The sequence below is a fragment of the Canis lupus genome, chromosome X (assembly GCF_048164855.1).
Source record: "Canis lupus baileyi chromosome X, mCanLup2.hap1, whole genome shotgun sequence".
In the NCBI taxonomy this organism is placed as follows: Eukaryota; Metazoa; Chordata; class Mammalia; order Carnivora; family Canidae; genus Canis; species Canis lupus.
Genome location: NC_132876.1, coordinates 21,726,465 through 21,798,553, shown reverse-complemented (window position 1 = coordinate 21,798,553; position 72,089 = coordinate 21,726,465). Strand labels below are relative to the sequence as shown.

Below are 72,089 nucleotides of genomic sequence, written 5' to 3'. Positions count from 1 at the left end.
CTCCTGTTGGCTGATAGCTCAGCATTGGCTGAGAGTCCAGATAGCCTTTACTTGGCCTGAACCAATGAAAAGGAGCCAAAGATGCAGTCTCTCTGGCCATTAAAGAGATACTGCCATCTATGATTGGCCCCAGGGTACTTCCCCTTTGGGTTCTCCCATTGGCTTGGAACAGCATGCTGGCATCCAGGGCACCCTGTGGTGAGCAGGCACCTACGTAGGCACCCAGTCAGGCACAGCCTGCTGCTGAGTACTCAGGGGAAAGGCAGATAGAGGAGGAGGTATCAAGATACTCCTTCTGCTTAACTGGTGACGTCTTGGAGGCATACCCACTTCATTCTGTGCCTCCCCCTGCAGGCTGGGCCTGCTTGCTCTCCTGGTCCCATTCCCCAAAGGACTTCGATCCCCTGGTATGGTGGTGACTGGCAACACAAGGGTAAGAAGTAGTCTTTTCTCAGAGTTATTTGCATTGTCATAGGGGATTCCTGAAATTTGAAAAGCTATGATGGTCCAAAGGAATCGTAGACTCAGAGTCTATGTGCCAAAAGGGAACTTTGGAATAATTCCCATTTTACATATGAGGAAGAAAACTGAGTTGAACTTAAAGAGGTAATGCAATTATTTGGTCAAAATCATACAACTAGTTAGTGGCAAGTCTCTTGACCACAGGCAAGGGTACTTTCTGATGCACTACAAATGAATTTTGAAGTGTGGTATTTAAGTAAGGGTAACTTTCTATTGTTTTTCAAACCATAGGTTTCCTGCCCCTAAGAAACTTCTAGTCCCACTGGGGAGCCCTTCAGATCCAGATGTGGCTTAATTGACTTTCTCAATGAGTTTTTTAGCTGTGTCTTCAGTGGATGGAGAAGGAGGCTTGTGTCATAAGCATTTTTTTCATTTCTCTCTTCTTGTGATTACCAACCCACAGTAGTAGTGAATCGACTGTTACCAGGGCTCTGGAGTCATGTAATCAGCTTTTACATAGGAAGTTGCCCAACTGGGGACTCTAACCACTAGCACCATGACATTTGAGCCATCACTGCTCAAGACGCAGCAAAGAAACAGGTATATTACTAAAATGAAAAAGGTCTGAGCCTAAGCTACTGCCACACTAATATGAGTGCTTCATTTTTTCATGCATTTATCCTCCCAATCCCCTTTAGGTTAGAAACCTGGGTTTATTTGTTCATATGTAAGGTGAGCCCCTGGAGTCTGGAAATCCTGGCCATGGGTAGCTGTGTATCAGAATCAACAACAAAGCATAAAGGGATTTTTATTGCTCAGTCCAGCCTCCCCCAATTGCTTCTGTTTCCCTGATACTTATGCTTTCTTCATTCTCCTTTTCTTATCCTTTAAAGACCAGCTTAAGTCCTGCTTTCTCTGGCAGCCTTCCTTTACTAGTGTTGTCCATATCAATTTTTCCCTCCTTTGGATTCATACTGTCTTTCCAGTCTGTCTCAAAAAATGACATTTAATTATATATCTTTCTTTGCTTTTCACTATTGATTTGATTTATATAAGTCTCATCTTCTCAACCAGATTTTAAGTTCCATAAGGGCACGGCACACATCTTATACTTTTTAGTGTGCCCCACAATGTCCAGTGGACATGCAAATTAGACTAGAATCATAGTTTTTGTGATGACTTAGAAATGCTCACAATATAGTTAAGTGTATTACTCAAAATACAAAATTCTATGATCACAACTTTACAAATAGATGGAAAATAAAAGCAAGCAAGCAAAAGGAAATACATTCATATGTGTGTAGGTGTGATGACAAGAGAATGTAAACTTTCATGCATTTACCTAATTTTCAAAATTTTCAATAAGGACGTTGTATTACCCTCATGAGAAACAATAAACATTTTTTAGAAGAAAATTATAGATTTGTGGGTGCTGAAAAGTATAGCAGGGAGAGATCTTAAAGATCATGTAAGTTCCATCTCCTTGTTTTAAGGTTGAAAGACTGGAGGCATTTCTATGGGCAACAGTGAGATAGTCACTCATAGTCTCCACTTTCTAGAAGTAAATAGCCCAGTGCCTTGGAGCTCTGAGGCTGAGCCTTCTTACCTTTCCTCAATCCCTCTTCTCCATTAGGTTTTTCCCTCTAGGCATTGGTCCCAGAAGTGGCTGTGTGGTTTTCTCCTGCTGAATTTTCTCATGATTCCATGGCATCTCCTGGGTAGGGGAACCTGAAGGTTTGACTTTAATTCATACTCTAATCCTTTGCTAGCCTTTTCTAGAACTCCCTGCCTTATTTCTGGAGCACCCCAACACAACAGGATATAGCAACCCTGCCCCCAGATGACTGGAAATAAAAACACCAAGCTCTACCTTTAAGTAGCAATCTAAATTAACTGCACTCTGAGTACTTGCTAGGGAGGGTGACTTCAAACTCACTGCCACCCAATAAGTTTCAATGTGTGGTTGGGAGCCATACTATTTAAGGAGGATCACCTCAAGATACACATAGGCCATTTTTTCCTTTCATATCAGACCCAACAGAATAGCCCTGGGTACTTGCCTTGCCCATTTTTCCTTTCTAGTTAGGCTTACTTTGCCCATAGCCTCAAAGTCCAGAAAAAGGCTTGCTGTCTTATGCATAGGACCACTTGACTCAAGGCAGGCCACTCATGATGTGGTAGCAGGCCTATGTGGTAGATTTTTCTAATAGTGTTCCTCTTGCCAGCAGTGGAATCTAAATTGCCCCAAATTGGGCACTCTTGGTTAAAGTTATGAAGACTATTGTCATATGCACATTTGTCACTTACTTGAGAGGATAAACATATGTAATGTATTGCATCCCTCCAACCATGCTTCTATCCGTCACCAAATAAACATTGGTTTCCTACTATAGATCATCAATCCTTATTTGTACTTCTAAAATGACATAACTGAAAACTAAAAACTTTCTCACAAGTTTAATGCTAAAATTCATTTTAACTTACATTAAGATATTGATAGTCTATTTGTCCCACTTAGTATGAATATTCATGTATTTCATGACAGAAATATTAATTTGATCATGGGGAGCTATGCTACAAAATGCTAGAGGTATTATGCAATATAGGCAAAGACACAGGATTACCTTGATAAATGTCCCAAATTCTGAATTCTAAAAGACATCTGGCCCCAACAATTTTGGATAAGGCACTTTAGCCCTGTAAGCTCTGGGGGCAGAATGGGGCTGGATACCCTACCTGACTCATCCAAGAGCAGAGGAAGCTGTACAGTGAAGGAAGTAGATATTCAAGTATTTGAAGAAGCAGGGTTTGCTCAAGTTTAAGCCAAGGAAATCCAGTTGGGTCACTCAGTCATTGGCCCAAAGAACATGAACAAGGCTGGAAATAAAAGACAAAATAGAAACTCAGGAGAAAGAATTGAAATGGAACAAGAATAGTTTAAAAGTGGGAGGAATGAGAAGGAGCCTAGATAGCAACAGGGATAGTATCTCTGAGTCCAATTGGTTGACAGCTGTTTAGGTTCAAGCGTGGGTCAGGCTAGGTATAAAGATGGAGAGTTGTAGTAGATGGATACAGAGAAGAATGAGCCACAATTTCTATCATCTGTCGTCTAAAATATAGGATCCTATTGCTGGAAGCAAGACACTGAAAGGATACATACAACTTGGGATCAGAGTCTGAGATAAAGATTAGTCTTTGGCTTTTTCCTACCTTTGTATTTTTAAAGTTTTTTCTTGTGTTTGTGAAATAAATCACACATAAAGAAAAGTGCACAAATCCTAAGTGTACAGTTTAGTCAATGAAATGCCCCTGTTACTTATCACCCAGTCAACAAATAGAATATTATCAGCATTCCAATGACTGATTTGTGCCTGTTCCATAACATAATCACAATCGCAACCCCTATCCTCTCTCCCAAAGGTTACAACTACTCTGACTTTTACATAATAACTCTATGTTTTTATTTATTCTTGTGCTTTGTGGCATGCATCTCTAAACACTATAGTTTTATGAGTTATTAAATTTTAGATACTTATATATATATATATGTACCCTTATGTCTGGTTTCTTTCATTCAATATTATGTTTGTGAGTTTCATCCATGCTGTTACATGAAGCTTATTTTGTTCCTTCTGATTGTTGTATAATATTCCCTTTTGTGAATATGCCATAACTTATATATCTATTCTACTGTTAATGGGCATATGGACCATTTTCTGTTGGAATTATTGTTACTAATATTACTGAGGATATTTTTTTGTTTGACTTTGGTGCACATGTGCATGCATTAGCAGTGGAATTGCTGAGTCATAGGGGCTGTGTATATTCTACTTTGGTAAATGATCCTAAATAGCTTTCCAAAGAGTTATAGTGGGGTGCCTGGGTGGCTCAGTTGGTTAAGCATCTGCCTTTGACTCAGGTCATGATCTCTGAGTCCTGGGATGGAACTCTTGCATCCAGTTCCCTGTTCAGAGGGGAGTCTGCTTCTCCCTCTCCTTCTGCCCCTCTCCCTCATGTGCACGTGCATGCACACACTCTCTCTCTCAAAATAAGTAAAATCTTTTTTAAAGCTACAAAACAAATTATTATACACCAATTCACATTCTTCTATTGCTCCAAATGATTACCAACACTTATTATTATTAACCTTTAAAACTGTAATCATTCTGATGGGTGTGCAATGATATCTCATTGTGGTTTAATTTGCGTTTTTCTGGTGACTAATATGGTTGAGAACTTATCATATGTTCTATTGGCCTTCTGGATATACTCTTTCATACAATTTCCACTGAAGTATGTTGTCTACTTTTCCTCTGCCTTTTCTAGGGGTTCTTTTTGTTTTCCATTTGTGGGGGTCCTTTATACATTCTAGCTGCAAGCTCTTTGTCTGTTAAATGAGCTACAAATAAATTATCCAGCACCATGGATTTCCATTCAATACTTCTCAAGCCTCATTTTTCCCTCTAATTTCTAACAGGCTCCCCAGGCCCACATGACCTCCATTTTGCTAAGATCTTAAAAAGCTCACCCAGGCCCTGGGGGATACCTCACTAATGCTGCAGAGCTGCTTCTTCATATTCCCTACATTTCTTCCTCTCTCTCTCCCACTGATCTTCCCTATGTCTTTCTCCCTTCTTTCCCTCTGACTTTGCCCATTCTTAGGGGTTTGCTTTTTATTTACAAGATGAATAGAAGCAACCTTATATCAGTCATGGTACCAAGACTGCCAGATTTGCCATGTGGTACTCATAGGCCAGAAAATCTTCACTCTAGAAAACACTTGGAGATCATGTAGTCCTCTCTTTAATAATGAGGAATTGAAATCTCAGAGAAATTTGAAGACTTTCCCAAGGTGAGAAATTAAGGGATTGCCCAAGGTCATACTGCAAATTAGAACTAGAACCCAGGTCTCTTTTATCCATGTCCCAGCCTTTTCCACTCCACTATGCTAAGAAAGACCAGGGCACACAGCTGCAAATTGACAAGAATGTTTTTTTTCTTCTGAAAATAAATGCTGTCTGTGTAACAACGTAATCAGTAGAGACTATGGCTCATGTCTGTCTGGACCCAGGTTGAGAGATCACATCACCTCTGCTACTTTCCCATCTCCTGGCTGTCAAAGCCTGAAGGACAACAAATGGCTTGAGTAATGAGATGAGTTAAGATAGTGTCTCCCACGCTGAATTATGTGCCAGTTCCAGGACTACAGGATTCTGCCACAATCCATTTACACAAGAAATTAAATTGAAGATCGCAATGTAATATTCATATATTAAATCCTGGCGGACAATCAAAGTAATTAAGGCCAAATGCTCTGAATCATCCTGTGGCATCACGAATATTCTATTGCTGGGTTTTTAGAAGGACTTATTTCTACAACCAATTATCTTGGAAATCATTAGGGCTCCTTTGGAATGTGAATAATTTGCAAGCCACCATGGTACCCAGTACTCCTAAACCCCTTTGCTCCATGGGAGAATTCTGCTAGAAAGGGGTGTAGGGTAGGCAAGGAAAGTCTGATTTTAAGAAGCTGGAGTTAGGGGATGGGAGACAGTCTCTGACCAACCCGTACATTGTATTGTTTTTTTTTTTTTTTCAAAAGAAATGGATATATTTTATCTTAAATTGAAGCACTTAAACTGATGCAGCTATTGGGATAACCCTAACTACAGACTGATCTTGCTGTGTAGCTCTGTGGCTCTTACAAATACATGCTCCTGGGGGATCCCTGGGTAGCTCAGCGGTTTGGCGCCTGCCTTCAGCCCAGGGCATGATTCTGGAGTCTCGGGATCGAGTTCCGGGATCAAGTCCCTGGGCTCCCTGCATGAAGCCTGCTTCTCCCTCTGCCTGTGTCTCTGCCTCTGTCTCTGTGTGTCTCTCATGAATAAATAAATAAAATCTCAAAAAAAACCCCAAATACATGCTACTGATTTAAAAAAAAAGAGCTTGGGAAACAAAGAGGGTTCCATGTAACCCCATAGTAATAAATAGGGATGACTTTCAGATCTCTCTCCACTCATGGGTCACCTCATCTCTTAAAGCTTCTCCAACTACCATCATCTCTTAATCCTTGTTCTTCACAGCTTCCTTTTGTCCACATTTCAACTATACAGCACTTATTATAAAGTCCTCAAGTTATTTGTTAGTTTCCCTCCTCAAATGTATGTCCCTAAAGGAAAGGGGCTATATCTGAATCTCGTCAATGACCCCACACTTACCCAGTACAAGCTTCAGGCAAGGTGCTTGGTGTGTTGTTGATGTATGGATGAAAGACCAAATAAAGAAATGAATGACCAAAGATACAAACCCAAATGTATTTCTGTTTGGGAATTATAGGGTTAGTGTTATGACATCATCAAAGAGATGTATAAATCTTTCTTTCTAGTAAATACCTCAATTCTCTCCAAAAAAAGCAATGCTCTCAACAATCACCAACAAATGAAATCCCATCACCAAGAACGTGTAATTAAAAGATTAACAAAAAGCATTAAGTTAATTTGTACTTTTTGAAGTTGTGCTTAGAAGACAGCCAAGTTATTTTACCTGAACTACAAGACTTTTGTGTATCTTGAATACAACACACAAAAAAGGTTTCTGATTCATCAGTTTTGCCAGTGGGAATAATTAAAAGCATGCATATACTCTAATATTCTTACCAAATTATTTCTTTTCATAAATATTTATCTATAGTTTAAGTTTGCTGATGTCGGGATGCCTGAGTAGCTTAGTGGTTGAGAGTCCGCCTTTGGCTCAGGGCGTGATCCTGGAGTCCTGGGATCAAGTTCCACCTGGGGCTCCCGGCATGGAACCTGCTTCTCTCCCTGCCTATGTCTCTGCCTCTCTCTCTCTGTGTGTCTCTCATGAATAAATAAGTTTGTCGATGTCGAGCAGCATCAATATTTTTCAACTACAGCTCACATACAGGCATACCTCAGAGATACAGTGGGTTTCAGCAATAAGGCGAATATCACAGTAAAACAAGTCAAATGGAGTTTTGAGTTTCCCAGTGCATATAAAAGTTATATTTACACTATACTGTAGTCTATTAAGTCTGCAACAGCATCATGCCTAAAAAACAATGTACATATCTTAATTTAAAAATACTTTATTGCTAAAAACTGCTAGCCAAAATAATTACAGCAGTAATATCAAAGATCACCGATCACAGACCACCATAACAAATAAAATAATAATGAAAAATTTGAAATATTGTGAGAATTACCAAAATATGACACAGAGCCATAAAGTGAGGAAACGCTGTTGTTTGAAAAAGCAATGGTTTTGATGAACTAGCTCAACAGAGTTGACACAAACCTTCACTTTGTAAAAGAATATAATATCTCTGAAGCACAATTAAAGTGCAGTAAAATGAGGTATGTCTGTATTTGAGAGATATTTGACCGTACCTTATTCACTTCTGTATCCCTAGGTGTAGCACAGAGATTAACAAAGAGAAAGCACTCACTGTAGAATGAATGAATAGTAAAGCGAGACAGAAACTTTAAGAGATGTTCCCATCACCAAAGTAGAGCTGCACAAAGCAAGCCCCATTCACTTAGGTTATCTTTGTGATCAGTTGGCAACAGTATCCCTGAACGCCTTTCTTTAAATATTTTTTTTAAAGTAGTCTACACCCCATGTGGGGCTAGAACGCACAACCCCAAGATTAAGAGTTCCATGCTCCACCAACTGAGCCAGGCTGGCGCTTCCCAATCCCTGAGCTTCTAAGCCAACCTCACCCACCCACCCAAGCATTATGCCCCTTTCAAAGGCAGCTATATGACCCATCCATGTATCCAGCACAGGCTAGGGGGTGGATGCAGTCTGTGTGTTAGCCCAAGCCAGATGAACACACCAACAACCATCTGTGGCTTTCCCAGGAGAGCATCTTGAGCCTGTGTGTTTCACATCATCATGGGACTACAAGTCAGTGTCAGAAACTGTGCCAAGAAATATTGATACTGCATAAAATCAATAACCTGGGGCCACAGCTAAATATTTATTGGGGCAGACAGTGATGCCATGTTTGCTCGGCAAATTCAATCAAGGTTTGTCCAATTACTGAGGGTTTAGATTTGAACGAATTAGCTCTTAGTCATAGAATCCTAGAATGTCAGAGTTGGAAGGACCCTTAGATCTCATCTGGCCCTGTGTAACTCTGAGGCTTTCAAACTTTTCTTTTGCAAGAAACACCTTTATCCAGTGAAATCTTATGGTGCTCTTCTCATTCAATGGGGGATGCAATCCCTGGGTGGCGCAGTGGTTTAGCGCCTGCCTTTGGCCCAGGGCGCGATCCTGAAGACCCGGGATCGAATCCCACGTCGGGCTCCTGGTGCATGGAGCCTGCTTCTCCCTCTGCCTGTGTCTCTGCCTCTCTCTCTCTCTCTGTGTGACTATCATAAATAAATAAATAAATAAATAAATAAATAAATAAATAAATAAATAAAATGGGGGATGCAGGTATTAGATCCTCCTGCCTGGCCTCCACCTCTCACCTGGTTCATACTGCAGAGAAGAAAAGGAAAGTCTAATAAAGTTACAAATGATCATGGAATACTTGGGGGCGGGGAGACATCCTAGTCTCGGGGAAAGAATTAAGGCAGGCCTCAAGTATGTCCTAGCCACAGGACTTGATAATCTACCATCGAAACTCATGCCTGAAGGGGCCTTTCGGATATGGCCATTTAAAATGGTTAGGGACATCTGTTCCCTGGGAAGGATGACACAGTAACTAACAGACTCCTTAGCAGAAGTGATTTTATTTAAATAAAACACATTGCTACCAACTGTCACAAAGCCCAGAGGGAAATCCTGAGGGCAGGAGACACAGGGAGGTAAATTCCCTTATTAGGTACTTCAGGAAGGCAAAGAGGAGTGAGAGGAAGAGTGGAGTAAAGGTGGAACCTCCTCCTCCCACCCTGGCTATTGTCTGCTTTTGCACCTGTCTGGTCCTGCGTCCATCTTTTCCTTTGTCTCTGTGTCATCTTCTGCAGAGGGTTATCTTGTTCCTTATCAATTTCTGCCTATACCCATCCTCATGTTCAGGTTGGCTCTGCCGATACCTGCCTGTGTTACAAATCTTTTAGCAACTGCATGCCTATTTGTCTCCTCAGAATGTGTCTCTCTCTGTCTGATTTTGCCTGCATGCATGCATGCACGTGTGTGCGTGCATGTAGGCATGTGTTCTTCTATGTGCTAAGCACTCTGTATCTGTGGCTTTTATTTCAGTGGATAATTGTCTTGGCGTCTCTGGTTCTGCCTTCAGTGCTTTACCCCACAAGAATGGTGAACAGCACAAGTGAAGGAAGGGAGCTTTCGGAGTGAGGAGGAAAGCCCGGTGACTCTGATCATTTTTAAGACCAGCCCTGAGGCATCACATTGAAATCGTGTTTACCACACAGCAAAAGCAAAAAGACGCAAATAGGAAAAAGAAAAACAAAACAAAACAAAACAAAACAAAAAAACATTTCTGGTGCCCTAAAGACCTCAGTCTCATTTTTCATGTTTCTCTACTTTCTTCACCTATCCCCCCCCATGCCGCCATTTGCCTTTCTCTTTTTTTTTTTACTTTTTCTTTCACTCTCTTAATCTTACTGTTTCATTTTTCTATTTCTTTAGAGTCCTTTCTGATTTCTCTATTTCATTTCTCTCCTTTCTCTTCTGTTTCTGTTTGTTTTCTCTCTAGTTTTACCCTTCCCCATATATTTTCCTTTAAAAAAAAAAAACTTTTCCTTTTTTCTCTGTTCATCTTTTGTGCTTTCTTTTTCCCAAGGAGGCTGAAAGCCTCAGGAGAGAGAAGTTGTCCTTTTCTGCCCTGGGCTGGACTGTGGGTGGGTGAGGTTCATTATATGTCTTCTCACTTATGGGTGAGTGTGGTCATGGCTGCTCCCTGCAATCTAACCCAAACATCATTGTTCCCTGGCCCCCGCCCCTGTCTGCAGAGTCACACTGTGACTCCAGCCGCTGCTTGCATTCCCTGCACGTCCCATGCAGAGCAATGAGCCCCCAGGTGTGGTGGGAGAATTCATCAGCCGCTCTACAGGGCTAACGATTTACTCCTGAGAAATAATCCATATCCGGATAATGGATCACCCCGATGCCCTGAGACCATTTGTCTTGGCACTGAAATGGCATCAGAATCCAGGGGCAGAGCCAGAACTCTATCCCAGGTTCATTGGTAGATGAATAGGTTGGAATAATAATGTTAAGGATTATGATCAGGAACACTTTGCATTTGTATGGTGCTTTTAAACCTTATAAATTTGGAGGAGATTAACCTTCCTTGGCTCATCACTTTTGAATCCCACACACTGTGGACCCTGCTTGCAAATTCAGAAGTAGGGGCTTTTCAGTGACTCACCCAGAGTCATCTAGCCTGTTACTGGCAGAAATGGGAAGGAAACTATTTTTTCTGGCTTCCTGCGACTATTTCCTCTGAATGCTAGCTGATGTCTGAGTCTCACTGTTCTTATCTGGAAAGTGGAAGCCAATACTGAGAGACAGTCTACTGAAGAGGTTTGTTGTCAGAGAATTTGAATCCTGAGCTTGAATTCTGGTTATGCATTAGCCAGCTTTGTGGCCTTGGGCAGGTTGCTTACTCACTTACAACCTCAATTTCCTCCTCTATAAAATGGGAATCCTAATAAGGCTTTCCCATAGGACTGTTATAAAAATGAAGAGAGATTATGCATGTAAACTGCTTAATATAGTGCCTGGCTCATAGTAAAAGCTCCACGAGTGTTAGCTATGATAATTACTACTGCCTGTCTCTTTGTAGGATGCTGAGCATACTCATACAAATGCATGAGAAAATTGGTCTGGGGGAGGGGAATAGATAATTGATGAGCCAGCTTCCACAGAGGTGTCCCTGAGGCCACTGATGGGGGAAGGGACCTGGAAGGGGGAATTCAAATGGGAGAAGGAGCTAAGGGATCTGCTTGGGCTAGGAGGATTGTGCCGGTTCTGGGATACTGGGAGCAGGCCAGAAAAAAAAAAAAAAAAAGGGAAGAAGGTTGGGGATCTGTGTTCAGGCCCTAGACCTGTCTCAGCATCATGTAGCTCAGCAGAATCTGTTGCTGGCCTTCAATTCCCCCAACCAGTGTTTCCCTTCTCTGGTCTCAGCTGTCAGTTTCCTTGGGGTGATTCCCTTCCTCAAAAGCTGGACAGAGGACTTTTTTCCTTGTCTGGGGAGTACTGAAGCCAAAAAGATTTTGCAGAAGGCCAGCACAAACTAAAACTAATGAAATCTTGCACAGAAGCCTTTTGCAGAAATGGAAGTTCTCTGTACGAATAAATGTAAGAATGATTATTAATATTCTCAATAATAACAGTAACAATCAATCTTTAGAGCTTATTCTATGGAGTGTGGCTGCTAGAGGTTGACACATCATCTCAGATGGTGAGAAACATCCCCAGGGGCCACCTGCACACAGAATCACAGCCTGCATTCTTCTCCCGCTTTACCGAGGCCTCATCCTCCCAGAGTCACACACATAATTCAGCATTCAGTGGAATGACTCTGACGCTAGTGAGGCTCCCTGGAGAATGGATGCTATGTGGGGGCGGGGAGTGTGGGCTTCCAACTTCAAGCTGCGGGAAGGTGAGGAATTGATACATCTCCTAAGCACCAAGGGCTCAATTCCTTGGGAGATGAGAAGGGCTTTGTCAAAGCCTGTTGTTGGTTTATTAATAATTCTCTCAACCGAAGAGAGCCCCGTGCTTATCAATTGACAAGTATTTAGTGAGAACCGTGTGTGGGGGATCTAAAGAGGTTTGGCAGAGCTGACTATGTGGTTGAGGAGATAGACCACAGACATATAAAGATTGTTGACTGACAATACAGAGCCATCCCTTTAACAAAGAGATACAAGCATCTGGAGTGAAGTGAAAAAATATAGGATCCAGAGTCAGGAGACTTGACATCACTTAATTCCTTGGAGCCTTAGTTTCCCTATCCTCTTGGAAAGGCAGCCTACTGGCATTGAAAGAACATTAACTTTGGAATCAGACCAATCTGACTTAAAATTTCAATTACTTTACAAACTAACTAGGGGCCCTTAAGCCAGTTACTTTACTCCCATGGGACACGACTCCCTTATGTATAAATTGGGCTATAAAGTAGTTCCTACCACACAGAGTGGTAGTGAGGACTAATTGAAGGCACACATGGAAAGCACTGAGCATAATGCCTGGCACATGGTAATCACAGAATAATCAGTTCCTATTATTACAATATGCAGGGGGAAAGGCAGGGAATGTTTGGAAACAGAAGGGTTTTATTTTCCTTTTCAGCTCTTTATATGCCTGACATTACGTTTCATAGGAATGCAAACTCAAAAAAACTTATATGTAAACAATAATTATGATATCGCTGTGATACCTTTTATATGCCTCCCCAGTATTGCTCACTAAATTTGATATGATCAAATTTACAGAACAATGAAATAGCAGAGGAGGTAAATTATGCACTCCTTGAGATCTTAGGCATCTCTCTGAGCTTCAGTTTTCCCATCTGTAAAATGTGGCTAAGAACAGCTACTTCACAGGGTTGTCGTGGAAATTAAATGAAAATGTGTAGAAGGCGTTTGTACAAAACAGGTAGAAAAATAACGTTAGCTCCATTCCCCTGCTCTTTTCTATAAAAATGGGAATAATAAAGAATCACCCTTACTGGGCTATTATAAGGAGGAAGCCAGGTAAATATACAGGGAATGTTTGTAGACTCTAAGACCCCTAATACCAGCCAGATGTTTCTTTCTTTGAGGACAAGAAAAGCACTTTCTGAGTATAGCCTGGTCTTCAGCTTTCAGACATGCACACACAGCCTGTTGAATGTGTCATATTGGCTTTACTGCCATTTAATCTGGCCTCAGCTACGGCCCTTCTTCTCAGGCATGGCTGCTCCCTGGTCTTAGGCAGATACGGTTCTTGTGACTTCTCCTTGCCTTGCCCCTTAGCTTATAGTCTGACAACTGTCTTGGGATTTGGAGAGTGGAACAGCAGGGCAGTTACAAGCCGTGGGTGGTTGAAAGTAGAAGAGGGTTCTGGGCCCCAGAAGGCAGGAGAGGGGAGCCTTGGGCTGGTGCCAGACCCAAAGCAGCTTTGCAAATATAGCCAGCCCTCAGCACCTTCTGTCCTGGGGCCAGTTCTAGTGCTCAGATATGCATCCACAGTGCCCAGGAGGTAGGAATGCAGGGGAGAAAGACAATCACTAGACAGGGTAAACTGGGGCTCTGGGTCTAAAGCTGAGTCCCTTTTTAAGACTTGAGTTGTTTAGGATTGAGTTATAGTGAGAAAGACTTATCGGATTGACAAATGGCAATTAACAAAGGAGATGATTAAAAGTGAGAGCAGCTACAGGCTGAGAAATGTCAGACAATTCCTTCTTGCATTTTCCTCTCCCCTTCTCCCTCTTCTTTTTCTCTTTCCCCTTTTGCTCTTCTCCCTTCCTCTCCTCTGCCCTCCTCCTGCTTGCTCCATCCACCCCCACCCACAGCTACTGATGTGATTTCTCATGATCTACAGTCAAGTGCCATTAATCCCGACAGGCTCACGAGGGTCCGCTAAGCTGTCCCATGAACCAATCCTGTGAGCAGACAGACTAGGGGAAGTGGCAGGCAGACCCCCTACCCCGCCCCTTAAGGGGTAATGGCAGCTAAGCCAATGAACCAGAGTGGCTGCCCTGCGAATGATCAATAAATCACTTGGGGTCCAAGAAAGATGGGAAACTCCTCAGCCTCAAATGTTCATGGTGCATGAGCCACACAGGCCTGGACTGACTCTGCTTTCAAGGTACCACTCCCGGATTCCATCCGGCTCATCTCAATTTCAGAGGGAGGTCATTCATTCCAATAGGATGTGACAGGTGCCATCTTCAGGCGTCTGGCTCTGCTCCCAGCGGCAGGGACTGGCACTGACTGCAAATCCCCCGAGTGCCATGCTGGTCTGAAGAGAGCAAGCCCTAGGATGAGCAGATGACATTTCAAGAGCCCACGAACCCAAGGTGGGATGACAGAGTGATATAATGGACAGAGCCCTGGACTAGAAGGCTGGACACTTGGTTTCTAGTCCCATTTCAGCTACTAACTTGCTGGGCAATGAATGTTGGGTAAGTCACTCTCCTTCCCTGAATCTCAGTGACCCCTGCCCCAATCTGAGGAGGTTGGACCAGATTATTTCTAATGACACTTCCAGTCCTGATAAGCAAACCCTGAAATTTTTTTTAAATCTATTTTTGGAAAAATTCCATCTCAAAATTTTGGGGGATTCCTTTTCTAGGGCATCCATTCAGCTGCTTTGCCACGAAATGCATCACCCTAAACTCCCACTCAGCACACATGGCCATTTCCCAGCACCCAAGCTCCATCTAAGACATCAAGACCACTCATGGGTCCTGCCTATCTCTCTTGCTGAGCTAGTTCTGTGCTTGATGCTGGGCCCTTTTAATGCATTCTTGAGGTGGGATCCTGTAGGAGGGGATGTGCCATTGACACCCAGATTTTATTTTTTATTATTTTATTTATTTATTTTTGACACCCAGATTTTAGCATAAGCAGATAGAGTGGCTACCTAGATGGAGAGATTGCCCCCCCCCCCGTTTACATTTTCAAACTTTTTAACAGATAGTAAAATTGAAAGAATGGCACATAAATACTTGTACATATCCTCATTAACAATTTGCCATGTTCTCCCCCCCCCCCCCCCCGCTTCCTCTCCCTCCCCTTGCTCTTGCTCATGGTCTCCCTCTGAAAGTATATTGCAAATACCATAATACTTCTTTCTTTAACACTTCAGCATATATCTCCTAAGAATAAGGACGTTTTTAACCGGGAAGCTTTTTTAAGGGCTCTGTAATTCTCAGCTAGGAGGATGTCTCTAGTCTCTGATGTGCAAAGGGGGACAGAAAGCAAATGAGGTCTAAAGACCAGATTTCAGTATGGATATGGGTAGTGCAAGAAATAGCCAAGCACAAAAAAGGAGGCACAGACAATGGTTCAAGTACAGTATCCAAATCTAAAGAGAGAGAGAGAGAGAGAGAGAGAGAGAGAGAGAGAGAGAGAGAAAGAAAGAAAGAAAGAAAGAAAGAAAGAAAGAAAGAAAGAAAGAAAGAAGAAAGAAAAAGAATGACCATGGGTGAGTCACTACCTTTCCTTGAGCTTCGGTCCCTTCATCTATAAAATGGGAATTGTGCTAGTCTCTGTCCTGCCAACCTTCCAAGCTGTATGAGGTTTAGATGTGAAAATAGATTATGAGAGCACACTGGTAGCTGCCACACTTAAACACGTAAAGGCAAGTGATTTGCAGAGATGACCTTCTGAGCAAGTGAAGCTCAGGTTGGAAATCTCTGTTAACATGGAAGTGGACAGTCCTCCTGTTCAGCCCCCAATCTCTTGTTACTGGAAGCCCCAGAATTTTCATCTCTAATGGAAATCTCAGTGGCTCACATCTCTTGCTGTTTTTAAAAGACATAAACACACACCCCAGTTTTTCTGGTTGTTTTTTCAGACAATTCCATTTTCTCATATTGATTATGGCACAAAAGTGAAAGATCACTTTTATACTTTTTTCTTCTTCCTGGTGTTTCTGTGCTCCCCCTTATTTTCTACTATTCTTCCCAACCTTGTTAAAACTTCTCGAGTTGGAAAATTGTCTCATCCTGCCCACCCCTAGCTCAAAGAGCAAAATGCTTTACAAAATTAAGTGAGCATTTGGGATTTTAAACTTGATTTTATCTTTTTATTCAACCAGAGGGGGTATGTGTGTGGGAGATGCACTTGTCAACTAAAAGCAATTTCTCTGCCTCCCTGGGGACTGAAGCGTAATCGTAGCTCCGTCTTTCTGGTGTCAAGATGAAACTTGCATTTCCCTGAGTGGTGTCAGCACACTGTGACAGACAGCTCCTGGGATCTAGTGAGGGGTACTGGAAAAGAACGGGGTGGTGATGGGGGTGGGGAACAAGATCTGGAAGCTGGTCCTGGCTCATCTCTCATCCTCTCGGTGCTTTGGGCTAGTCACTTACTGTTTTTTGCCTCAGCTTTTCTAACTAAAAGTGGGAAGAATTCTCTCCTATTTCTACCTCATGACGATAGTGCCAGGACCTTGTCAGGCTTTGGTTATATGAAAAGTTTGGAAGCAATCGAGTTCTGGCAGGAAAAGATGTGCTATGGAAGCAATGTATTCTAGGAGTGCTAAGTAGCTAGAAAGGAACTTCCAGTTTTCTTTCTTTTTTTTTTCCAGTTTTCTTTGTATAATCTCATTTGAAAAATGAGGAAGCTCTACCCCCCAACCCCCCGTGCCAGAATTTCGCTATGTTTACCAAGAACCCAGATAAATCTTTCCCAAACAGAAAAGCAGAGAGGCAAAGTCCTGAGGTCCTAAGGTTAATAGCCCCTTTGCAAGAGCACATATGATCCCTATGTACACCACGTAAACCTTCTAATGGGACTCCTCTAAAGGAGGTGCTGGGAGACAGGGTTGCCAATCTGCTAATTCCATCCACAGGCCTGGAGGCAGAGTCCCTTGTCATCTCCCTCCTGAAATTGCGGAGCCCTTCATAACAATCTGTTGAGGGAGGTGAGCAGGGGTTGGGGATCTCCATTAGATAAAGAGGAGCCTGGTGCTCAGGTTGGGTAGCTGACCTACTTGGGCTCATCCAGCCAGTAGGTCAGGATGCCCAGCCTCTCCCTTCCCATGATATTTGAACTTTAAATGCCACGCTCTTTCCACTGTACTTCAGCTGTCTTTGTGTGACACAAGGAACCCAACAAGTAGGGAGTCCAAATGAGGTAGCCAGACTGAAAAATGCTATATAGGCATATACCAGGGTTCTCAGAAAATCCAAATGGATAACTTTTATGGAGTATGCTTTTTTTGCCACTAGTCCCCACTGAGTTTTAAGGTTTGCTCAATTTCTCCTGTTATATATTTACCCACACACCAAAGGGAAGTAGAGTAGGGTGAAAGGGATCACATTCCCCAGAAGGCTGCCCCAGTGCTCCTTGTCGCTGGAGTGCAATGAGGAGACACCATGTTCAAGGGTTCTCAGGGAAAGATGTCTTTCCACTGTACCAGAGTTTCTTTAATTGTATTGGATATAAGAGCCCCTGTGGGGAGCTTGCTAAAAATGCAGTTTTCTGATCCCCATGCCCAGAAATTCTCATTCACTAGGTCTCGAATGAGGGCAGGGAATCTGCATCCTTACAGCACATCCAAAGTGATTCTGCTACATCTGGTCCAATGGGCCATATTTTGTGAAACTCCAACTTATGACCAGCTTTCATTCTTGAAATCTCATTTAATTAACAACTGTTCGCCTGGGTGACAAGTGCTTTTGAGCTTCAGGAAAAAAAAAATAGGAAGGTTTGAAGTCTTCCTTCTCACAGTCAACAAGCCCCCAGCTTGATTTCATCATCGTTAAAATATCCCAGTTAAAATATATTTTCTTTCTGTGAAAGACCTCATGGTAGACAATGACCTAGTAGAAGTAAGGAGCATGGTGCTTGGCTTTTAATTGGAATTGCAATGAAAGACCCTGCAGAGGCCACAAGCTGTCAAGCTCTATGCCTTGCACTGTTAGGGTGAGGGCAGATATACCCAACAGGCCCCTTGTGAGTACATACCTTAGGTAAGAGGTTGCAGGTTCAGGCTAGCAGGCTTCTGACTGGTGGAGGAGGGTGCTAAGAGGCTCTGCATTCTTGGGAAGAAGCAGTAATAACTGGTTATGTGCCTCTGCACAGGAAAGAAGTCCTGCATTTTACTCACGGCGCAACTTTCAGCTTTTTCTGGGTCTCCAAAGTCAGCCCCAGTGCTCTGCATGACCCCAGCCTCAAGGCACCAGTCACTCCCCTAGCCTTTCTTCAGCACAGACAAGGTTACAGATTTGTTTTTCTATAAGTAGTGTATTTTAACTCCAGAAATGATATATGTTTATTAAAGAAAGTTTGGAAAATACTAAAATATGGAAATAATAAAACAGTTAAAAATTACCCATAATTGCATTGCTTAAATATGATCAATATTAAGATTCTGGTGAATTTCCTGTTAGCCTTTTTCCCCCTATGTATAAGCTTATTAGTACTGTTTATATAATAATGTGCATACATTTTGCATGTTGATTATTTTTCATTTAAAATAATCATAAGTATATTTTCAGGTTATTGTATAGGTTTTCAAATTATACACTTAAAAACAGTTGTGCAATCATTCACTCAGTGAACCAACATTATATACATAGTTCAATATCTTGCATACAAAGAACATTTGATAAATATTTGTCAGATGAGTGAATGGATTGATAGATGAATGCATTCCCCTTTTATGTGACATTTAGTTAAGGGTAAAGATTTTCAAAGGAAACTGAACACTAAGTAATTAAGTGGCAGAGGAGGTGGGTCAAAAAAAATGGAGAGGAGAAATTGCTAACTCGAATGGTTAAGTACATTTTCTTGAGAATTCTGAACTTATATTTCTCCCTCTTTTTTTCCCCAAAGAGTTAGCCTTAGTTTGGCTGGAACCTGTTCACAGCCATTAATATCCCCATTTGACAGATGACGAAAACCAAGCCTCAGAGAGGCTTTCTAGTTTTCCTGCAATTACATAGCTAGTACATAGCAGAATTGGGCTTTCAATCTAGGTTTGTAAGGATCCTTAGCTTTGTTCCTTTACCACATCATATCTTTCAGAAAAAGGCAACAAAGGCCAGCTGTCAGGAGTTTGTACCTCTAGTAGAGCTATCCTGGAAGCAGAGAAACTTTAATTATTGAGGCCCATTGGATTGGACTGGGCAGGCAGCCGCCCCAGGAGGGAGACAAAAAAAAACACAAAACAAAACAAAACAACAACAACAATAAAAAAAAAACACCTCCTTCATCTTGGAAAAAAAAAACAAGAAACCCATTGATGCCATGACAAAAGCTGGTGGTGGATAAGCTCATGGGAAGAGGTAAGGCTGAGATTTCAATATCCAAGGCCTGAAACTGGACATTTCTAGATGTCAGACTTGTTTGGCTTGGATGACTGGGTATTTGTACAGCAGAAATTGGTAAAAGAGCAGGTATGGTGAATGTTTGTTGTCTTTGATTGCTTTTAGAATACAGAGAAAATTGGAAATGATTTTAAAATTGGTGCAAAGGCAGGGAGGTACCATGTTTCCCAGAAAGGAAGGAAAATGAGTGGAAGGAAACCCTTTAAACTCTGACTAGACCTCAACTTTGCTAAGAATTGCATGACAAAGTACAGGTGATTCTTCCACTTTATGCACCCCTTCTGCTGCCTTAATGCTAATATCAGTGGTTAACAAAGCAAATGTAAGAACTGCTCTCCCCAAAGGACTTGTGATTGCAGTTTCCTCTCCTTAGGCCTGCAATCGAGCTGTTGGAAGAGGATTTTTCATATTTCTTGCTACTTCCTCACTAGAATTTTGATCTACAGAGCGCCTTCTCCCAGTGGAGAAAAACAAGGCACAGAGTCACGTCTCCACGACTGCCAATGGAGGATTGGGGGAGAAATTATTTTGGGCCTCTGGACTTAAGCAGCTCAGGGCTGGTTTACTACTACCAGATGCCCCTAAACACTGAACCCATTATGGTACGTGCCCCCATATGTATTTAAAATTTAAAAATACAAAGTCATAGAAGAAGTATAATAAAATCCAACATAGTACCACCACCCCCATTGAAATATCAGATATCAAATTCTTTCTAAAAATAAATGTTGGTGCCCCTCCTATGCCAGGGCCCTGAGCAAAAAGTATAGGCGGCGGAATCTGTAAGTCAGTGGCACCTGGGGGGCACTCCATACTTACATATACTTGACACTGCGTTCTTTCATCTCACTTGGAGTTTAATCCCCTAAAAACGAAGGTTCTCAGGAAGCATAGCATCTCCCTCTTCTCTGAGGGAGCCGCAAAGGCAAGGGCAGTAAAATTAGTCTCAGCTTTGGGGCTCCTTGGGTGGGCGAGGGGGCAAAGCTCTTTTCTCCTACTCACATTCTTGGTTCTGTAGAATGGAACAGTGATTTAAAATCAGATTTGGAGCTACTCAGGACTGAGGTGATGCCTCTCCTAGGACAGAAGGTTCTCAAGGGCTGAGACGGTTCCTTCCCTTCTGATTCAGGGCTCCTGGGGCAGACACCGCTTCCCCAGTAGACTGGGTCTCCCCAGGGCTGAGATGATGTGTCCTCGCAATCGCGGGGATTTGTAGGGCTGGTATACAGCCTCCCTCTCAGATCTGAGGCTCCCTGGGACAGGTGCACCAACTCGCCTACAAATTCCAGCTCCTGGGGACAGGCCCGCTTTTACGCACCTGATCAAAAGCTCCTGGAGGCAGAGACCTCCCCTCCCACTCAGATTCGGGGCTCACCGGGGCTGGGGTGGCGTCTCCCCTCAGACTCGGGGCTCCCCGGGGTAGGGGCAGGGTCTCGCCTTCAGAGTGAGCTCCCGGGGACAGGAGCTGCATCTTGGTCTCCCTCCGGGTGGGGGAAGGGGCTACCGGACCAGCGGCCTCTCCTCCGGAGGGAGGGGGGGCGCTCCCCTGAGGCCCTGCCCCCTTCGTGACAAGCCCGAGGTGTCCGGTGACCAAGACACTCCGAGCTGGGTGCAGGGTGCGGCTCAGGGCGTGGTCACCGGGGGCTACTTAGGGCGGCCCTGTGCGGGGACGGCGCGGAAGCCAGCTGCAAGGCGGCCGGCACTCGGCGCGGGTCATGGCGTGGATCCTGGACTGCCTTTTCGCCTCGGCCTTTGAGCCCCGCCCCCGCCGTGGTGAGTTGGGCCCACCGAGTCTGGGGGCTGGGGCGCTCGGGCCCGGGGCAGCCGGCGGGCCACAGCCCCGGTTGGGCGCCCTGGGGCTTGGCTCGCCGCCCCCTCGTCTCCCTTCCCGCTGGCTTTTAGCTAATTGTTCCTGGCTCCAGGGACTGCCCCGTCGAGGCCCCGCATAAATCACCAGCTTTGCCGGGAACCGCGAGCAATCGCGCTAATGGCCGGGCAGGACGCGGGGTGAGCGCGGGGGCGGAGCCGCTGGCTCACCGCGCGGGGAGACCGCGGAGCCTTGGGGCCCGACGCGCCACCCCGCAACCCAAGGGCCCTAAAGCCCCGAGGGGGAATGTTCCAGGCTGCGCGGGCAGGGCCCAGGGACGATGAAGATGAGGGGGGAGGGAGGTCCTTTTGGCCGAATCTTGTCCCTAGCATCCCAACCTTAACTACGGAATATCACCGTGGGCCTCTTAGAGTCGTCGAATTCAACCCCTTCATTTAAGACATGGCGACACTGAAGCCCAGAGATGGCAAAAGGCCTGCTCAAGGTCATACAAGGAGTCGGCAGCAAATCTGGTTCTGTTGCCCTGCCAACTGCCCACTGCCCCAAACTGCCCAGGGGCGGAGGCTTGGGGTCTTTAGCCTGGGTCTTTACTTGGGTGCTTGAAATCAATGCTTTGTTCCCCTTTCCCTGTGGAGTTGAGGCCATAGATGTGCAAAGATCACAGCACGGATCAAAATATGTGGGTGGCATTTCACCCCTTTCCTGGAACTGCTTCTATAAAGCACATTTTTGAAAACCGATTTTTTTTCCTTCTTAAAGTTTCAGAAGACTGTTTGTTTCTTTTTGAGATTTCCCAGGACCCCTACCCACACTGTCCTTCACTCCCCCTTGGGAGGCCCCACCCCTTCCAGGCTGCCACCTGCCCCCACTGCCACCTGTTTTTCCATAGTCTCCACCTCCAAAATCTATATTGGTGAGAGTGCGTCATTGGTCACCAGCCATAGACAAAACCTGGGGCTGTCTCCTCTTTCCTCTGCCCCCTCACAGGCGGGGGAGGAGAGGCAGGGAGAGGGTGGGCCTCAACAACTTATTTCAGCAAAAACTTGTTTTCAGTTCTTGTCAGCCTCAGCACCCTGCTGAGAACCATCCCAGGAGTCTGACTACTGCTCAGGGATTGCAGCGTGGTTAGCAAATTCAAGTATAGTCTCTGGCAAGCCACAAGATCTCCGAGAAGGAAAGATATCTGCATACACACAGAGAGTTTAATTTTTTGTTCTGTACATTTGTTCAAGTTTATGTGAGCTTAGTAAATTGGAAAAAAGGGGGGAGGGAGTTTTATGAATGCCTTTTAAGGCCTTAATGGCCCAGGCACCCTGTTGGAGAAAAGGAGGGAGGGGAACTGTTCCACCCCCACCTGGCCTACAAGGTTGTCTGTGACTCTAATGAGATCACGAATAGGAAGTTTCCTTTAGGAATAACCCCATTAGGACTGGGTTAATATCACACAAGAAAGCCCATCCCTATCTAAAGACATCCATGTCTATTTACATTTGAAGACTTTTCCTTAAATGGAACCCAAATCTATGTCCTTCTGGCCCTGGCACTGACCTTCATGATCCTTTCACAATGGAAGAGTGCCAGCCCTCCCCATTCCCCCACCCCCACTCACCCCTATTCTTATGCAGGCCAAACCTCCCCAGTTTCTTCATCTGTTGGACATGTGACATGGCTGCAAGTCTCCTACCCGCATCTAGCTGCTCTTCTTTGAACATGTTCCAAGTTGTGAATGCCTAATGACCTGGCCAAAAGAGGATTTCCAGCTGTGCCCCTGTAAATATAGTCCTGGATGGCTGACTTTCCCTCTTTTGGAAGCCTACATGACACTCATGGTACACAGATACTTAGTCATAAATAAGCACATACGTACACATTCCCACACCCACACATGCCCACATTCAAATCACGGATGCACAAACACACATGCTTCACTCTCATCGTGTGCTTTTCACACACAGTACAATATACCCATATCACATGTGCACATCCTACACATAAATCTCACGTACATACCACACAGTTCACACAAATAGTTTATTCATACTGGAAGTACTTTCAATTGAAGCTACTTTTTTTTTTTTACAGTCAAGCCAAGTTCTTTTCAGTGTCTGCATTCTGTATTTAGTTGGTGTTTGAACCCAAGTGTGAGATCTTAGATTTGCTACTGAATGTCTACTCTAGTGAGACCTGTTCCCCCACATATGCTGGTAGCATGCCACTGCCCACACCAGCTCCATTACTCATAATAGCAGCCAATATATGTGAAGCCCTTCCCAGGTGCTGGGCCCTGGGCTCACTCCTTTACATGTATAATCTCATTTAAGTCACAGGACAGCACTCTGCAATAATTAGTCTTTGGGTACAGTTTTTTTTTTTTGACCAGGTAAGAACCTGTTCATTACTCTCTTCCCTGACCAATGCTGTGCAATATGAATAATAACTATTCATGTGATTGTACAACATAACTATTAATATTCTGTAGGGCTATAATTTGCCATGGGTGCCTCCCTTCAGATATATTCCTGAAATCCTCTGGAGTCAGAGGTGGAGGGAAGTAGCTGGCCACTGGCTGGATAGAGTAGGGAGAAGTATTTTAAATGTCTCTCACCCACCCACCTCCAATTTTCCCAGAAGATAGTTGATATGTCAGAGTAATCTTTTGATGGTGGTAGTGGACAATGGACAACCATATGAAGACATCTGGACGAGGCATCATGGAGATTTGGGAAGAATAGTGGCCCAGAAAGGTCTTTTTTCCCAGGGAAAGGGACAGCACGATTGACCCACTTGAAATTCTCTCTTCCAGTTTGCTCTTGGCATTGGATTTAGCCTCAGACAGTTGAACTTCTGTAAAGCAGCCAAAACTCTAAAGCTGAAGGGACCATGGAGCCCACTTTACATACAAATTTGATCTTTCCTTGGAGATGGGACCCAATCAATTTGCTGAGACCAGGCCCGATTCAGCTGTAACAGGATTATTTTTTCAGAGCTGGGGCAAGTTTGCCAGTGCGACATCCCACTCCCCCTGTCATGCTATCAGATGAGCACCCCCATTCACCAATGGTAGGACTTCCCCAAATTCCTTTGTAAATCATTTGTTTGCACCTCAAAAGACATTTTCCCATAGGAAAAAAAATGTGACGCTCTCAGATTAGCCACTTTACCCACCATGAGGCTTAAAGACAGAATCTGTGCGATGAAAACTGGCAGAAAATAATACTCTTGCAGAACGTACCTCAGGCTCCAGTGGTATTGCTGACATTCATCAAACTTAAATATCGAATGACGAAAAGCATATTGGGCATTGATAGAACAGGACACCAGGTCCCTGAGGGTGATTATGGCAATGCTGTAAGCAACATCATTCTTTTATTCATGCTTATCTACTAGGACAACCTAAACGTCCAACACTAGTGGAATGGTTAAACAGACTCTACGATGTACCACTTGTTAGACTAGTCTACAGCCATAAAGATGGTGTTCATGAAGAATATGTAGCAATGTGGGAAACGGTATGATTATAATTGTGTCAAGTATGCATTTTTGAAAGACTGGAAGAAAATTCAGCAACAAAGTAAAGTAAGAGATTCTATTAAGTGGGTGCCATAATTGTTATTTCTGTTTATTAAAACCTTTATCACGTTTGTTTTTATATTACTCTTATAATTTAAAAATGTTTTAAAAAGGATAATACAGGGCCTGTGATATGCAAATAAATCAGATGATTATCTAGAATCCCACTATACTGTGTTTAATCTAAGGGCTTTTTTTCCCCTTCAAATTGTAGCTTAAATGTAATGACTAGATCAAGTCAGCCTCTTCTCAATGACCATAAAATGTCCTCTAAAACTGGGTGGGAAGAGGCAGAACTGGTTTGAGATCTAGGCCTGTTTTTGCCCTGTGTTGCGGGGAGCAAGTTATTTAACCTCTCTTCAAATGATATAATAATGCCTACATTTCCAGGTTATAAATAAGAATAATCATATTCATATGGTATATCAATTACATTAAATACTCTATGGCTCAGGTATCAAAAGATGTGTTTTTTTCCTTCTCCAAAGATTTACTATGAACCAGTCACTTTACATAAATGATTTCATTTAACATTCATGACAACTGTCTCCGAGGTAAGTATTCTTATCTTTATTTTAAAGACAAAAGCTCAAAAACAAAAACAAAAACACAAAAGCTCAGAGAAGTTAAGTAACTTGTCCACTGCCACACAGTGGCTGAGCAAGGATTCTGACCTGCCTTGGTGTGATTTCAAAGCTTGAATGATATTAAAAGAGATCACATTTGCAAAGCTCCTAGCCCTATGCTGATATACAACAAACAGTTGCTAGGTAGTCAATATGATGTTAGTGCTGTTCCCTTGCCCAGAGTCCAAATTCTGATCTTTGATCTATTTGATTACTTGTAGATTCCTTTCTGAGAAAAAATGCACATTTCAACTGGAAGATGCAGTGCAAATACCACCTGTGTCTTCATTGCTGGCCCTCTGAGTCACTAGGAGATGCTTTCTGTTTCTTTCTGGCAGTATCATTTGTTCTCACATGTATCAGCAGAAGTAGGTAGATGGCATGTTTGATGAGCCTTGGCAGCTACTGTTATATCTCAGATACACCTCTTGAGAAACCGCACAGCTTCCTCAGGATGAGCACCCAATACCCAGCCACTAGTAGGTCCCTGCACTCAGGGAAGCTTATTAAATGGCCAGAGCCTATTCTAAACCCCTGCTTCACCAGAGGTGTGGTACGCTGACCCTTCATTGCTAACCCTCCTTCTTCCCTCCTCAAAGCAGAGGCTATGGGCCTCCTCAGAAGCAGAGATGGGTAGGCGCTGGAGAAGTTTTTCTAAATTCCAAAATCCTCAGAAGGACTCCCGAAGAGATAATGTTGCATGCTGGAGTCTGGGGTCAGTGAGGGGTAGCATGCAAGATTAATAAGAGGGGTGAGGGAAAAGGAGAAGGTGAAGGCATCTTCCAAAGACTTGGAACACCTGGATACCAGCCTCTCAGAGCTTTTTCCGACCTCAAATCTCAATTTAGGGGATTCTACAGAACCCCAATGCTCAACTTTTTAACCTCCTACCACTTCCTTCTTAAATGCAGCTTTTGTTTGTAGTGACTTACTTTTGTCTCTAGAGGGAGGCAACAGCATCAGGGAGGGAAGGGCATAGAGAGGGGTCTTCTCTCACTTGACCATTTTAGATTTTAGGCTAAGGGTAAATTTTACTTTCCTTTAACTGCAAACAGATAAACAACTAACTGGAGCTGTATTTTAAGTGCTGTAAAATAGATATCAGAAAAATACCCACCATCTCTCTCGTCACCCTATCTGCCTCCCAACCTTGGTGGCTGCTAGAAGAAGTGGCCTTTGAAATCCTTTTTAATTTTTAGGGTGGCAGTGAATAAGGAAGACCAAGCAGGAGTGGGGGGGGGGCAGTTTCGCCAGGAAATAGTCATGCTGTCATTCCCTTGAGTACCATGGCACAGCATGTATATATAGGAGACAGGGTCCGGAATGGGCCTGCAGTGAGGGTTGGGGAGTTCATTTCATAACTGGGCGGGGGGAGTCTAGATACTGGGCAGGTAGTTTGAAACTTTCCTGCATGGAGTATTACCACTGAAACCTTGGTCTCATTAACACTGCCAGGAGAAACTGCAGAGTGAGAATTGGACTAAGGGTCCAGTTCTTCCCGGGCTGCATTAGGCTGATCAAAACATTGTCCTAAAAGAAGAGGGGTTATTTCAAGAGTGTCAGACACATAAGTAATGAGGAAAATTGGCAGCTCAGTCAGTCGGCTTCAGTCGCTGAACAAAGTGGTTGAGACACTGGGGTATACGGTAAAGGTGGAGGGGAGTACAGTGAGGGAGGGAATTAACCTTTTCTTGAATGTTTTCTATGCACGTTAGGCATTTGGCTGGTGCTTTCCATATTCTACCCCTTTCAGTCCTCTGAGCATTTCTAAAGCAGGTGTTAATATCTCCAATATACATAAGAAAAAAAAGTGAGATTCAGAGAGATGAAGTAACCTTCCCAAGATCACACAGCAAGGAAGCGATGGAGCCGGGGATATAACTCAATGCTTTCTCACTCCAAAATTCCTCTGCCCCTACGGAAAAGTCAAAGATTCTCATCTTTAAAGGGCTTTACTCTCATGGCGAAACCAAGATCTCTCTCCTCAATAAAAAAATTCACATCTGTACCTTGCCCCTAACAGGTTGTTTTTAATATGAAAACAAGCAAATTTCTGTTTACAGTTGAGAGTAATGGGAGTTATTAAAGCATTTTTCCACCTTTACAATTCTCCATATAATTTATAATCCTCATGTTATAAACTCCAAAGAGAAAAAGGCATAGTGCAGATTTTAAGCTCCAAGTAGTGTGTGTGTGTGTGTGTGTGTGTGTGTGTGTGTGTTGGGATGGGAGGCAGGAAGAGAAACTTAGAAGAGGGAGAGGGCTCACAAGAGTGACTTTGAGGAAGTGGAAGAGAAGCTGGTATATTCAGAAGAGGTGTCAGACTGATCCACAGCTGCAGGAAAGCCAAATGCCTGAGACTAGATGCTGGGAGAAATGAAAGTCTGATGAACTCCTCATATGGACTTACCAAGGGCTTCAGCTAGTCTGTGCCCTGAGTGACTGAGACTGGCCTCTCTATCACCCCGCTCCATTTTTTTTTTCAAAAGGAGACTTTCTGGCTACATATTAGTTTAGGCAATGGTTTTCCTGCCCACCCAGGATGAGGTGCTGACCCAGGCCCAGCTTCAGGGAAGTTTTATGGATGTTCCAGCTGCTTTTCGGCCACACACCAGGCTCATTTGTGCCAGTTGAGAGGGCACAATAATAACTGTAGCAATTTAAATCATGCTTCTCGCTTTCCCCCCTGAAAAGTGGTGAAGTGACTCACCACAGTTGAATTGTCCCTCTCTCTCCACCCCCTGACCTCTTTGCAGCAGTCTAGGCTGGTTCCCTAGGGGCTGAGCTGGAAGCTGTGACTGGCCTGACACCCCGCCATAAATGTGTTCCCCCCATGTATTGTTTTAATTTGGATTTCTCATATGAGGCTGCTTGGAAGGCATTAGAGCAGCATGAGCCCCATTAGGCAAGCACAGTGCTCCCTCTTTCCCCCACCAAACATGAATAATACAAAATAGGGCCATTCAGGAATTTTTTCTGGGGGGGGGAATCTGCTTGTTTTTCAATGTGCAGCTTGATATGGAGATGACTGTCCTGCTTGAAATTTACTGCATACCGGGATCCCTGGGTGGCGCAGTGGTTTAGCTCCTGCCTTTGGCCCAGGGCGCGATCCTGGAGACCCGGGATCGAATCCCACGTCGGGCTCCCGGTGCATGGAGCCTGCTTCTCCCTCTGCCTGTGTCTCTGCCTCTCTCTCTCTCTCTCTCTGTGACTATCATAAATAAATAAAAAAAAAAGAAATTTACTGCATACCAACTTCTGGTGGTAATGCTGTAAAAACAGGCCTGGGGGAACTGTGAAATCATTCCCTCACTCCATTCTGACCCCTCGCCTCCATCATTCTCCATACCCAATTCCCCTGACCCTATGGCTAGACAATGCTCATTCTCTGATCTTTCAGCACCAGCCTAAGGAGAGCTCCCAGAACAGGAGCTGGTGAGGTGCTTATGAGCCTAGAGTAATTAAAGATTTTGAGGTGTCAACAAAGCAGGTAATTAGGTGGAGAAGGTATCAGCTATCTGAGAGACAAAGAAAGTAATTATGCTGAGCACTCTTGGTGCTGTCAGTAAACTCAAAAGAAAGATTTGTTGAGAAATGATACTGTTTGATAGAGACTTCAATGCCTAGCAGGAATCAGGAGACTGGGTGAGGCTGCCTGGTATAGAAAAAAGGTTTAGGGAACATAGCAAACCTGTATTTAAATACTAGCTCCACCTCCCTCTGGCTGTGTGATCTTGGAGTAGTTACTTTACTACTCTGAGCTTGATGTGTGATGTATAAAATAGCGATAATCATAGCTCCACCTATCTCATTGGGTCATTGTGAGGACTCGAAGAGGTAATGATTGTAAGAGCACTTAGCCTGGTGCCTGGTGCACAGCAAGTACTTAATAAATGGTAACGTTATTATGATGATCACTACCATTACTCTTACTATATCCCAGACGTTCTCTACAGGAGCTCAGAGTTTAAAAGGAGAGACCAATAATTGTAGTTATGTATCCAGTTATGTATGATCATGTCATGAGAAGTATGAAGAGTGTAATTATGGTGGCTCAAAGGAGGGAGCCTTCAACTGGGAGGGAGAAAATCAGAGAAAGTTTTGTGACTCTTAAGTTAGGTCTTAGAAAAATAAGTAGGAGTTTGTCACGAGGCCCAGGGGAAAAGAGATTCCAGGCAACTGGATCTGCCCACACAAAGCCAAGGAGATGTGAAACAGCAAGGCCCTGAGCAAATAGTTGGGCTCAGCTAGGCAAGGACTGGGATCTCCAGGGGGGAGGGGTGTTGGGCGAGTGACCAAGAATCTCTCCAGTTTGCTCCCACCAGCCCCTGCACCGCGCCCCTAGGTGCCCTACCTGGCCAATCACGTGCAGCGCCCTCCTCTTCTTTCCTCTAAGCAGCCAGGTAAGCTCACACCCTGCCCCAGCAGGCCTTGCGATGACGCACCAGCCAAGGGCAGGCGGACCCAGACACAGCAGGTCAAGCCAGCGGCGACCCTGCCAGAGTCTCTGGTCCCTACCTCCTTTCTCGTCCCAGTCCTTGGGCAACGCCCCTCCCCCAATTAAAAAAAAAACACCCATCAAGCGCAGTCACTTGGATTCTCTTAACAACCCAGTTCTCTCACACACTATACCAGTCCGCTCAGGCAGCACTCCACTCCAAAATACACATGGTCTCCAGCCCTCCATCTGAGCCCATACACTGGCCACATGCATCTCCCCCCACACATGAACACATCACACCCAAATACACACACACACACACTCCATACCTTCATGCACATGAACCTTTTAACACACACAGCTTAAGTAGGCTCACATAAAGACATTTTGCTCATGAACTCACTCACACACAATACACCCCAACAAACACCACCCATAAACTCACACTGGCATAGCACATCCAAGGGTAAACACACATCAAACACACCTATGCACACAAGGTTCAATGAGCATAACACATATACACACTGCACACATATACACACTCACCACAACACGACCACGAACCCGGCAGAAATCATACATCGAACACACCCACATCCAGATCGCACCCACATAGTCACACTATAATCCGGCAGAAATGTACAACTTACAAGCATGCACACACAAACACTGCGCAAAACACACGCTCCACGTCCGAGCGCAAACCAAATATACTCCACACCCCACACCCAGCCACACACCGAACGCACACACAGACGAACCGCATCCGCGCGCGCGCACACACGCGTACATGCATACATACATACACACACACACAGCCCGCCCCCTCCTTCCCTCTGGGCGGAAGAGAAGGGGGCGAGGAGGGGAGGAGGGGAAAGAAGGAAGGGGGATGGGCCGGCGAGGCGGTGAAGGCACAGACGCTATCTTCCCTTTGACCTGAGGTGTTGCCCCCTTAACGCCTGTTCTCCAGTCCCAAGTAAAGGGATTGAATTGGGTCCAGGCGGGGGGCCAGTTGCAACCTAGGAAAGCTGGAAGGTTGGGGGAATCCGCCGGCGGGTGGCTAGCGCTAGGGCTCCGCGGGGACCCTGCTTCCTCGTATAATGGACCCCCCGGGAGGCTCCTCCTACCGTACCCTCCCCCAGATCCTTCAGCGCCTTGACCTTTGCCCCCCAGGGGGTGTTTTTCCTCCTATCTTTGGGAGAGTGGACAACTCTTAAGGGTGGAGGGCATTATTGGTTTCAAGAAGTAAGGAGTTTAGATCTGCAGAGAAGCTTTTTGCGAAACCTGTCCTAACCTAGCTTGAAGACTTCTCTTCATGGAGAACTCACTATTTTGCAAAGCAACTAATTTTCTGCATAAAAATCACTGACCCCGCGCTGGACACATAGTAGGGCGTCATATATGTTCCTCCCTCCCGCTTATGTCACCAAATCTGGTAGAGCTATCTGCAGCCCGCACCAGCCTGTGACAGCTCTTGGGCAACCGGTGAGTTTTTTGTTTTTTTGTTTTCTTAGCACACAAGCTCTCCCGAGAACTGCGGCCAAGGCTGTGGAGCCACTGGCGGCAGGGGGCGGTAGAGTTGCCAAAGGTGCTTTGCACTGCGAGGTAGCCCCCACAGGAAACTCTGAGGTACAGGCTACCTGCTACAGGGGTTATTCCAGAAGGCTCTGCATCCAGATGACTATCTGGCTCCGGTCGCCTGCTTTCCTCCCTGGACAATATACTGGACAGCGGGGGTAGGAGAGGTGGAGGAAGAGGACATCTGTCTCCTGCGGCGCATTGTGTAAAGCGCCGTACTGAAGGCTTCAGAGTCGTTCTACTTCGAATCCCTGTTCTGTGGCTTTGTAGGTGACTAGCTTAGCAAGTCACTGAGGTATGTTGGCGGGGTGGTTGTGAAGTTGGAAGGAGGAAACACATGCAAAGTGTTTATCCCAGTTAAGATCTGGAAGAACTCCCTTCCTTTCTAGCCCTTCCTCCTCTCTCCAACCCTAATCAGATATAAAGATTTGAAAGTTTGGGGAATTGGAGAATCAGGGGGAGGGATAAATGGCCACCAGACGATGCCCCTAAGCAATGCCAGAAAAAAAGTTAGCATTCAATTCCTTAAGCGATGTTCTGTGTTTAAGGGAAATGCTTGCACCAGTGATTTTAGTGATGCCACTTGATAGTTACAAGACATTCCAGGTTACAGCCCCAGTCCTTGGGACTCCAGTGAGGCGCCTCTGTCCATCACCTCCATTACTCACAGGTACTTACTAATTTATTTATTTATTTCTCCCTGTGTCCTAACCAAATTGCCAGGTTAATTTTTTTAAAATTTGTAATGAACACTCATTGGGGACCAGGGACATCTCCTCTTACTTTATGTCTTGTGGGTGTCCAGCACAGTGCCACACACTGTGTCCAACACTGTGGCTGGATTACATGCAACCAAGAGATGTCCTGAATAAAATCTTTTGGAAATGCTGAGACTTGAGGACACTTAAGGAGTTATCATAAGGAATCTAGAGAGAGGACTCCAGTAGTGCCACCCCAGATGCTGTGGGGAAGACAGGTGGTAGCTTTGGGGTAGGGAGCTATTCCTTTCCTCCTCAAAGCCCTCCATCCTGAAGCCTGTCTGGAAGGGCGTTGTTCCACTGCGGCTGAGGCTTCTGCAGTCAATTAAGAAGAAAGCCTCTTTCCTGGAGGGCAGAGGCCCTGGCCAGCTAGAGGGTGAGTCACTCACTGTCTCAGAGTTGAGCAGCAGAGGTGGCACTACAGTGGCAGTGAATCAGTCCAAGATGGCATGGGGAGATTACCTGAGTGATGATGAGCAGGGGGATGAAGCATAAACCTGAGCCCTTGGGCTGGGGCTAAGTGGTAGAGTCTCTGTATACAACTTCAGAGAATCGGCTCTTAACCCACCCACCCCCTTCCACTCCAGCCAGGTCCCCAAGGATAGCGCTGGCAGCCTTCTTAGAGTAGGAAGTGAGGTGGAAAGCACCCTTCTTGGGGGGGTGTTTGGGGTACCTAGATTCCAATCCTGATTCTGCTACTTGCTATGTGACCTTGGGGAAGCCCTTTTCCCTCCTGTGCCCAACACCAGAAGGTGGTCCAGGGGTCAAGGCCTCTGTGCCAGGCCATATGTACCATACTGATGCTATTTCACATGTTCTTCCCCATGGTGCTATGGGGTGAGCATTTATTCCCCTATTTTGCAGTTGAGAAAACTGAGGCTGAGTGATATTCAGTGATCTACCTTTTCACTATTATATTGTGCAGTATTTATGTTACCAAGGCGATCACTATAACTCAAGCCGACAACCTGCCATTCTTCTGCCTAAATTGACTCTCTGTGCACTGGGGTTCAAATCATGTCTCCCAACTGCCCCTAACACCAACTTGTGTTACTTTCCTGACAAGGCAGTTGGCTACCTGAATGGGTTTCTTGTTTCATCTTCTTGACACCCACCCACTCCCAACTAAAATCCTTCCCTGGTATATCAGTCTAAGATCCTACATTATAAAGCAAGCATCACCAGAAGGATGCTCCCCAATATCAGTCCCATTATCACAAAGGTGGGGAAATTGGCTGCAGGATGCTGCAGTGAGGAAGGGGAGCAGAGCTGCTAGGGCCAGAAGGAGGGGCTACAGAAAAAAATCCAACAGGAGAGAGAGAGAGAGAGAGAGAGAGAGAGAGAGAGAGAGAGATGCCAGGGACAATTTGGACCAGCCTCAAACTGCTGCTCCCTCCCTTTCTCCCCCTCTCCTGATCTGGTGCTCTAGAATGTATAAAGGGGCAGCACCCAGCCCATTTGCAGCAGGAGGAGAGGGAGAGATCCTCTTCTTCAATGGAAAGGAAAACTGCCCTGAGCATTCAAATTACATTCCTGTGTTGGGTAAGATTTATTGAATTACTGTGGGGGGGAGGGGTGGGAGGAAGGAGGAGGAAAAGAGGGCATCTTCCTGGTCCTGATGGTGGCGAGGTGGTACTTCAAGTGCAAAGAGCGCCACCCCTGTGGCTGCTGGAGCCAGAAACTCTCCTTTTGCTAGGGTAGTTAAAAGGGACTTGCCATGGGGTTCCTGGATCTAATTTTCCAATCCAGGAGATCTGAGAGCCACTTCCCTGAGCTTTTGGGGAGGCAGTCCATGTCTCCCTGGGCTGCCCCAGTATCTGTGTACACCTCAAGTCAGCAGCAGCCCACGTTCCTCTCCCCTCCCTTTCATTCCTTCTCTACTTTGCCCAGGCTCTGCCTCCTACTCTTTCCCTCTTGCCAGGATCACCCATAGTCTCTGTGACATTCTTGACTCTCTTCTTTCTTTTCTATTCCTGTCCCTCTGTGTCAACAATACCCTCCTCCTTTTGTCCATTTACTTTGTCCAGGAGAGGAGAAAAATCCAGTTGGGAGGGGGTGTAATTGCATATTTGAAATCTCCCCATTTGAGAGCTTGCATTTATAACCCCGTGTTACCCTCATCGCATCAGATGAGAATATTTAGTACTTGTGAATAATATATTTTTGCTTGACTGAACAGTGATTTGTACATACCAGTGCTGGGCTGCAGATTGGAAGGGCAGCAGTTTTGGGAAGAGGTATTAGAAGGTAAGATGGTTTGGGCAGGTGTGGATGCCTTCTGATTTCACAAGGTGCCAAGAAGCTACAAAAAGAATGATGAAGGCTATAGTTGTGTGTGTGTGTGTGTGTGTGTGTGTGTGTGTTGCAGGAGGGAGGTTACTGAGACCATCCTCATCCAGGTGGGTAGAGGACTTTGCAAAGTCAGCTTCTGTTTGCTCTTGCACGGGACTTTGAACAAAATGACCTTTTTGTCTCTGAGTTTGCAAGAGCAGAGGCCCTGGACAAAACAGGAAACAAGGAGCAGAAAGAGTGAGGCAAGGAGGGGAGGAGGTTATAGCTGGTGCAGTCCCTGTGTGCAAAGGGCCAACAAGAGATGTTCCCTGCCCTCCAATGCCATACCAATCAGGGAAGAAGGGAAGCAATGAAGGGTAGCAAAGTGCGCTGAGCTTCTATCCAGGAGTTTTGGGTCTTCCTCTCAACTCTGCCACTAATTAGCTCTGTGCCCTTTGGTAAGTTTCTTAGCCATTTAAACCTCCACTTCTGCCTTTCCTTTGCTTGTAATGTGAGATTGTGTGGCATGACCAGGGGAGGTGAAATTTGGAGCACTCAGAGGAAGGGACTCCTGAGCTGAATCTCCAAGGAGAGATCAGCTTTGAATAAAGGGAGAGAAGATTGTGGGGTACAGCGAGAAACAGTGGGAGTAGCCCAGGGAATTTAGCAAACAGGTATGCGTAAGGCACTGAGCTGGCTGCTGCGTTGAAAATTGCTATGAATCAGCCCCTGCCCCACCGCGGAAAGCTTTATACAGAGTGGGGGAATCTGAGCGGCAGAGCCAAGCTCTAGCCGAGCCTGCAGCTCGTCCCAGGACAGGCCGCGGCCAAACCGCACGACTGACCAACGGGTCACGCAGCCACTGATTCCCTGGCCGGACCAGGAGAGTCGCCAAGAGGTAGTGCAGGGGCAGGGCTCCTGGGGCCTGAGTGCAGCCCACTGAGGGGCTAGAGTGGGAGGTGAGGGTCCCTCCAAGTGGAGGACCCACGTGAGGGAGGGAGAGGAAGCCGGCGAGTGCTACACAAGTTCCAGATTTCCGCGTTCAATGCTCTAACCCCTAGCTCTCGCAAGCAAATTTTCATTTTTTGAGTTCCCGGCAGGGAGTGGGAGCTGAGAGGGGTCTTTGCGCGCCGCGGGGCTTTGTTGAACTTTGCAGCTTCTGCGCTCTCTCGAGCCACACAGGGGCGGGACGCCTGTGGCACACCCCAGCCCGAAGTCCGTGCTCGCAGCTTGGTGGCAGCCGGAGGCCCTGGACCAGCACCCCAGGCAGAGGGCGCAATGTCCGCGCCACGAGGGTTCTCATCCCTGCCGCCTCTTCCGCTGTCACCTAGCTGTGGTCAAGGGCAGCCAGCCTGAGCTGGGGCTCCAGGAGCGAGAGACAGGGAGATGTGCTTAGACCCTTGGCTCTCTGGCGCCCTTAGGCCCGCGGAGGGATGAAGGGCGCCTTTCTGTCCCAAATGCGGACATAGGCAGTGTGACCCCATGTCATGGAGTTGACAAAGTCCTGTGGAAGTATCAAAGACTCTGCAGACTTGAGAGCTGTGTTTCTGCCCTGCTCTTAGATAAACAAGCTGATAATAAAACACCCCAGTTGTGTTTTGGCTTGGAGATGCTCACCGACTTCCCCAAGGCCACTCAGCTGCTAAGTAACTTGGCTCCTGATTCTTGGTCTAGGTTTCTTTTGTTTTTGTTTTTGGTGGGTTTTTCCCCCTGCATCATAGCCAAGGTGGTGGTCTAATTTTGAAGAGGGGATAGATAGGTAGTTAGGCAGACATTGATATTTTTTAAAAAATGTGGTTATTTTAATGTAGTTCTAAAATACCATTCTTAGCATGACATCGACTGGGAAAACATCTCCCACAGCCCCAATTCTCTATGACAGCCACTCAGACAGGATTTTGAAAAAGAAAACTGGCAGCAAATTGGATGCCTGTTGGGGGGAAGAGACAATCAAAGGAGAAGAAAAGCAGGTGGGGGTGGGGAAACAAAGAAGGGAAAAAAGGAAGCTCTTACCACAGTTTCTGAGAACAACTTTATTCTAAAGGTTTCCTTCCTAGGGGTCTGTCCAAATAGTTTGGGGGAGTGTCTCCATTGGTCTTTTCTGTCTCATGTCCTCTCTGTAGAAGCCCCAGCTGTGGTCTGCAGGTACAAATGCTTGATGGCAGAGTCTCATTTCCCTCCTTCTCTGTTGTAGCGAATTCATTTTCTCTCTCTCTCTCTCTCTCTCTCTCTCTGTATGTCTAAAAATACATATGTGAGAGAGCTTGAGAATGTGTGTGTGTGCATGGATGTCTGTGAGAGCCAATGCATGTGTCTGAAAGGGAGTGTGTCTTAAAGGGGGGTGCTTAAGGTGACAGGGTTGTTGAGAAGATAGGAACAATGAATCAGAGTTTACTGAAAACCTACAGCTGAGTAAGGGTCTTCCTAGTGCTAGCAGACCTGAGAAAATAGTCGGTTCTTAGCATTTCTTAAAGGAAAAAAAGTAGAGGAGATGTATTTAAATTAGTGCAGAGAAGAATGATATTAGGCCCATGGGCCTTTCTTGACAGGCCTTCTGGCTTGTGACATTTGTGTGACCTCCAACTAGGCTGCAAGAGCCCAAGGGCAGAAACTGGGGCTTTCCACTCCATATGTCTCCCTACTTTCTTCCCCCATCTCTAACATGGATGGCTTGCACACTGTGCTGTGGAAGCCAAAGGGAGAGACTAAGTCCCTTTTGTGAGCCAGTTCCCTTTTGTCTACATTTCACAGCCTAGGTTAAAAGCCCATTCCTGCCCCCCTCCCCACAGTTAGTTACCTTGCATCTCAAGGTAAGACGCACTGAAAGACCCAGTGAAGAAACAGTTTAATGCATCCCCTCTAAAAAGTATGCTTCCAGCTGACTGGGGGTGAGTACCCATTTTTGCTTTCAAAGAACGGTGCAAGGGCCCTCTCCAGAGAGAGACACTATATGCCTCATTCCAGATAGTAACACTTCTGTTCAGTCTTTCTCTCAGATTTCACTTTCTGATATTTTGGTACAGCACTGTGCCCTTTGGGGGATTATTTCATTCTGCCCTGCCTTGTATTTAATCTTTACCACAATCACACCTAACAGGTATCATGATTCTTATTTTGTAAGGTGATGGAACTTGAGGCTCAGAAGTGTGAGATAATTTGCTACAGGTCACTTGGTTGGTGAGTGTGTGAGCTTACATGTGGCAGGGCTGAGATTTGAACCCAAGTTCCAGTCCGTATGTCAGGACTTTTTCAGGATGGCACACTGTCAGCTTGGGGCAGGCCAGGGTGAGGGATGTGGTGGGAGGAACACACAGGCCTTTTGATGCCTTTTTCCTCTATCTCCTCCTGTCTTCTATTTTTCATAATAGTCTTATTTTTCTGAGCCAGCTCTCTCTCTTATTATCATCTTATTTACCTATCATATCTATCAATTGATAAATCTATCTAATCTACCTCTATTCCCATTTCTAAAGAATAGTGTGTATAAATAAGACTTCAGAAATCCAGCTGCCTTCTTAGGAAAGAAGATAGTCACAATTCAGACTGTTCCAGTTCCGGACAGCAGGTGAACAACCAAGACATACCATGATTTGGTGGGAAAGGCAAAGGCCTGGCCTGAGGATAGATAGGGACAGCTGGTTCCCAGATCAGATTCCTCCATGGCCTTTTTTGTGCAACTACAGGTAAGTCACAACCTCTCCCTAGCCCTAGTTTGTTGTTTTCTGTAAAACGGGGAAACATAATACCCAACCTCCCTCCTTCCCAGGCGTTGTTGTGAGAATAAAATAGCATGATTCATTTATCCATGAATCATGAATAGCTGTTTCTGTTTTAATTACAAGACATTTATGTTCTTTCAAAACCTTCAAAGTTTATAATCCTATGATTCACTTAAGGAACACTTATTGCACACCTATTGTGTGCTAGGACCCAGACATAATGAGCATATTGAAAGCTTTTGAGAAAAATGAGATGTATGAGACAAAGTAGACATTTAAAAACACGTTCCCTCCTATTGATGGAACATCTTAGTTTTTACTTTTTCTGCCATGGCATAATAAAAGCAACAACCTAAGGGGGAAAACAGATAAACTGTTACACAGCTTGCTGATGCCAATACTACTGTGCGCTCTGACACATCCTGCAGATAATAGTGAGAATATCTATAGCTCATTGTATTAGGTGTCACATCACCTCGTTTGCACTATCCTTTGGGATGTTTGTAGCATAAAGATTGCCTTTCACCATCCTGGGCTCCAGTTGTTTCTTTAGTCAATAACATTTAAAAAGGGCATCCTACATTCTATAGGATGAGGATTGTTCTTATTTTACAAAGAGATTGTAATTTGTGGTGGTTGTCTACCTTCAGATACGACCTCTTCTGGCTTATGGAATCAAACTTTGATTATGTGTCCATTCTTTTGATTTCAGTAGTTAGCTATGTGTTATTTGGCAGCTATTAAGAGTAAAGGTGTATGGGGCAGTGGAAAGAGCCCTAGGACTGAGAAGAACTGGGTTCTTTTCTAGATTCTGCTGTTAAGTTGCTGTGTGCCTTTGGGCAAACTTCTGTCCTTCTCTGAGCCTCAATTTTCTGAACTGTGGAACAAGGAAGCTTTGGACTAGGTGATGGCTAAGGTCTCTTCTCTCTCTGATCTTTTCTAATATACTAGGCAGTTCCTGAAACATTCTTTTTTCCTGAAGCCAGAACTTTTCTCAATATATTTTAACAACACTACCTCCAGTTTGTGAGTTTTGGCTATGGTGTGATAAGCTGACTCTACATATCGAAGAACACTGTCCCCAAATTTAATTATCTTGGGGTACAATTACTGCATAGGATAAAATGAGCCATTTTGTTCAACATGACTGCAGCCTTTGCCTAAATGCCGGTTACAGGATAACAACTTAGAGGCTAACTCAGTAATGCTCAGGGATAGGTGAGGTATTGTGCCAGCAGACCAAACTAGTGTCGAAATGTTTTCATCTAGAGACCTGTGTCTTTTTCCCATGTTGTGATATATTATTGGGGATGTCTTTATCCATTGTCGCTGCCTGTAGACATTTGAATAACCTAGACACAATGCTTGCTGGCCACTCACCCTCATCCACTATCAATGTCTCAAACTCCAAGGAGCTATCAGAGGCTTGGAGCAAAATTCTGATGGTGCCATAAAGTGCCTAGTTTATAAGGATTCAAATGATGGAATCAGTGCAGCCCCTACTTTTATTCTCATAGGTGGTTACTAGTAAGCACTCTGCTATCCCAAACTATTTGATGGGAGCAATGGAGTCCTCCAAATTGTGAGGACTGTGAATTTATGCCCAGATGAAAGCATTTCTGTCCTCACAATGTTGAAGCGGGTGACCTTTCTGACGTTAATTTGGTTAATTTGTTTTTCCATCTGTGCCATGCATTTCGGGAGGACGTGAGGAACAAGCTTGACGCCGCCACTTATGTGTATTTCCCCTTTTTGTATTGCTGGAGACTTGGTTTGGGTGTCCCTCTGCTCATTGTTCAAGCTCTCTCTTTCGACATCTGCTAATATCCTAGCCCCTTGACTGATCTAGATATAACTATGCTTTCTTTTGCCAGTGACAATGTAAAATTGGATGGTTCAAAAGAAAAACAAATTTTGAGACATATAGGCATTTTACTAACATGAATACTAGCATTTGAAAAATTAAGCTATATAGTTAGTTTTCCTAAATTTGTAAGATTTTTTTTAAAGACTTGACCTGATGCCATTGGAGATTGAAGAAGAAAGATCTATTCCCAACAGTCTCCCAAGATCTCTTTACCTGATTTATTTATTTATTTATTTATTTATTTATTTATTTATTTATTTTTAAGATTTTATTTATCTATTCATGAGAGACACACAGAGAGAGAGAGAGAGAGAGAGAGACAGACAGACACAGGCAGAGGGAGAAGCAGGCTCCATGCAGGGAGCCCGACGACGTGGGACTCAATCCCAGGTCTCCAGGACCACGCCCTGGGCCGAAGGCAGGCGCTAAACTGCTGAGCCACCGGGGCTGCCCTCTTTACCTGTTTTTTTTTTTTTTTTAAACTTTTATTTATTTATGATAGGCACACAGTGAGAGAGAGAGAGGCAGAGACACAGGCAGAGGGAGAAGCAGGCTCCATGCACCGGGAGCCCGACGTGGGATTCGATCCCAGGTCTCCAGGACCGCGCCCTGGGCCAAAGGCAGGCGCCAAACCGCTGCGCCACCCAGGGATCCCTCTTTACCTGTTTTAATTTAATTCAAATTTAGCAGAGCTTGAACAGAGTAAGATGTTGTATGCATTGATACAAATTCTAATTTTATATAATTACTTTTGAAACATGATATTTTCTGGTAAACTCAGACCCTTTGCAAAGAACCTTCAAGATCAATGTGTTTATTAAAAACCAATGCTAAATATCACACATACATTATTCATTTAATTCTCACACAACTGCTGAAGTGGGTATTGCATCAATTCCCCATTTTATGGAGGAAGTCACTGAGGCTCAGGGAATTCAACTGATTTTCCTGAGGTCACACAGGTAACAAATGGTAAAGCTTGGCTTTGCACTTGGTTCTACCTAGCTGTAACTCCAGAGATATTTGTCTTAGGATATTATTTTTGCAAATGTCTTCAATTCTAGGCTGAAACTGATAGGTACTGCTTGATAGGTCCTGCTTTTCCCCTTCCTGCTTGTGTATTTTTTGGTGTTGTGGTCACTTCAGGCCAGCCCCATGCTGAAGGGGGAAGGGGAAGACACTTTGGAGCCAGAGGTCTCTTGGCACCTTGTTCCCCATGAGGAGCTTGGAAAACCAGGCCTAAAGACAAGTATTCAGATCTTACAAACCTGATACCTGCCTCTCTGTCTCGTGGTGGCATAGAAGTTGGCTTACTTGCCCCCCTACACACCTTTTCCATCTGCTTCCTGTTTGGGCACACTGGCCTCCCTAACTCTGCTCTGTCCTGTATTCTCCTGGTGCCTTGGGAGACTTGAAGGCAAGCAAGACAGTGTCAGTTTTACTGGTACAACTGCAGCATATGATTGCTCTTAAGTTTAGCCCTCTATCTTTGAGCAGGAGGCAATGACAAACGGTTTATTCTAAGGCCTTTGATTTCCTTCGTAATTGTAAGCATCGAGGCTGACTCATCTCTCAAAGGCTTCTCTCTCTCTTTCTCTCTCTCTCTCTCTTTTGGCTGGTGTTGTTTTGAGGTTTTCTTGTTTGTTCTTACCTTATTTTGGGGGAAGAGAGGGATCGATTTTCATCTTGATTTTGGGTAAAAGAACCAGCCTACTCTTTGGATGACCAGATCTGGGAAGCGGAGGAAGAAGAAGGAGCTGCAACTCCAAAACAGGTACATAAATGTCTGGATCGGGGCAAGGGGAAAGGGGAGGAAAGGGGGAAAGGGAGAGTAATGTCAGAAAAATTCAGCCAGAACTAGGCTGTGTGTGTCAGGATGAGACCCTGGACTAATAGGTTATGGACCTGCTATTGTGAATGGGGGCTTGCTAGAGACTTAGTCTAGGACTGAGGTGGGTGCTGTGCATAATCTTTGGTTAAAATGATCAGTCTTGTGGATGCAGTTTAGTAGTTGGGCTTAGGCATTCACCTTGGGTCCAGGGGATGGTGCTTTGCAGTCAAAATAGCTTTAAAAAAATCCATGTTAAGGATTTTCCTGCTAGCTCAGTTCTGAAGCCATAGAAAGACTCCTGGTCTTTTCTCATACTGCACCTTAGTTATCTGGCAAGAATTTATTACTGATATGCATGACTTTGGCCATCAAGGAAAGTAGGCAAAGAAAATTTTGGAAACAAAAGAGGGGTGGGATTTTTGTGGGTCTGTGGGTTTGCTTGTGTTTGTTTTTGGACAGAGCTCATGTATTAGATTATTGAATAATAAACTCCTACTTACTTTTCCTTTGTCAAAGCCATATATGTACCTGATCTTTGGGATTTAAGCTCCCTCCCCCCACTCAACTATAATATATAGAATGTTACCATAAAACTCCATGGAAAAGGGGAGCTCAGAAAAAAAATGACATGTGACCATTTCCCTTCTTATCAAAAGGTTTAGTTCCCCAAATTATCTTCTCTGTCAAGAACCAGCATCCACTCACTCACTCCAAACCATAACCTTTGGAGCTGTCCTAAATTCTTTCCTTTTTATCACAATTCCTCTGAGTTCCATCAGTTCTACCCATAAAATCCATTTCCTGCCCCAGCCCCAGTGACAATGGCTAGTATCAGCATCTCGTTGCCTCTTGGCTCATCTACCTGCTTCAGACTCTACCCAAACCCGGGTTTTCACTGCTTCCTGTGCTTTTTCCAACTGCAGCTCTGACTCTGTCACTCTCTATTGAAAACCCTGCAGTAGTTGTCTACTGCCTTCAGGAGAAGGTCCAGCTCCATAACATGGCTTACAGGGCCATCCCTGAGCTCATCCCTGCCTATGCAGATTTATCTCCTTCCATCCCCTTTGGACAGTTTTAAGAATATAACAACCTCTTTCCCATCTCTCTGCCTTTGCACAAGCTGTTCTCTCTCTGGACATCCATTTCTCCACACCCCTTGCCCCCAGGGCTGACTTAGATGTTCTGCTCTCACAGTACTTTGTTTATGTCTTGGCCATTGACTTATCACAAGGTTTTGTAAATTGTTGCTGCCTTGCGTATTTCCTTCACTTCGCTGTTAGATCCTTTATGAAAAGAGTAGCATTATCTTGCTCATATTTGAATCTTTAGTATCTGGCACAAAGTAGGCAGTTCATATCGATTTTTTAAAAAATGAATGAAAGAGCAAATGAGTAACAGAGGCCAGGATGTGCAGGAAAGAATACTGCATGGAGTCCAGAGAGATCCCCACTGGGGGATCCTATGAAGCCCCAGAGGAGCCTGAGATAGGTACCATGGAGAAGGGACATATAGAACAGGTTTGCCAATACACTAAGACTTCACTCTGATCACCAATCCTGTGTAGGGAGTCTCATTAGAAATGGCCTGGACATGATGTTTGTTTGTTTTGGTACAAATTGATGTTCTGTTCATGAAAAAAATATAATCAAGTTGTACAATTTTTGATAAATAGAGAAAAGGCATAAGGCAAATAAAATCCTACCACTTAATACAGATGCTGTTTGTATTGGGGTGCATTTCTTTTATTTTTGTGCATATTTTCCTTCACATGGTTGTAATCATGATTAATACAATTCTATATTTTGTATTTGCTATTTAAAAGCTCTTTGTAAACATCAGTTTAATGATTACATAATTTTCCAGACTGTGGTCATTCCATAATTTATATAACTAGTCTTGTTGCTGGGCTAGCTTTTTTCCTTAAATGCTTTCCTGTTATGGCTCATGTACATATAGTTTTTCCTGTCTGAAGGAAGATTTCATTAGGATAGATTCCTAGAAGGGAATTACTGGGTCAAAGGGCCTGGGGATGATATTTGGCTCCATACTTATGTGTCCAGTTTGCTTTCTGGAAGAGCTGTACAAATTTTCAGTGCTCCTAACCTAGATGGATGTGCCCATTTCATTCAACCTGGACAGCATAGAGTAGTATCATTAAAAAATAAAAATGAACTCCATCAATGTCCTAGTTAATTGATGGACAATATTACCTTATTCTTGTCTCAGTGTACATTTCAAAATTATGAGTAAGGTTGGTTGGTTTTCTTTTAATCCTTTTTCCTTCTTTTTTCTTTTTTTTTTTTATTCCCCTTTTTTCCTTTTGCCTAATTGGGCTTTCTGTTTTCTGGACTGTCGGTTCAGGGCTGATTTTTTTTAAGTTCTTTTTTTTTTTTTTTTTAAATAAGCAACCAGAGGCAGCTCTGCTTGAGGGTGAAGCCGCCTCCCAGTTTTCCCTCCCCCTTTGCCACCCTCCCCCCCATAGCTCCTTCCACCAGGTCCAGTGACAATTGGATGATGCAGCCTTGATAATCATCGATTCCAGAATGGGTGGCTGCATTCCTTTTCTGAAGGCAGCAAGGACACTGTGCCCCAGAATCATGCCCCCTTTGCTGTTATTGTCCGCCTTTATTTTTTTAGTAAACGTCCTGGGAGGAGCCCCAGGACACAATCCGGACCGCAGGACGAAGATGATATCGATACACAGTCTGTCGGAGCTGGAGCGTCTGAAGCTGCAAGAGACTGCTTACCACGAACTCGTGGCCAGACATTTCCTCTCTGAATTCAAACCTAACAGAGGTGAGCTGGCCCGGAACGTGGCGTCCCCTCCTTCGGGCGAGCGGACCCCGGGCAGGACGGGCCGAGTCGGGGGTCCAGGAGGGTAGGAGAGGCTCCCTCTCAGGTCCCTTGGTGCCGGGACAACTGAGGAAGCGGGAGTTGAAGGGTATTTGCTGAATGTGGGGGAGGTCGAGATTAGTTGAGTTGGGTCAAAACCTGGGGGCTGGAGGGGCGGTCAGACAGACAGGCGAATGGCAGGGACAGACAGGTGGACAGAGGGCAGGTGAAGAGACAGACGCACCAGGTGCGGTGCGCGAACAAGTCAGTGCGAGAGGGACACTCCGAGAAAGGACCGGGACGCACAGAGACGGCATGCTCAAGAGATGGCGAGTCCAGGGAGATAGCGAGACAGTTGGGAGAGACACACGCCAATCCCGGCACAGAGCGGGAGGGCGGTGCGGGCTCTGGAGCGGGAGCGGGAGCGTTGGCGGGAGGTGCGCTGCGAGCGCTGCCCACCTCAGCCAGCTGCGGGTGAGCGGGCTGTACGGAACCCTGGATGGGGTCTGAGAGTGCGGGGACCGGGAGTGCGAGCGGACTCGGCCGCCCAGGGGGAGGTGGGAAGGAGGGGGCGCACGGGCCGAGGGGCCCCCCTGCGGCAGTGAGAAGTGTGGGGGCGGCGGGCTCGCCAGGCGCATTCAGAGGGCGTGGCCTGAGGTAGCCACGCGAGGGTCGTGGAGACCTGGCTGCCGGGGGTCTGAGCGCCAGGACAGTACGAGTCGCCGCTTCTCGGACTGCGGCGCTGGGAGCGGACGGCAGCCCAGGCGCGAGCGCATCCATAGGAACTTGGCGACCCCTACTTGCCGCCGCAGGCGGAGCCCCTCCCCTAGCCTGTTGCACTGTCCGGGAGCCATGGAGCCAGCAATTGATGCTTGAAGCCTTGAGTGGAATTACTACCCTGCTTGACACGGTGTGCGGTGCTCACGCCGCGCCTCCGATCATCTGATCTGGTTAAATTCTTCGAGTCTCAGGTGTGGTAGATAGGCTTGGTCCCGTTGTCAAACGGGGAAACTGAGGCTGGGAGCAAACACAACACTTTCAGCATCCTGGACTGAGTTGTTTGCTATACCCCTCCCTGTGGATCAATACGTTGAGATGTTTTCGACATTGATTAAATCCAATTTGTGTGAGTGCGCGTGTCTTTTTTTCTCTTCCCATAGCTCTACATATTGACCGTCCAAACACCTTTGAGAAGTGGTTCCTGATTCTGAGAGGACAGCAGAGGGGTGAGGGGCTCTATTACTTTTGGTAGGAAATAAATGGAACGCTGCCCACTCCCCCCCGCCATTGAGTCCCTGGTTACTGGAGGCTGGGCGATGCCCACTGATTTTGGGGTCACTCCCCCTCCCAACACCGTAGGGGATGATTTCAGGAAATGGCCCACTGGCTACAGGCACAGGGCGGTCCCAACTGATCTGCCTAAGCCTTCCCAGTGCATCCACCTCAGACGGATCGCCCAGAAGAAACTGCCCTCACTGCTTCAAGGCTGTCATCCCCTGGCAGGACTTAAGGCAGGGACCTTGAGCTCCATCGGGGTAGTTTGAGTGGAGAGGAGTCTTTTCGCCAAACCACTGCAGGGTCTTTTTTGGCTCACTCCCCGGGAAGGGGCGCTGCGGGTCTGGAGGGGTGGGGTTGGCTGCCAGCGGCTGCTGAGAGGTGTGCCACAGCCCCTGCAGTTCCTCCTGATTTAAGCGCTGCGGAGCGTTGACGTTTCTCATTCTTTCTCTCCCTGGCTCCCCAGCTGTATCACTCAAGACATTTGGCATTCGTCTGGAAGAGGTGCTGGTGAATGAGCTTACCCGCCGCAAGCATCTTGAACTAATAGCCGCGATGGAGATTGAAGAATCCACCGGTCAGGCTGCAGGCCGTCGTCGGGGAAACGTGGTGCAAAGGATGTTTGGCCGCATCAGGCGCTTTTTCAGTCGTAGACGGGATGAGCCCTCCTTGCCCCGGGAGTTTACTCGCCGTGGACGTCGAGTGAGTTAAACACTCCAGGGTTCAGGCAGTGACCCTTCCTGAGGCATCCAGGAATGTGGGTGAATGGGATGGGAGGGTCAAGGCCTGTGTCCTCAGAGGGAGGGGGAGCGAACGGAACATATTGGAGGGGTGTAACTGGCTTGCCACAGAGAGAATGTCTCCTATTATTAATGTGACCGAATCCTCAGGAAGGTCCAAAGGGACACTCCAGCCCCCGCGCCCATTTTTAAGACACTCTGGGTTTCTCTACAGGGTGCAGTATCTGTGGACAGCCTGGCTGAACTGGAGGATGGGGCCCTGCTGCTGCAGACCCTGCAACTTTCCAAGATTTCCTTTCCAATTGGCCAGCGACTTCTGGGATCCAAAAGGAAAATGAGCCTCAATCCGATTGCTAAACAAATACCCCAGGTTGTTGAGGCTTGCTGCAGCTTCATTGAAAAACATGGTAAGGGGACCGAAAAAAAAATGATGGTTAAATCAAGGTAGGAGGCAATTAAAGGGGAAGAATGGTGTTCTAGAAATGGGGAGAGAAATGGGTTTGAGGATGGGAACCTTCCCCTGCCACCAGTTGGGGTTGGGATTCAGCTGGGGAGAAGGGAAATGCCAGGGAGAGGGGGACCAGATATACTTAGCATCCCCTGTTTTTTTCTTTCAGGCTTAAGCACAGTGGGGATTTTCACTCTGGAATACTCGGAGGAGAGAGTGCGGGAGGTAAATTGGTTATGTTTATACTTCTGTTCCTTGAGTGAGGAAAAGCAGGTGTGTGGGTGTGTGTGTGGGGGGTGGGGGTGTGTTCATGTCTGGTGGGGGCCTGAGGTGGGCAGGGCAGAGGGTCCATGTATTCTCTCTCTTCTTTCTAGCTCCGTGAAGAATTTGATCAAGGTCTGGATGTAGTGCTGGATGACACTCAGAATGTGCATGATGTGGCTGCACTCCTCAAGGAGTTTTTCCGTGACATGAAGGACTCGCTGCTGCCAGATGATCTGTACATGTCCTTCCTTTTGACAGCAAGTGAGTGTTCTGCTCTCCCTTCTTAGGCAAGGAAAGGAAGTAGTAGGGGGGATATAGGGGTATCAGGACAGAGCTCTGGCTGCAGGACCCCAAGGAACTAAAACAGAAGAAACATCAGAAGATGAAAACACATATCCAGATTACTTTCTCTGTATCTCTTAATATTCCATCATAAATCTATTGTTTGGAAATTTCTCTAGAGTTTCTTGAAGCTGCGCGTGTCCTCTTAGGGCAAAGAAGAACCTAGGTTCTATAGAAGGGGTCTGGTTTTGATGGGAGCACTTTCTTACTTTTAGAGTTCCTGAGTTCAAATGCTTTGGGAATAGGCAAAGACAAGATGCCTGGGTACTTTCTCCATAGATTTCCTCAGTTTTCTAGCATAATCACATCTCTCTTGGTATCTGGCTGCTGCCAAGGCTAGCCCCCTGAGCCAGCCCCTATTTTCCTTCTTCTAGCTCTAAAGCCGCAGGATCAGCTTTCTGCACTGCAACTGCTGGTTTACCTGATGCCACCCTGCCATAGTGACACCCTGGAGCGTCTGCTGAAGGCCCTGCATAAAATTACTGAGAACTGCGAGGACTCCATTGGCATTGATGGACAGTTGGTAATAACAACAACAACAACAACAACAAAAACCCCAACTCTGGAAAAGGGCAATGAGAGAGTAGTAGGGGACATTGTGGGAATATATGAGAGAGAGAGAGAGACAGAGACAGAGACACACAGTGGGAGAGGGAAACAAGAACAAAATGAAACATTTATATTGGTGTTATTTCCATCAGCACCTCAGAGGCAATCACTTTCTGCTTTCCTTTTCATAGGTTTCAGGCAACCGTATGACTTCCACCAATTTGGCTCTGGTGTTTGGATCTGCTCTCCTGAAGAAAGGGAGATTTGCCAAGAGGGAGTCCAGGAAGACAAGACTGGGGATTGACCATTATGTTGCTTCTGTCAATGTGGTCCGTGCCATGATTGATAACTGGGATATCCTCTTCCAGGTAAATGGAACTTCTGGGCAAATTTATTTCACAGCTATCTCTCTCCTACTCTCAAGGCAAGGGAGAGTTGTACATATATCCCTGAGGGTAGCCAAAGAAGGTAGCCACCAAATCTCCCAGAAATTCCTCCTACATTAGCTGGTCATGGTGCTTTCAGTCCTGATAAGGATGAGTGTAAATTTAAAAATGCCATGCAAAAAAATAAAAAAATAAAAATGTCATGTAATAAAGGCTAACATTGCTCATTTTACTCTCAGGTGCCTCCCCATATTCAGAAGCAGGTTGCTAAGCGTGTATGGAAATCCAGTCCTGAAGCCCTGGACTTTATCAGACGCAGGAATTTGAGGAAGATCCAGTGAGTGTTTTCTTGGTTTGTTTAAGCTTAGCCTGGTGCAGAATTTCCTTCTAATCCCAGACCACCATCATGTTAGACAAACTAAGGATAAAAACTGACTCGCTTTTTCAAATTCATTCCCATCCAGGAGTGCACGCATAAAGATGGAAGAGGATGCTTTACTTTCTGATCCAGTGGAAAATTCTGCTGAAGCCCGGGCAGCTGTCCTTGGTCAGAGCAAGCCCTTTGATGAAGGTCAGTTCCCTGCTGGAGGTCAGGCCCTTGCTGGAGATCAGGCCCTTGCTGAAGGTCAATCCTTTGGTGAAGGCCAGGTCCTTGCTGAAGATGAGTCCCTTGAGGAAGTTGAGTCCTCTGAGGAAGATGTGTCAGTCCACGAAGAGCTAGTATATGAGTATCTCAATCAAGGAGTAGTCTTTGGGGAAGTTCAAGGTCTTGAGATCCCAAATGACCTTGAGATTCAAGGCCCACATTTCAAAGGCATCCCAGAGCTTGATGAAGAAGATGAAGATGATGACGACGACAATGATGATACCCTGATTTTTGATGATCTTCCTCCCCTTGAAGGTATTCTAGACCCTGATGATGAAGCTCCTGAACTCATTGAAATCCCAGACTTTGAAGAAATACCATATTTTGATATGGTCCCAGACCCTGAAGGAGCCCCCAATGTGCAAATCCCGAATCCTGGAGAAAACCCAAATCCTGACCCTAAAGAAGGACCAGACTGTGAAGACAACCAAAATCTTGACCTTGCAGAAATTTCCTATCTCCATGTAATCCCAACCAATGAAGAAGCCCCAGACACCCATGAAATCCCAGACCATGTAGATGCTTCAGGTAATGATGAAAACCCAGGTTTTGAAGAAGATCCTAATCTTGAAGAGGTCCCAGCTCTTGATGAAATCCCAAATGATGATGAATCCTTAAATGCTGATGCAATTCCAGATCAGGAAGAAACTCCAGAAATCAATGGAATTGCTGGCTCTGAAGAAGACTCCATCCCTGAGGAGGTCCCAGTTCTCTATGTGGTAACAAGCCCTAAAGATGTGACTGAGATTGATGAAATTCAAGACCAAGAAGAATCTTCAGCTATGAGTGGAATCCCAAACGATGAAGAAGCCTCAGATGCTGAAGAAATCCCAGGGCACAAAGAAGCTTCTGATGTCAGTGGAATCCAAGACTCTAAAGAAAACCCCAGTCTTGAAAACAACTCAGTTTTTAATGTGGTTCCAGAGCCTGGAGATGCTAAAGTCCACAGTGAAATTCCCAGTTCTCAAAAAGACCAAGCCAACACTTTTGAAGAGGATGAAGTTACCAATTTGGCTCCAGAGCCTGAAGAGGTCTCCATTCTCAACAAAATTCCAGACCCTCAGCCAGACCTGGCTGTCAGTCTTGAAGAAATCATGAATATGGAAGTTGTCCCAATGCCTAAGGATCTTGACTCTAAAGAAGCTTGGCATCCCAAGGCAATCCAGTTCCATACAGAAGATGCAGATGTTACATTTCCTGTAGATACCACCCTCCTTAAAAACAAATCTTGGCCTGGCCAAGTCATGGACCATAAGTCCTCCCCAGAGTCATTGATGACCGACACCTGCTTTCTCCCCTCCATGAAGTGCTGTAAGCTTCCAGCTCCAGCTTTGTTACTCATTTGCTTAGTGAAATTAGTCAGGCTGGTTGTAGGGTGGTGGTGGTTATTAGGAGGCCTCCCTCTTCCCCACCTTCCTGGTGGTATTGTCCTTTTGCTCTGAGCACGGGGTATCTGTCTCACTCTTTCTGTTCTCTAACTCAGCCCTATCCCCACCACCTTCCACAGTGGGCCTAGATTTAGAGATCTATGTTCTACTGTTAGGCCGCAGTCTTCTTAACATGTCAAATGGGGATAGTCATTCCTATCCTAGCTTCTTGCCTCATATTGCATTTGAAGGGCAAAATTAGGTCTTAGTCCCTTGGGTGCTATGCAAAGTATGAAGTCTAGAAATATAAGGAGTTAACATTGTTGCTATTTTCCAGGTTCCTCTGAGGAGCCAGCTGTGCCTCCCGGCACTGCCCGTTCCCATGACGATGAGGAAGGAGCGGGTAACCCTCCCATTCTGGAGCAAGACCGCCCATTGCTCCGTGTGCCCCGGGAGAAGGAGGCCAAAACTGGCATCGGCTACTTCTTTCCTTAGATGTTTTTCCTTCTATAAGGTGCCGGACAGGGGAAAAGGGTGGGGGTAGACCTGGGATGTCACAGGAAACATTGAGGAGACTGTTGAAGGTAAAGATCTGAGGGTAAGAAGGATTTCCACCTGATGCTCGGGTCAGGCTGAGAATTCCAAACACACAGCCAGCCCCTTCACTGGGGATGTTTGGTTCCTTTAGCTAGTAAAAGCAGAGATGTTTCTGTGTCATGCCCAGGCTCCCTGGTGCTACCTTGCCTTTCTCTTTTACCCCTGATCTTGGCTTTCCCACACTGCAGCCCTTCAATTAATTGATGTGACATTTGTGGTAACACCTTGTCCCAGAGAAGCTCACAAATCTCGAGGTGCTTTCCCTCACCCCAAAAGGGAATTGCATGTTTTTCCTGACTTTCCTTCCTTCCTCCCGAGAGCTCAATTGGAAAGGCCCTCAAGACGCATGCTAGGACGTTAGGTCAGCCTACTGACAGCTGACAAACAATTAATGCTAAACCATGTCACACCAACTCATAGCCGTGTCCCCGCAGCAACTCCACCACCTCAGGATTTTCTCCCCTCCAAATTATTTAGACCAATGGCTCATCCAACAGCCACTCCCAAAATTCTGTGCAGTTTTGCTCAGGTCATGCTAACAGGGAAACCTCAAATATAAGCCTAACTAGCCTTCTGGGATCAAAAGTTAGAGGAAAAATCTGATTTTATTACCTAGATCTGTTTTACAGACAGCTGGATTTCACACCCTGTTGTCAGCAAAACAGCTAGTTAGGTAGAAACACATAGTTCCAAGTAGTTAAAGTCACCTGATTAAAATGTTCTTACCTATCGTCTCTGTAGTTCCTCTATGCAGGACGGTACAAATTTGCGGGACATGCTCTGGTAACACACAGATATGGGTTATGTATGACATCCAAAATTATAGCTGATATTGATGGGTAACAACTGCTAAGGTCCACAGAATGAAGAATGTATTGTATTGAGGGATAGAAATTGATCACACAATGGGTAACAACCACAGAGCTCGAAGATTTGTGATTGTTAAAACTTCTCTGGCACTTAATCATTAATAAACATCTGTATTGTGACAGCATATTCATGGCTTACCGTGTGTGTGTGTGTGTGTGTGTGTGTGTGTGTGTGTGTGTTTTAATTTGAAAATTGTGCTGATGAGTTGGGAAACTGATTGGAGCTGAAGGGGAAAGAGAGGGAAGAGGAATAAAGGAGAGAGGGTGACATGGATTAAAGGGATGAAAAGGAATGGAATAAAGCAGAGGGGGAAAAAGCAGAGGGGACATGTGGAATAAAGAGGAGGGGTTATGGGGAATAATGGGGAGACATGACATGAATAAAGGGGAGGGAATAATGAATAAAGGAGAAGAATGATGTGGAATAAAGAAGTGGAGGTAATAGGGACAAAAGGGGAGGAGTGATGGGGAATAGAGGAAGAGGTGATGGGGGAAGTGGAAGGGTGATATGGGATAAAGGGATGGATATGATGAGGACAAAAGGGAAGTTATGGGGGATAAAAAACAGGGGTGATGAATAAGTGGGAGGGGTGGGTGACATGGAATAAAGAGGAAGAGGGTGATGAGGTGTAAAAATAAAATGGAAGATGGGAAGACCTGTAGTTGAATAAAGATAATGGAAGAGTTAAAGTAGAATAAATGGCATAAAGGGAGGGGTGGTGGGAAATAAAGGAGAGGAGGTGATGAGGTATGAAGGGGAAGGGTAATGTGTGATAAAGGGGTGGAAGTGATGGGGAAAAAGGGGGTTTATGGTGAATAAAAAGCAGGGGTGGTGGGGAATAAGGCAGTGATGGGGAATAAAGGGGAGGGTGGTTGACATTCAATAAAGAGGGGGCATGAGATAAAGAGGAAGAGGGTGATGAGTTAAAAGGAGTAAAATGGAAGACAAGGGAAGAGGCTTGATTAAATACAGAGAAAGGAAGAGTTAGAATAAATGGGATAAAAAGGAGAGATAATGGGAAATAAGGGGGCAGAGCTGATGGAGTATGGAGGGGTAGGGTGTTGTGGGATAAAGGGGAGGAGGTGATGTGGGATAATGGGGTGAATGTTTGGGGACAAAAGGGGGTATGGGGAATAAAAAGGGGTGATGGGGAATAAAGAGGTGGTGATGGGTAATAAACAGAGATGTGGGGGACATGGAATAAATGGGGGACATGAGATAAAAGGGAAGGATAATGGGGAATATAGGGGAGGATGGATATGGGATAAAAGGGAGGGTTGGTGGGGAATGAGGAAGAGAAAGTGATGGAATATAAAGGGGAAAGTGTTGTGAGATGAAAGGTTGGAGGTGATGGGGACAAAAGGTGGTTTATGGGGTATAAAAAGCAAGACTGATGGGGAATAAAGAGGCAGAGGTTATGGGCTGGGGACATGGAATAAAGAGGAGGGATATGGGATAAAGAGGAAGAGGGAGTAAAAAGGAGTAAAATGGAAGATGGAAAAGGCTGTGATTGAATAAAGAGAATGGAACAAAGTAGAATAAATGGTTGAGGAGGGACAAAGGAGAAGTAAGAAAGAATGAAGCTTAAGAGGAGGGCCTCCAATGGGGAAAGGAGGGGAATAAAAGGAGAGATCGCTAGATGGTCTCAATTCCCCACTTAAACTAGTGAAAAATGAAAACTTGAAAGCATCTGAAAAATCTATGATTTTTAGGGGTAAGAGAATAACATGTAGCTGTTTGATTGATGACACTTCCAACCTTAAGACTTCATGACATGCTTGGAAATTTCCCGTATCGAGGACAGGGCCTCAGAAGGTGAAATGTTGTGTATTATTTATTTTTGCACACTTTGCTTTAGGGTATTTCCTCACATTGAGTTTTACAGAGAGCAGAAATGTAATATCGGGTCCCTCTTATAATAATTATAATCATTATTTTTTATTTTTTAAAATTATAATCATTATTATAATGATAGTTGACACATATTGAGTTTTTCCAAAGTGTCTGCCACTGGATTTGAAGCTTTACATGCATTACTTTTTTTAATATTCACAACTCTATGAGATACATGTTACTGTAATCCTCATTTTTTTTCCTTGAAAAAAATGAAATACAGAGAGGTCAAATAATCTGCCCAAATGACATATCTGGTAAGTGGAAAACAGCCAGTCTCCAAAGCTGGAGGTTTAACCACTAGATCGTGCTAGACCATCCATTTTAGAATTCTTCCTCTAGACAAGAAGATGCATGGTGATATCTTTGGGAAGTTTTTTGGATGGGATTTGCACTTTCAACAAGAGGGTTTCATGTTCCTTCCTCATAGGTCTTTTCTGTGTAGATAGGACAATGTGTTAGACACCTACTCTCTCAGGTGGACCCTAGAGGTTGCATCTAGGGCCCATAGATATTAAAGCCAGTGGGAAATGTAGAGGTCATCCATTCCAACTCTTACCTTATATAAGTGGTCACACAAGGGCTTCTATTGGGAAACAACATGTTTGAGGTCAGAGATCTGGATTAATACTCAGACAAACCTTCTGACTGCCATTCCCAAAACTTTACAGGACCAAAATAGTAAAATGTGTCCCCAGAAGAGTTTGCCTGTGCTTTCCCCACTCAGTTTAAAAAACCACACACAAGCCAGATAATAAGCAGGAAAGTAGATTGTTTCAAAACAATCCTTTTACTTCCTGGCCTTCCCTGAAACCAGGTCCCCCTCCCCCAAATTATTGTTTTCCTTATGTTCCTCCTCAATGCTGACTGCTAACCAGGAAGTTTGAGCTGAAGGTGGTGAGTAGATGTGGGCATTAGCCTCACTCTTCCCCAATACTCCAAATGCTTTCCTTACCCTAGGTGGACCTCAACAATATCTGCATGGAAGACCCATCCCACACACCCTTACTTCACCACCCTGTCCTTTCAATTCTTAGTACTTCAAGCTACTTGGCACCACTGGGAATGACTGGACTTCTGAAGACTCAACTCCACTGTGACTGGAATCTCCTAACAGTGGCTAGGACATACATGATCTACTATTTAGCTTCATTGAGATAGCCAGTAGCTCAAGCCCTTCCTTTCCTCTTTATTTCTGTCCTTATCCAGCCAGATGCCAAGGAATATTGATTTTGAACTGACCACATCTTCAACCTATTTCCCTCCAAATACCACATCTGTGCTAGTTATTTTCAGGTTTGAGATCCTCTGTAAATCTGATCTCTGCAATCAAATAATGGCTCATGTGAGAGAAAGGAGTAGCACTCCACACATTGATGTATCTAGTAGGTAGAATTTCCAACCTGAGATGGTTCCTCAGGCCACTCAGCAATCCTTTCACATGCCCCAGGTCATCTCCTTCTCTAATTCTCCGCTCATTTATATTCCATTTCTACCTCATTCCCATCAAATAACAGCCCTTTGAGTCTAACTCACCTCAAATACATCCTTTCTTCTGCTTTATTCTGGTTTTATTTTCTCTTCTTCTCTTGAGTCTTTAGGTAGGAACTTACATGACTGTCTTCTCTTTTCTAATGTAAGCCTCAGTACTTTCACAGGGTACCACAAGTGTTGATATGTTGTATTTTCATTCTGCTCAATATATTTTTATTTCCCTTGAGACTTCCTCTTTGACCCATGGATTATTTAGAAGGTTAGTTTCATTTCCAAGTTTTGAAAGTTTTCTGTTATCTTTCTGCTGTTGATTTGTACTGCTGTCTGGCTCACCTGTTGTAGGTGGGACTTGAGCACCTAGATCTAGAGGAACAATGAGCCTACCTGGACCACCTTGTGTTGCTAAAATGAAGCTGGAATTCAGGAAATGGCAGGCCTGGGTCACTTTTTTCTGTTGGGTGAGAGGTCATAGGATGTCTTGATATTGTGCTGTTTCTCCAGTCCTGGGATTTCAAGTCAGTGCATCTTCCTCTTTCATCTTTCAGAATTCTCTTTTGGTTTGCTCTGCAGTTATTTCCAGGGTTTATAGTTGTATTTAGTAGTGAGGAGCTTGAGCAAAAAAGATCTATGTGATCTTATCCTGAGTACAAGTCTCCTGGATATTTAAAAAAATTATTTAGATATAATTTCCATATTATAGAATTCATAATTTAGAGTTTACAATTCAATATTTTTAATTGTATTCACAGAGTTGTGCAACCATTGCCATAGCCTAATTTAATCCTATATTCACCACTCCAAAAAGCAACCATATACCAATTAACAGTCACTATCCTTCCCTTCCCCAAGCTTAGGCAACCACTAAATTACTTTCTATCTCTGCAGGTTTTTCTATTCTAGACATTTCATGGAAATGGAGTCATAGAATGTGTGATATATTGTGAGTGGCTTCTTTCATGTAGCATATCATTTTCAAGTTTCATCTATATGATAACATGCATCAGTACTTCATTCCTTTTTAATACCAAATAACATTTTATTATATGGATGTACCATATTTAACTTGCATGTACTTACTCAATAATTATACTGAGCATTTTTCATACTTTACCTCATCCTTTGGTTATGTATCTGTCCAAATCTTCTGCCTCGCTTTAGCTCAGATTTTTGAGACAGCTGAAAGTTCTTTATACATTCTGGATTATTATTTTTTCCAGTCTGTGACTTGTCTTTCATTCTCTTAACAGAATCTTTCAAAGAGCAGAAGTTTTTTTTTTTTTTTTTAACAAAGTTCTGATCATAATGTCAAAAAATCTTAGGATCTTACTTTTAGTGTCCTTTGTAAGAATTTTTGACTGTCCCCAAATCACTAAGCATTTCTCCCAAAGTCTACATTACAGTGAGAAGATGAGGAGCCTTGGGCACAAAACTTAAGGAGGATCTCACTTGCAAAGTTGTGCAGGTCCCTGAGAGCAAAGAGGTCCTTCAATTTTGCATCCCAGGCCCCCTACTGTTTTCTGGTATGTTTATTCCAGAAGTTTTCTAGTTTTATTCATCCAATCATCAGTTGAAAGCCACGTGAGTTGTTTCCCCTTTTTCTTATCATAAATAATTCTGCTATAAAACTTATGTACAAGTTTTTGTGTGAAGATACAGTTTTATTTCTTAGGTACTGTACCTAGGAATGGAGTTTCTGGGTCATATGGCAACTCCACTTTTAACATTTTTGAGAAAGTGCCAGGTTTTTTTTTTTTAAGTGAGTGTACTATTTTACATTCTTACCAGTGATGCATGAAAGTTCCCATTTCTTTACATCCTTGCCAGCCATTTTTATTACATCTTTTTGATTACGGCTTTGCTAGTGGTATGAATCGTTTCTCATTCTGGTTTAGATTCGCATTTCTCCAAAGTCTAGTGATGCTAATCAATGTGATACATATTAAGAAAATAAAAATAAAAGTTATATTTTTAGTTTTTCTTTTTCTGTTTACAATGTATTTTGAGTTGATTTTGTATATAGTGTGAAGTATGAATTGAAGTTCATTTTTTTCTTCCACATGTATCCACATTTTCTAGCAACATTTATTGAAAAGACTATAATTTGCTGTTTAATTGCCTATACGACTTTGTCCAAAATCAATTGATCATTCATTTTGTGTATATTTCTGCATTTTTTACTCTTTCTGATGCTCTATTTGTTTACTTTTATGTCAGTACCATCTCTCTCTCTCTCTCTCTCTCTCTCTCTTTAGATTTATTTATTTAATCATGAGGGAGAGAGAGAGACAGAGACAGAGACAGAGAGACAGAGAGATTAGCAGGCTCCATGCAGGGAGCCGGATGAGGGACTCCATCTGATCCCTGGATTCCAGGATCGCCCTGAACCGAAGGCAGATGCTTAACCGCTGAGCCACCCAGGTGTCCCAGTACTATCTCTCTTGATTGCTGTAATTTTCCCTCCAGCTTTATTGAGATATAATTGACATATAACATTGTGTAAGTTTAAGGTTTACGATGTGATAATTTGATACATATATAGTGCAAAGTGTTTACTGCAATAAGGTTAGTTCACATATCCTGTATGTCACATACTTACCATTTTATTGTTATGTGGCGGTGGTGGTGAGAACATTAAAGCTCTACTCTCATAGCAACTTTCAAGTACATAATACAGTATTATAAACTGTCATCATCATGCTGTGAATTAGATCCCTGGAAATTACTCATTTTATAATTGAAAGTTTGTATCCTTTGACCAATACTTCTCTATTTCCCACCCCTCAGCTCTGGCAACCACAATTCTACTCTCTGTTTCTATGAGTTTGATGTTTTTAGATTCCATGTCTAAGTGAGATCATACAGTATTTTGTCTTTCTCTGTCTGAGTTATTTCACTTAGCTTAATGCCTTCAAGGTGCAACCGTGTTGTTGCAAATGGCAGGATTTCCTTCTTTTTTATGGCTGAATTATGTATATATATATACATATAATATATTTTATAGTTTTATGTGCATTATATATATTTTTAGTTTTATATGTATTATAGATATATTTTTAGTTTTCAATAGTCTTGCCTTTCTGTCAGAGTTATCTGTAAGCACTTCACATTTGCAACATTTATCTCCCTGCTCAAAGAAAACTTATACACATTTGCAGTCACTCCCCATTCTCTTTAGCCTTCAGCTCTTGGCAATTAATTACTAACTTAAGGTCTGTCTCTATAAAGTTACATATTGCAAACATTTTCTATAAAGGGAACCACATAATATGTGTCATTTGGTGACTGTATTCTTTTACTTCACATAATGTTTTCAAGGTTGACCCATATTGGATTATATGTAAGTACTAGATTCATTTTTATTGGCAGTAAAGTATTCTATATCATGAACATACCACACTTTATCTATCCCTTCAACAGGTATTTGGGTTGTTTCCACTTTTGACTGCTATGAATAATGATACTATGAACATTTAAGTACAAATTTTTGCATGCACATATGTTTTTATTTCTCTGGGATAAATACATAGGAGAGGAATTTGGGATTCAAATAGAAAATCTAAAAAAAACAAAAAACAAAAAACAAAAAACAAATAGAAACTCTATGTTTAATCCTTTGAGGAAATGTCACACTGTTTTCCAAAGTAGCTGCATCATTTTCCCATTCCACCTGCAATGTATGAAGTTTCCAATTTCTTCATATTTTTGCCAATATTGTTAGTTTTTCGTCTTTTTTTTTTTAAATTTATTTATGATAGTCACAGAGAGAGAGAGAGAGAGGCAGAGACATAGGCAGAGGGAGAAGCAGGCTCCATGCACCGGGAGCCCGACGTGGGATTCGATCCCGGGTCTCCAGGATCGCGCCCTGGGCCAAAGGCAGGCGCTAAACCACTGTGCCACCCAGGGATCCCAGTTTTTCGTCTTTTTAAATTACAACCATCGTGGTAGGTACAAAATGACATTTGATTGTGCTTTTGACTTATGATTCCTTAATGACTCACAATACTGAGCATCTTTTCATGTGTTCATTTGCTATTTATGTATAATCTTTAAAGAAATGTCTATTTAAAGTCTGCCTATTTATATATAAATATATTTTTTATTTCAAGTTTTTATTTAAATTCTAACCAGTCAACATACAGTGCAATATTAGTTTCAAGAGTAGAATTTATGGATTCATCACATACAATACCCAGTGCTCATCACAAGTCCCTCTTTAATTCCCATCACCCATTTAGTCCACCTTCCCATCCAACTTCTTCTCTATCTCCCTGGCAACCCTGAGTTTGTTCTCTATAGCTAAGAGTCTATGTCTTTCTTCTTTCCCTTTTTCCCTATGTTCATCTGTTTTGTTTCTTAAATTCCACAAATGAGTGAAATCATATGATATTTGTCTTTCTTTGATTGACTTATTTCATTTAGCGTAATATACACTCTAGCTCCATCCACATTGTTGCAAATAGTAAGGTTTCTTTCAAATGGTGTTGGAAAACTGGACAGTTACATGTAGAAGAATGAAGCTGGACCACCTTCCACCATACACAAAAATGAATACAAAGTGGATGAAAAACCTAAATATGAGACAGGAAAATGTCAAAATCCTAGAGAACACAGGCAGCAACCTCTTTGATGGGGCTATAGCAACTTCTTACTAAACAAATTGCCAGAGGCAAGGGAAACAAAAGTAAAAATGAACAATTGAGACCTCGTTATAGTAAAAAGCTTTTGCACAGAAAAAGAAACAATCAACAAAACTAAAAAGCAACCTTCAGAATGGGAGAAGATATTTGCAAATGACATGCCTGATAAAGGGTTAGTATCCAAAATCTATTAAAAAAACTTACCAAACACTCAAAAAATCAATTGTTCAGTTAAGAAATGGGCAGAAGACATAATAGACATTAATCCAAAGAAGACATCCATGTGGCTAACAGACCATGAAAAGATGCTCAACATAGCTATCATCAGGGAAATACAAATCAAAACTACAGTAAGTTACCTCACACCTGTCAGAATGGCTAAATTTAACAACACAAGAAACAACAGATGTTGGCTAAGATGCAGAGAAAGGGGAACCCTCTTGCACTATTAGTGGGAATGCAAGCTAATGCAGCCACTGTGGAAAACAGTATGAAGGTTCCTCATAAAGTTAAAACTAGAACTACACTACAATCCAGCAATTGCACTACTAGATATTTACCCAAAGGATACAAAAATAGAGATTCAAAAGGATACATGCACCCCTATGTTAATAATGGCATTATCTACAATAACTAAATTATAGAAAGAGCCCAAATGTTCATTGACTCGTAAATGGATAAAGAAGATGTTGTATATATACAATGGAATATTTTTATATTTTATTTCTCTTTTTATTATTGACATATAACTATTCTTTATAAATACTAGATGTAGGTAATTTATCAAAAATATAATTTTCATATGCTTTTCCCAACCTGTGAATTATCTTCTCACTTCTATGATAATGTACTTCACACTACAAAAGGTTTTAGTTTTTGATGAAGTCTGTTTTATCTTCTGTCACTTGCACTTTATTTTCATATTAAAGAAACCACTTGTTGATGGGGATTAAGAGTACATTTATCATGATGAGCACTGAGTAATGTATAGAATTGTTGAACCACTATATTGTACACCTGAAACTAATATAACACTGTATGTTAACTGTACTGGAATGAAAATGAAAAAATAATAAAATGAGAGAGCAGGAAAAAAACCCATTTGTCAACACCAAAACCATAAAAATTAAATCTTAAATTTTCTTCTAATAATTTCATAGTTTTAACTTATGTTTATGTATGTGATCTATTTGAGTTAATTTTTGTGTATGGTGTAAGGTAGTGGTCTAATTTCATTCTTTTTTTCTAAATATTTTATTTATTTATTCATTAGATACAGAGAGAGAGAGAGAGAGAGAGAGAGGCAGAGACCCAGTCAGAGGGAGAAGCAGGCTCCACTCAGGGAGCCTGATGTGGGACTCAATCCTGGGACTCCAGGATCATGCCCTGGGCTGAAGGCAGGCGCTAAACCGCTGAGCCACCCAGGGATCCCCTAATTTCATTCTTTTACACATGGATATTTGGTTGTTCCAGTAGCATTTGTTGAAGAGACTATCTAGGTCTGTTACTTTGTCTTGGAATCCTCATCAAAATCAATTGACCATATGTGTAGAGTTTATTTCTGGACTTTTAATTTTTTCCATTGATCTATATGTCTATCTTTATATAAGAACCATATTCTTTTAATTAGTGTAATTTTGTAGTATGCTTTGAAAGTGGGAATTGTGGGTTGTCCAACTTAATTCTATTCTGTCAAAATTGTTTTGGCTGTATTGGACTCCTTGCGTTTCTATTTAAATTTTATGATGAGATTGTAAAATTGTAAAAAGTAGCCAGTTGAATCTTGATGGGGATTGTGTTGAATTTGTATATTGATAACAATTATGCATTCGTATCTGTGAACATGGAGCATCTTTCCATTTATTTAGATTTCTTTTACTTTTTTTCAGCAATGTTTTCTAGTTTAAAAAGCTTATGTCTTGCATGTATTTTGTTAAAATTTATTCCTATATATTTTCTTACTTTTGGCACTACTGTGGATGGAACTTATTTCTTAATTATTAGATTTTTCATTATTTGTGTGCAATACAATTGAAAATTGTAATTGAAATGCAATTGAAATAGATTTTTTATCTTTTGCTTGTGATCTGACAACTAATTTATTCATTTCAAGAGTTTTTTTGTGTATTTTGTAGGACTTCATATGTATAATATTATGTCATCTACAAGTATATATAGCTTTACTTCTTACTTTCTAATCTGGATGAGTTTGATTTCATTTCCTTATCTAATTGTCCTAGATTGTATCTCAGTACAATGTTGTATAGATGTGTAAGAATGGACATTCTGTGTTGTTCCTGATCTTAGGATGAAACTTAGAGTCTTTTACCATTAAGTGAGGTTTTAGTTGGCGTTTTTCGTTGATGTCCTTTATCAGGCTGAGGAAGTTCCTTTCTGTTCCTAGTTTTTTCTTAATGCTGTTAGCATTGAATGAATGTGGAATTTTGTCAAATGCTTTTTGCTCCTCTATTGAGGTGACTGTGTGGTTTTTGTCTTTTATTCTGTAAATATGGTATATTGCAGAGATTCAATTTTGGAATCTGAACTAAGCTTGCATTTCTAGGATAAATCCAACTTATACCGAATGTTGTGTGTTTTTTTTATGTGTTTCTGGATTCAGTTTGCTAGCACTTTGTTGAAGAATTTTTACCCATATTCATAGAGGATATTGGTCTGTAGTTTCTTTTCTTATGCTCTGTTTTTATCATTTTGGTATGATAATACTACTGGTCTTAATATTAGTTGTAAAGAAATGCTTCTCAATTTTTTGGAAGAGTTTGAAAAGGACTGCTGTTGACTCTTTAAAAATATATATATTTTTTAACTTTAAAGTAGTTGGATGGCATTCACCAGTGATACCATTTGGTCTTGGGCTTTTATTTATAAGAAGTTATTGATCACTAATTCAATCTCTTTTCTCTTATGTGTCTATATATATTTTCTATTTCTTATTGTGTCATTTTCAATAGTTTGTATTTTTCCAGATATTTGTTCATCTTATTTATCTAGTTTGTTAGCATACCACTGTTCATGGTATTCTCTTATAAACCCTTTTATTTCTGTAAGGTAGGTAGTAAATCCCATCTCTTATTCTTTAGTAATTTGAGTCTTCTAGCTTTTTATCTTGGTCATTCTACCTAAATGTGTGTCAATTTTGTTGATCTTTACAAAAAATATAACACTTTGGTTTTGTTTTTCTATTAATAATTACTTTCTGCCCCAATCTTTATCTTTTCCTTTTATTTGCCTCTTTTTTCAGTGTCTGAAGGTGGAAGCTTAGGTTGTTCATTTGATATTTTTCTTCTTTTCGTTGTACATTTTATACCTCTCAATTTTCCCTCTAAGAACTACTTTCAGTGCATTTTAAATGTTTTTAATTGATAGTCTTTATGACTTCTTTTTAGCAGTTTAAGTTTACAAGAAAAAAAATAGGAAAAAATAGACATTCCATTTACCTCACAAACCACTCCCCATTTCCTCTATATTTGTTTTTTTTAAGATTTATTTATTCGTGAAAGAGAGAGAGATGGAGATAGAGATAGAGATAGAGATAGAGATAGATGAGAGAGAGAGAGAGAGTGCACAGGATGAGGTGGGGGGGCAGAGGGAGAGAGAGAGAGAAACCTCAGCAAATTCCATGCTGAGTTTGGAGCCTGACTCAGGGCTTGAACTCACCACCTCGAGATCATGACCCCAGCTGAAACCAAGAATGGGAGGCCCAAATGACTGGGCCACCCAGGCACCACTCCCCTATATTTAATATTTTGCATTACTGTGATACATTTGTTACAATTGATGATCCAATATTGATACATTATTATTAAATAAAGTCCATAATTCATGATAGTTTATTCTTTGTTATAAATTATGTGCATTTTGACAAATATATAATGACATGTATTCATCATTATAGTATCATACATAATTGTTTTATTGCCCTAAAAATCCCATTATAATGCTTCACTTATTCATCCCTTCCTACCTCCTACAGAACTCCTGTCAACTATTGGTCTTTTCATTGTCTCCATAAATTTGCCTTTCAGAATATCACATACTTGGAATCATACCGTATATAGCTTTTTTAGATTGGCTTCTTTCACTTAGTTATGTGCATTTAAGTTTCCTCCATGTCTTTTTGTGGCTTGACAGCTCATTTCTTTTTAGCACTGTTTAACATTATTCCATAGTAAGGATATACTACAGTGTGTTTATTCATTTGCCTCATGAAGGGCATTTTGGTTGCTTTCAAGTTTTGACAATTAAGAACAAAGCTGCTATAAACATTTGTGTGCAGGCTTTCCCTATATCAGAGCAGAGGATCTGAGCACAGATGGAACTGTGAAGATATTTTTTATGTGCATTACAACGTGCTGCCCACTTTAAAAACTATGGAGAATTTCTTTTTATTTCAGAGCTTGGAGAACGTCTCAGTTCTTTGATATGTCTTCTTAGCTCTCCAGTCCTGCCTCTAGTTCTTTGTGCTTCAAAAGATGTTACATCACATTAATGCTCTGCCCCCAGTCTTTAGAGGACTACTTTAGCTGCTATCTTGTACTAACTAGCTCAAGATTTGGAGTGTTGTGGAGAGTTGTCTTTCAACTATTATTAGCGTTCATCAGCCTCTGACTTGTACTCATAGAAGACCTGCAGTTCTCGTAACAGTTTTGCTCAGTTCTCCTGCACAACACAACTTGGGGTGGGATATCTGTCAGCTTTAACCCTGTTATCAGATTTTGTTCTATTACCTCCATGCACTTAGGAAGACTTTGGGAAGTAGTTGGTGAATGGGTACAAATTAACTTATTGAATGAAACTCCTTGGGAATCTGAAACGTCACATCAATCAATATAAGATATTTAATGTTTCCTTAAGAAGTTCAGCAGATTTCATCTTACTTCTATCCATGACATTCTTCTAGGGATGAAATGGCCATGAGTCTCTCAGGAATGGCTTATCTTTTTCTGGAAAATAGTTCATTTTTGTTATTTTGTAGCCTCAACTTTCTGATGGTATTGAGAAAACACCATACTTTTTAATGTCATGTAGCTTGGTCTCATTCTTAGAGTGAGAGCAATGGTCTTTTGTGATTTTTTTACATTGTAATCCTAAGTGTAGGGTCTACTGACCTTTATGTTGGATTTTGCCAACTGCTTTTCTGCATCAATTGAAATAATATATTTTCTTCCTTTATTCTATTAATGTAGTGTATTACATTGGCTGTTTTTCATATGTTAAACCACCCTTGCATTACAGATATATCCCGCTTTGTCATGGTGTTAATCTTTGTAATATGTGGCTGATTCAATTTACCAGTGTTTTGTTGAGGGAGTTTTACATCTAAATTTATTCATCAGGAGTATTGGTGTGTGGTTTTATTTTATTGTGATGTCTTTGTCTGCATTTGGTAGCAGGCTAATGCTGGTCTTACAAAATAAGTTAGGAGGGTGTCTTATTATTCTATATTTTGGAATAGTTTGAGAAAAATTGGTAATGATTCTCCTTTATTTTTTCAAATGAATTATTTTCTAATTGAAATGTACTTGATGTACAATGTTATATTAGTTTCAGGTGTGTGACACAGTGATTTGACAATTTTATACATTATGCTGTGCTCATCACAGTAAGTGTTGTTACCATCTATCATCATACAATGTTATTACAATATCATTGACCATATTCTCTATGCTGTACTTTTAATCCCCGTGACTTATTTATCTTATAACTGGACATTGGTACCTCTTTTTTTTTTTAATTTTATTTATTTATTTATGATAGTCAGAGAGAGAGAGAGAGAGAGAGGCAGAGACACAGGCAGAGGGAGAAGCAGGCTCCATGCACCGGGAGCCCGATGTGGGATTCGATCCCAGGTCTCCAGAATCGCGCCCTGGGCCAAAGGCAGGCGCCAAACCGCTGCGCCACCCAGGGATCCCGGACATTGGTACCTCTTAATCCTCTTCACCTGTTTTGATCATTCCCCAGTCCCTTCCCGTCTGGCAACCACCAATTTGTTCTCTGTATTTATGATTCTGTCTCTATTATTTTGTTTGTTCACTTGGTTTGTTTTTTAGATTCCACATATAAGTGAAATCATATAGTGTTTGTCTTTGCCTGATTTATTTTCTTAGCATAATGCCCTCTAGATCCATCTATGTTGTTGCAAATGGCAAGATCGCATTTTTATAATATAAATAAAATATAAATAAAAATAATATAACTTTGTAATATCTCATTGTGTGTATATATCATATTTTTAAATCCATTCATCTATCAGTGAACACTTACGTTCCTTCTGTATCTTGGCTATTATAAATAATGCTGCAATAAACATAAGGGTTCATATGTCTTTTTGAATTGGTGTTTTTGTTTCTTTTGGGTAAATATTCAGTAGTGGAATTACTGGGTGATATTTTTATTTTTTTATTTTTATTTGCAGAACCCCCATACTGTTCATCAGTAAAGCCATCTGGTCCTGGGTTTTCTTTTTTTAGAGAAATATTTGATTATTGACTCAATCTCTTTACTTGTTGTAGGTCTGTTCAGATTTCCTTTTTCTTTTTTTTTCTTTTTTTTTTAATTTTTTTATTCATTTATGATAGTCACAGAGAGAGAGAGAGGCAGAGACACAGGCAGAGGGAGAAGCAGGCTCCATGCACCGGGAGCCCGACGTGGGAATCGATCCCGGGTCTCCAGGATCGTGCCCTGGGCCAAAGGCAGGCGCCAAACCGCTGCGCCACCCAGGGATCCCCAGATTTCCTTTTTCAAAAAGGTTTTATTTATTTGTGAGAGAGAAAGTGAGAGAGGGAGAGAGAGAGGGAGAGAGAGAGAAAGTGCATGAGTGGGGAGAAAGGCAGAGGGAGAAACAGACTCCCCACTGAGCAGGGTGCACGATGAGGGAGTCTGATCCCAGGACCCTGGGATCATTGCTTGAACAGAAGGCAGACATTTGGGATCCCTGGGTGGCACAGCGGTTTAGCGCCTGCCTTTGGCCCAGGGCGCGATCCTGGAGATCCGGGATGGAATCCCACGTCAAGCTTCCAGTGCATGGAGCCTGCTTCTCCCTCTGCCTGTGTCTCTGCCTCTCTCTCTCTCTCTCTCTCTCTGTGACTATCATAAATAAATAAAAATTTAAAAAAAAAAGAAGGCAGACATTTAATCAATTGGGCCACCCAGGTGCCCCACTTTTTTTCTTTTTAAAGTTTTCTTTAAATTCTAGTTAGTTAACATACAAAGCAATATTGGTTTCTGGGGTAGAATTCAGTGATTCATCACTTACATACAGGACCCAGTGCTCATCACAACAAGTGCCCTCCTTTATACCCATCATTCATCTAGCCCATCACCTACCCACCTCCTTCTATCAACCCTCAGTTTGTTCTCTATCTTTAAGAGTCTCTTATGGTTTGTTTTCCTCTCTCTTTTCCCCATTCCCCTTCCTTCTGTTCATCTATTTTGTTTGTTAAATACCACATATGACTGAAATCACATGGCAATTGTCTTTTTCTATCTGACTTAGTTTGCTCGACATAATACACCCTAGCTCCACCCATGTCATTGCAAATGGCAAGATTTCATTCTTTTGTTGGCCAAATAATATTCCATTAACATCAATAACATATATAACATCTTCTTTATCTATTCATCAGTCAATGGACATTTGGGCTCTCTTCATATTTTGGCTATTGTTGATAATTCTGCTGTAGACATCAGGGTTCATGCAGCCCTTTGAATCTGTATTTTTGTATCCTTTGGATAAATACCAGTAGTGCAATTGCTGTATTGTAGGGTAGTTCTATTTTTAACTTTTCTAGGAAACTTCATACTGCTTTCCACATTGGCTGCATGAGTTTGCATTCCCACCAATACTGCCAGAATGTTCCTCTTTCTCTACATCCTCACCAATACCTATTTCTTGTGTTGTTAAATTTAGCCATTCTGAAAGATGTGAGGTGATACCTCACACGTTTGATTTGATATTTGATTTGTATTTCCCTGATGATGAGTAATGCTGAGCATCCTTTCATGGTCTGTTAGTCCTCTGGATATCTTTGGAAAATGTCTATTTAAGTCTTCTGCCCATTTATTAACTGGATTATTTGTTTTTTTGGGTGTTGAGTTTGATAAGTTCTTTATAGACTTTGGATACTTTACCAGGCATATAATTTGCAAATATCTTCTTCCCATTCCGAAGGTTACCTTTTAGTTTTGTTGATTGTTTCCTTTGGTCAGATTTTCTATATCTTCTTGAATCACTCTTGGTAGTTTGTGTGTTCCTAGAAATTTTCTCATTTTATCTAGGTTATTTAATTTGTTAGTTTACTGTTGTTCATAATATTTTCTTATAATCTTTTATTTCTATAATATGATTAGTAATGTCCCACTTTCATTTCTGATTGCATCTGTATCTTTTTTTCTCAGTCAAGCTAAAGTTTTGTTAATTTTGTTGATCTTTTCAAAATACCAGGTGTTGGTTGAGTTACATATTGCTTTTTATATTCTATATTTAACTTATCTCTTCTTTAATGTTTATTATCTCCTACCAACTTTTTAATTTTCACTTATTTTTCTAGTCCCTTAAAGTGAAAAGTTAAATTATTTAAGCTACTTCTTTTATTTATTTTTTATTTTTTTATTGGAGTTCAATTTTCCAACATATAGCATAACACCCAGTGCCATCCCATCAAGTGCCCCCCTCAGTGCCCATCACCCAGTCACCCTCACCCCCCGCCTACCTCCCTTTCCACCACCCCTTGTTCGTTTCCCAGAGTTAGGAGTCTCTCATGTTCTGTCTCCTTCTCTGATATTTCCCACTCATTTTCTCTCCTTTCCCTTTTATTCCCTTTCACTATTTTTTATATTCCCCAAATGAACAAGACCATATAATGTTTGTCCTTCTCTGATTGACTTATTTCACTCAGCATGATACCCTCCAGTTCCATCCACGTCGAAGCAAATGGTGGATATTTGTCGTTTCTAATGGCTGAGTAATATTCCATTGTATACATAGACCACATCTTCTTTATCCATTTATCTTTCGATAAGCTACTTCTTTTAAATGTAGGCATTTGCAGTTAAACATTCTCTTCTAAGATTGCTTACTAGAAGTTTTGGTATGTTTTGTACGGTATATGGTATGCTATATTCATATATCTCAAAATGTTTTCTAATTCCTGTTTTGATTAGTCCTTTGACCAACTGGCTAAGAGTGTTTTATTTCATTTCCATGAATTTGTGAATTTTCTAGTCATTCATCTGTTATTGATTTCTAGCTTTATTAACTTGTTTCCAGAGAAGACACATTGTAAGATTTCAAACTTCAAAAATTTTTGAGCCTGGTTTTATGGCCTAACATATGACCTATCATATAAAATGTTCTGCGTGCACTTGAAAAGAATGTGTTTTATGTTTTTGATGGATGCAGTGTTCTATACGTATCTAGTTAGTTTATAATGTTGTGCAAATACACTACTTCCTTATTGATCTTCTTTCTAAGTGTTTATCCATTTTTAAATGTGACATTTAGGGATCCCTGGGTGGCGCAGCGGTTTGGCGCCTGCCTTTGGCCCAGGGCGCGATCCTGGAGACCCGGGATCGAATCCCACATCGGACTCCCGGTGCATGGAGCCTGCTTCTCCCTCTGCCTGTGTCTCTGCCTCATTCTCTCTCTCTCTCTGTGACTATCACAAATAAATAAAAATTAAAAAAAATGTGACATTTAATACATTTGATTTAAAATATTTGTCTAGGAAGTTTCATGTCTGTGCTTTCTCAAGGACAGCTTCTCTTAATTTTTTCTTTTAAGTAAGCTGTAATTTCTTGTTTCTTTATATGTCTTGGAATTTTTTATTGAAAACTGGACATTTTAAATATTATCCTTTATAAACTCTTTCAAAAAATAGAAGAGGACACTCCCAACTAATTATTTGAGACCAATATTACCTTGATACCAAAACCAGAAAAAGAAAGTATAAGAAAATAATGGGGTAACTGGGTGAAGGGCACTGAGGAGAACACTTGGTGGGATAAGCACTGGGTCTTATACTATATGTTGGTAAATTGAGTTTATAAAAAAATAAAAATTAAATTAAAAAAAGAAAGTATAAGAAAATAAAACTATGGATCAATATTCCTTGTGAATATAGACAAACAATCCTCAACAAAATAGTAGCAGTGCATCCAGTAACATATAAAAAGTATTATACATTTTGACCAAGTGGAATTTATTCCAGGAATTCTAGCTTTGTTTAACATGCAAAAATCAATCAAAATAATACAGCATATTAATTGAATAAAAGATAAAATCACATGACCATTTCCATAGTTGCTGAAAAAACATTTGCAAATCCAATACCTATTCATAAGAAAAACATTTGACAAGCAGTGAATAGAAGGCAAGTTTTTCAATCTGATAAAGGGCGTCTACTAAAATCCACAGCTAACCTATTTGCTGTAGGACCTGATGGGGACTCTTCTTATATCTTTTCCTGGTTATCTTTATTTTATTTTTTTTTTTCATGCTAAGTTCTTTTTTTTTTTTTTTTATTGGTGTTCAATTTACTAACATACAGAATAACACCCAGTGCCCGTCACCCATTCACTCCCACCCCCCGCCCTCCTCCCCTTCTACCACCCCTAGTTCGTTTCCCAGAGTTAGCAGTCTTTACGTTCTGTCTCCCTTTCTGATATTTCCCACACATTTCTTCTCCCTTCCCTTATTTTCCCTTTCACTATTATTTATATTCCCCAAATGAATGAGAACATATAATGTTTGTCCTTCTCCGACTGACTTACTTCACTCAGCATAATACCCTCCAGTTCCATCCACGTTGAAGCAAATGGTGGGTATTTGTCATTTCTAATAGCTGAGTAATATTCCATTGTATACATAAACCACATCTTTTTTATCCATTCATCTTTCGTTGGACACCGAGGCTCCTTCCACAGTTTGGCTATCGTTAATAAATTTCTAGTTGGTCTATCTTTTAGCTTGTTGTTGTAGGTATCACAGAGCTACCAGTTTTCTCTTAATTGGTCATTGGTAAAGTTTGAGTTGTTTTCAACAATCTCCTTGTGCTTGAACTTCCCTATATTCTTCAAGATAGTTAGTCCCCTTAGTCTGATCTGTGTATCTTTTTGTTTTTCTGCCTGTCTTTTCTCCTGGGAAGAACTTATGTGCCAATGCAAGGGATCAAGGAACAAAGTTTGAAGTTCTGAGCATGAAACAGAGAGGGCCCTGATGCTCTCTGCTTGACCCTTTTAAAGTATAACCTCTGACCTTCTAGAAAGTTGGGTCAGGTTTGTTCAGAGTCAAACATACTCTGTCTGCCATGTTTGAAACAGTTTCAATTCTATGAGTAGAGCCTGGTGAAGGGAATGAAGACTGGTTCACTGCAACTACCTAGAATAGAATTTCTGCAATATGGAGTTTGGGCTGTTAAGTGATGCTGGTTGTCAGCCCCTGTCAAGATGAAACTGGTCATAGACTGGCAGCTAGATGGAGAGGGAGCCTATATTCTTGACTGCAGATGCCTAGAGTAAAGTTTCCATCCCACTGAGCTGATAGTGATGGAGATACAAACATGTCAAGGCTCACATGCCACAAACTCCCATTGTTCTTGTTGAGATTTAGATGATTTTCTTGATTAGATGTTTCACCATTTGCTTTAGGCACTTATGAAATTTACAGAGATTAAAAATTTTTTTTCCAAAAATAATTTATAGTAGTTAAATGGTTGCCTTCCTGGAGGTAGTATACTCTGTACTTCTCAAATTATCATTCTGGAATTCTATCCAAAATTGATTTTTTCATATGAATA

The 72,089-nt window shown here is 42.8% G+C and overlaps 1 protein-coding gene across 4 annotated transcripts; it reads left to right on the top strand.

The window, feature by feature from the left end:
* Window positions 1-21,030: 21,030 nt before the first annotated feature.
* On the top strand, window positions 21,031-52,369 carry ARHGAP36 (Rho GTPase activating protein 36). 4 transcript variants are annotated; one of them, XM_072817625.1, is made up of 12 exons: window positions 21,031-21,217; window positions 44,574-44,732; window positions 45,929-45,994; window positions 46,510-46,745; window positions 46,998-47,190; window positions 47,401-47,456; window positions 47,606-47,756; window positions 48,212-48,360; window positions 48,578-48,754; window positions 49,012-49,109; window positions 49,237-49,343; window positions 51,123-52,369. In XM_072817625.1, exons 1-12 carry the CDS (start codon window positions 21,160-21,162, stop codon window positions 51,278-51,280), a joined length of 1,608 nt encoding a protein of 535 aa, XP_072673726.1. In that variant the 5' UTR covers window positions 21,031-21,159; the 3' UTR covers window positions 51,281-52,369. The 4 variants fall into 4 exon arrangements, with proteins under 4 accessions (XP_072673726.1, XP_072673727.1, XP_072673725.1 ...); XM_072817626.1 differs by lacking the exon at window positions 21,031-21,217 and adding an exon at window positions 41,735-41,879; XM_072817624.1 differs by lacking the exon at window positions 21,031-21,217 and having other exon boundaries at window positions 44,428-44,732.
* Window positions 52,370-72,089: the final 19,720 nt, after the last annotated feature.

Coding starts and splice junctions, on each gene's coding strand:
- ARHGAP36 (XM_072817624.1), top strand. CDS start 44,480: ATGGGTGGCTGCATTCCTTTTCTGAAGGCAGCAAGGACACTGTGCCCC. Junction 44,733..45,928: donor TGAATTCAAACCTAACAGAG/GTGAGCTGGCCC, acceptor CTCTTCCCATAG/CTCTACATATTGACCGTCCA. Junction 47,191..47,400: donor CAGCTTCATTGAAAAACATG/GTAAGGGGACCG, acceptor TTTTTCTTTCAG/GCTTAAGCACAGTGGGGATT.